At 35.9% G+C, this 67,026-nt stretch overlaps 1 protein-coding gene across 3 annotated transcripts; it reads left to right on the top strand.

Annotated features, from left to right (window-relative positions):
* Window positions 1–6,749: 6,749 nt before the first annotated feature.
* On the top strand, window positions 6,750–43,680 carry LOC120086114 (Tetratricopeptide repeat (TPR)-like superfamily protein). Of its 3 annotated transcripts, XM_039042559.2 has the most exons (23): window positions 6,756–6,927; window positions 7,013–7,132; window positions 7,227–7,433; window positions 7,517–7,639; window positions 7,901–7,984; window positions 8,064–8,114; window positions 8,228–8,320; window positions 8,785–8,925; window positions 9,004–9,084; window positions 12,799–12,870; window positions 13,770–14,011; window positions 14,098–14,269; window positions 23,721–23,836; window positions 23,997–24,054; window positions 24,368–24,433; window positions 24,523–24,735; window positions 24,900–24,951; window positions 25,060–25,433; window positions 25,537–25,631; window positions 40,664–40,906; window positions 41,708–42,351; window positions 42,613–42,816; window positions 43,190–43,680. In XM_039042559.2, exons 1-23 carry the CDS (start codon window positions 6,925–6,927, stop codon window positions 43,372–43,374), a joined length of 3,639 nt encoding a protein of 1,212 aa, XP_038898487.2. In that variant the 5' UTR covers window positions 6,756–6,924; the 3' UTR covers window positions 43,375–43,680. The 3 variants fall into 3 exon arrangements, with proteins under 3 accessions (XP_038898488.2, XP_038898487.2, XP_038898489.2); XM_039042560.2 differs by lacking the exon at window positions 12,799–12,870 and having other exon boundaries at window positions 6,750–6,927; XM_039042561.2 differs by lacking the exons at window positions 12,799–12,870; window positions 13,770–14,011 and having other exon boundaries at window positions 14,102–14,269.
* The last annotated feature ends 23,346 nt before the right edge of the window (window positions 43,681–67,026 follow it).

The raw sequence follows: 67,026 nt of genomic DNA, 5'->3' as shown, positions 1-67,026 counted from the left end.
TCGCATGATTTATTTCATATATTAAAAAAAAAAAAAAAAAAACTTTTTCAACTGGGGTATTTTCAAATGATTTTTATCCTTGCGTATTTTAGATATTATTTTTTTCTATGACCTTGCGCTGATCCAAGTACCTAGCCTTTGCTTTGGCTTGCCCCCATGTGTGTCATGCGGACATCCAACTACGAGCAAGGTGCTCTTTCTGAGTCTAAACTCATGCTCATTTGGCAGCAGAGTTGCGATCATCTATTTATGCATTAATCACGATTCCTACCTTTATTTTGGCTTGCCCCCACGTGTGTCATATAGATATCCAACTACGAGTAGGATCCGATCACAATGTTATGATTTATTTTTCTTTATTTTTCTCTTTTTTTAATGCCTAAAAATAGCAAGGTTGAAAAAGAATACCGCACCCCCAAATTTAAACGCAACAATGTCCTCATTGTTGAAAGATTGAAAGAAATCATGCGATACTCTTAGGAAATTACATAAAAGTCAGTTTGAAAGAAAGCTAGTGGACTACTAACTTCTAGAAATATTTCATGAGTTAACTGTCCTAAAATTAAGTTGACTCTAGCATATACGAAAAAAGTAGAGGCGTGCGTTTTATCATTGAAATCATAATTGGCAAAGAAAAATAATGTGGTGACTTACTAAATTAATCAATGTGTAACGATTGCGCTGACTAAAGAGGATGCGATGATAAAATTATCAAAGTTAAAATGCGATGCGAGAGAGCAAAACTTGAAATAAACAAAGTCAAGGAAAGATACAACCCCCAAATTTGCTCTGTCGCTCACATTATTTGTGAACGCATCCTTCTTTAAGACAAACTGCTCTCTTCGATTGCGGTGGCGGAATAAGCTAGTTGTATCCTTTGTGTAGTTCCTTCGCAATTGTTCACCACGATCGTTGCAAAGAAAACATTGAGAGGGTTAAATAAAAGACAGAGTTAGCAAAACGTTTACCACGATCGTTCAACACGATCGCGACGCCATATTATTTTTTTTTCGTAGAAGCAAAAAGACAAATATACGATAACAGTTAAAAGAACGGTAACGAAAGTTCATGAATCATTGATAGGAAAAAAAGAATATTCCAAAAGAATTGCATCCCTGATGAGTTTGAGTTGCATAGTAATGCAGGGACTGCTTATTTCAATCTGTGCTTTTTATGTCCAAGGCGACGTTCTCTTCTTTTCTCGGTCTTATGGGATCTTGATTGCCTCAATTCGAAACTTTTCCCCATTGACGTTCATTACAATCTCCCACTTGTGCACATCAATTTGAGCATGATCGATCAAGAGGAATGGTCGTCCCAATATGATGGACGCATCTTCGTCCGCTTTATAGTCCAAAATGATGAAGTCTGCCGGTAAGACGAATTTATCAATTGAAACTACGACATCTTTCAACTCTCCCTCGGGATGTATTCGGGATCTGTCTGCAAGCAGGAGGGTCTCCATCGTGGGCGTTAGTTTTCCCATATTCAATCATTTGAAAATGGACAGCGACATTAAGTTTATACTCGCTCCGAGATCGCATAGTGCTTGATCACTGTAGACCCCTCCAATTGAGCAGGGTATCGTGAAGCTTTCTGGGTCGCATATTTTTTGTGGGATCATAGTATTTAACCCTTGCGTTACTGCCATTTCAGCGATATTTTCTTCATCATTATGTTTCTTTTTCAATCTTTGTGGGAATGGTGGTAGTTGTACCTCTTCTATCTCGTGTTCTAGAGGCTTGTAGGTGGGCGCAACTTCTGGGTTCATCTTCTCGAGCTCTCATACATCATATGTTAATGGGTTCTTGATTGTCATCACATTCGAGTTGGCCATGATGGTTTCTTCCCTTACTTCCGTTGTCGTGTTTTCGCTTAGCAAGAAGATTGCTAGGTATTGTTCCTTTCCTGTACCCTCAGAGTTGCGAGAGAGCTCAGTTGAGCTCAGCAACGCTCCTTGCGGTCTATTTTTTAGTTCGTTCGCAATCTGTCCAATCTGAATTTCAAGATTTCAAATGGACGTCGCTTGATTCTGAAGCACTGATTCATTCTTCTTAATATACTGCTTTAACAAGCTTTCTAAAGATGAAGATTGCGGTACCTGCGAACTACTGGCTTGGTTTTGCGTTTGACCGTTTGTTCGCAGAAAAAATCCTGTGGCCCTTCTTTTTGTGCCATATGTTGAAAATTTTGCTGTTGATTCTTCCACGTGAAGTAAAGGTGGTTTCTCCACCCAAGGTTATACGTATCAGAGAAAAGATTATTCTTTATGAAGCATATTGACTGCGGATTCCTTGGGCATTCTTCAATCAGATGTTCTTCTCCACAGATGACACAACTCGTGGTCGTTTGAGCGATTGCGTTGACCTGCCCTTTATGTGTTCCTGTGTTATTGATTGCGATGCCTTGTATCAGATTCGTCATCGTGTTCATTTGGGTTTGCAAAGATGCGATGGCTCCATTATTTGCGTCATTATCTTTAATTCTTAATCTTTGGTCGCTTTCCCTCAAATCTTCATGATTCTTGGAAATATGATCAAGGATATTCTTAGCCTCGTCGTAAGTTTTATCGAACAGACCACCAGCTGCTGCTGCATTGGCAGCCGTCTACATGCAGGGTTCAAACCGTGATAAAAGATTTCCATTTGAAAACAGTCAGGTAAGCCATCGTGCGGACAATCTCGCACCAGTTCTTAAACCTCGCCCAGGCATCACTGAGCGATTTGTCAATTTCCTGTTCAAAATTCATAATTAACTTCCTCATTCTTGCATTCTCTGTTGGAGGGAAGTATTTCTTCATGAACTTTTCCACTACTTGTTCCTACGATATTATCTCCCTTAGTTCGAGAGAGTAAGCCCATTTTCTTGCTCGATTGCATAAGGAAAATGGGAACAACGTTAGTCGAACCTCCTCAGCATAGATTTTTAGGAACATAAAAGTGTTATAGATTTCAATAAAACTCTGGAGATGGGCATGCGGATCCTCGCCACGCCTTCCACAAAACTGTCCGATCGTTTGAATCATCTGCAACATAACCGGTTTCATTTCAAACTTTGATCCGTCCAGAGCTGGCCTCATGATTCTTGGGGAGAAATCATGTAGGTTGGGTGATGCATAGTTCCGAATGAGTCTATTATGGTCATTCGCCAAGAGGATGGGGTTGGCCATTATTTTATTTGCGTTTGCGACCCTCTCTTCTGGTTGTTCCGCCATTCTTGGAGTTCTGTCTTTTTGTTGTTGGCGTTGTTTCTCAATCTTCGTCGGAACGTTATTTCAATCTTTGGATCCTAATTCGCCAGAGATTGAAAGATGCAAAGAAAATAAAAAATTACCATTAGCACAATGTATTGTTGTAGTCCTCGACAACAGCGCCAAAAACTTGATGCGTATTGTTAATGCGATGAAATAATGGTGTAGAATGCAATGGTGGAATATGCGTTGTGCATGCAAGTTTTCTCAGCAGTACCCAAGTATAAATCCTACTGAGTTGCCTGGTAAGCCCATGGTCGAATACAGGGACTAAGGAAACAGTATGCGGTGGTACTTTTCGATTACTTTGCGGTAACAAATAAATCAATGTGTTGGTTGGTTTTTTGTTTTAAGATATAAAGTTTATGCGGCGGAATTGAGAAAATAGCTAATGATGCGAAAGATACAATGAGTATGCGGAGGAACGAGTTGAGAAGGTCTTTAGCTAGCGTTTCCTGAGATTGCGTTCAAGCTATGCGATTATGCTACACACATGCGACAACAATTCATTTTCCAATGCAAATGCGATAGCTTCTAGTTTTAGGACGCATGCGATGTACGCGATGATGTCTATTGAGCTTATTTCTAAGTCTCTACTTCTTGCCTATGCGATGATGAATGATGCACACAGGTACAAGATGACCGCAAACAATCATATCTTATCTCTAGGGTGTATGCGATGCGTTAATAACAAACAAAACTTATTCCTAAGCTTTTATCTCTTGATTATGCGGTTCTAATTTGACTCTCCCGCCTAGATTCTAATCTGATTTTTTCAAGCCTAGATTCTATCCTTAGACTACCCTCTTGAGTATCTCTAGAGGACGAATGACGCATACATAATACAAGATGATCGCATGAAGTGAAGATCCCAGGTTATGCTAGCTAAGTGCTTCTCAACCCATTCGATAGTTTTAGCTACTCATGCGTACTGTAAAGAGAATGAACAGATATAAAGATGCAATTTTCATTGTATAACTAAGTTCATAATACAAAATGACAATGGAATAATAAAGGAGAGAGCCTGGTAGCAATATCTTACTTTCCAAGGCTTTTACACTAAGTTATCTCTATTATGCCCAAAAGATATTCTTGTTTCCTCAAGAGTTGACCCTCTCTCTGTTTTTTACGCTTCCTGGCACTCTTCCAAGTTAACCAGAACGATCTCTCGGCATATTCTCCCTTCACTCGCTTTCGTCTTCTAAGTAAAAGAAAACTATGAACAAGGCTAACTATCTTCTATATGGTGAGCTCTCCGAACTGAGCGAACTCAACGACAGAACTCCTTAAACGAAGGTGACCTTCGGTATTTATAGAGCTTTAGGGTGAAGAACTTTCTCTCTCGAATGATTTCACTGATGGGATGTCATTAATTCTCTGTCTGATGCGCCAAATATTTGTCACCAAAAAGTTGAGTGTACTTGGTACAATATGTCGTTAACGGCTTGTCAACTTAATTCGAAATCGACTGTCGTCAGCTTTTTGTCCCATCGTGATTTATTAAGCTTTCACCTTGATGCGCCGGTTTTATGCGGCCACCTTTTTTAGCAGATTTTTGCGAACACAAATGATCGCATAGCCTTGAGGTCGCAATCTCTTAATGTGCTCGGACGTTAATTTCTTTGGATTGCAATTCCGCCTTGCGCCAACGCATTTTCTGCACAAAATACATAAGTTAGCTGTTTTTAATGCGATGGACGCATGCAATCTCAATGTTATAAAATAAATGCTTTTGGACGCAATTTTATATATTTTTACCATCGCAATCCTTCATTGTTTTATATCTTTGTACCGTAATAACGTGCATTTTTTCCCATTATCACAGGGTGAGGATGATGAACCATTCCCCGTCCCCGCAAATTTCCCCACGAGAAAAAATTGCTCGCATTTATTTTTTTCTAACAATTTTTTAAAAATTTCAATTAAATATTATTTTTACAATCATTTAACATTTTCAATACAATTTTTATTTAAATGTAATATTATCAAATTTGCTAATAAAAAAAATAATACACATACAATTTGAAAAGATATAATTAAAATGTCAGAATCTCATAATTCGTAAAAATTAAAATTCAACAATTAAAACATCCTATTTTAAATATTACAACATCTAAATAGTTCAAGTAATAAAGTCTAAATTTAAATAGTTAAAACATCCATAATTATCATAACAAAGTCTCCAATATTAATATGATTATATATATAATTTATAGTTTATATACAAAAACGAGCGGGGCGGGGACACGGGGTAGGGCTAGGGACGAGGATCCCGTCTTGTAAATGGGAAAAAAATTCCGCACTCCCTTTCCTCAGGATCCCCAGTTCGGGGCGGATCCCTACGAGCCTGACCCTTGAATATTTTGGACATCTCTAGCTTAGTGTGAGAGAAAAGGTATCTGACTAGACTTGTATCAGAGTATTAAAGGTATCTGACTAGACTTGTATCAGAGTATTGTATACTTTTACTTGGGAAATTTGTATGGTTGACCCATTTTTTGGGTCTAAAATGTCAAATGACCAATAATGTCAATTGACCCTCTACTGACATCGTTGTTATACCAGATTACGTAAATGCCCCCACCACTTTGTCTTCTTACCCTTCTACTCGTGCCGATTGTGTCTTAAACTGATCGGTAATAGGGATGGGGTTGGTCGTTATAGGGTTTAGAAATATTGTAAGTCTATGGTTTTTTTGGTTTTCAACGTGTTATGAGGTCGAAAACAAGTACAAAGAGAGAATGTGAGTGAGATAAGTGAGAGTGAAATCGGCAAGAGCGAGACTCGCAAGAGCAATACCAGAGAGAGCGAGACAATGCATAACAAAATCACCATAATGCAAAGCAAATTCTATAAAACTCTGCCCTGACTCATAAATAATCAAGCTTATAGAATACCCTCCAACTAAATTGGAGTACTCTAATAATCAATGTAAACCCCTGCAAGTTTACCCTCGTATTATTATTCCAACACACTAAAAAACACATCCCTTAAAAAACGATTGAAGATCACCGAATTTGTTTCTCTCTCGCGCTCTCTCTCCCTTTCTCTATCTCTCGCTCTCGCTCTCTTTTCCTTTTGAAGAGAAAAATTTTATTTAGATATTGTCTCGCTAATCTTGCTCTCTTTAGTATCGCTCTCGCGAGTCTCGCTCTCTCTGGTGTCGCTCTCGTCGATTTCACTTTCACTTATCTCATCCACATTCTCTCTTTCTACTCGTCTTCAACCCCATAACACATCGAAAATAAAAAAAAACAAACAAAAAAACCATAGGTTTACAATATTTATGAATCTTAGAACGACCCACCCCATCCCCATTATCGTTCCGTTTAAGACACAATTGACAAGAATAGAAGGGTAAGAAGATAGGTGAAGACATTTACGTAATCTGGTATGATGATGATGTTAACAAAAGGTCAATGGACCATTATTTTTAAAAAATGAGTCATTTGATATTTTGAGCCCAAAAAATGATTCATTCCTACAAATTTTCCCAATTAGTTTCATAAGAAGGGTTGAGGCGCGAGTGCCGACGATGTTCTCCGGCTCGTTTAGGACGCGGAGGACACGTTATTTTCCATGAACTGGTTCGCGAACGAGGATAGCGAGCTTTCGGGGGGCGGGTTTAGGGTTTAGTACTCGGATGCACGACAACTTCTGTTATTGGCGCAACAATGGCACGCTTTCTTCTCTCTTTTGGTCTTCACCATTTGATACCTTGTTTTATTCACTTCACTCTCTCCCTTCTCATCTTTGAACCAGGAAGAAGTTGCGGTAAAAAAAGAACATGAAGGAGAATCGGAGACCCCTTGTATTACAGCAAGACAATTGGAAGAAGCAGTTGACGCTTATCCAGATGATCCCTCATCCCATTTCAAACTCGTAATTTTCGCACATAATGGTTTCAACCTCCCCGCCCGTTCATAAATGATGCAATGTCCAACTTGACTGCAAAATTTTGCATACTTGAACGCAGGGGATTTTCATGTGGGAAAATGGAGGAAGCCACGATAAGGCGGCTGCCGCGGATCATTTTCTGAAATCAGCGAAATTAGATCCTAGGAATGCTGCCGCTTTCAAATATCTCGGGCATTATTACGCCACATTTTCTGTCGATATTGAAAGGGCTCTCAAGTGCTACCAAAGAGCTGTCAGTCTCGATGTCGACGATTTCCATTCTGGAGTGCGTCTTTCCTCCTAGTTTACCTGGTCTATTGCTTCGTCTGTATCAGTTTTAATTATGTACTCACCGATGATTATAACCAGGAAGCCTTGTGCGATCTGTTGCATCACGAAGGAAAGGAGAGTTTAGAGATTGCTGTATGCAAAGAGGCTTCCTCTGAGTCACCCAGGGCCTTCTGGGCTTTCCGGAGGTTGGGCTATTTGCAGGTTCTGAACTTTTGCCTGCTGTCTCTCTGTTATCATTCTTCTATTCTATCAGTCATCTCGGTATTGTTGAGCATCATTCATCACCACCCTTTTGATTCCAGAAATGATTTTCAATTTTTTAATGAGAAAGATTTATAATGAATGTAACTAATCATAAATTAATGATCCACCTCATGCCTTCAATCGTAAAAATGTAAAATTTCAAATGAAATTTACAATCAAAATTTTCCTAGCTCTATTGTTCTACTGGTCAATTGGCAGGTTTATCAAAAGAAATGGACTGAAGCTGTCTTAAGTCTTCAGCATGCAATTCGAGGATATCCTCATTGTGCTGATTTATGGGAAGTAAGCTTAATTTTTGTGAACATTAACTTCCATTGTACTTGTCTAGTCCAGCTAATATTGAATAACCTACTTGTTTTAGGCCCTGGGTCTTGCATATCAGCGACTTGGCAGGTTTACTGCTGCAATTAAGGTAGTTTATTTCACCAATGGAACTTTTAATTTTCATGAACAGAGTTAATTTTCTCTTCTTTTAGGAAGTCAGATAGTTATCATTAAAGCCTACATTGTTTGTCCTTCTAACAGTCTTATGCACGGGCGATTGAAATTGAAGGAGATAGAATTCTCGCTTGGGTTGAGAGTGGAAACATCTTCTTGATGCTTGGTTTGTTCAAAAAGGTAAGACTTGTCTAGTTGTCTGCTATACTTTTATTTATAGGTTGCATTCTTCCAATCATTTCTGCGGTACCTTTTGTTCGTCTGTGTGTATGATACTATGGTAGTTTCCTGGAGAATGCGTTGGCTAGCTCTCCCTGATGAACCTGCCTTAGTATTCATTTCTTTTTCTTCTTTTATGAAGATATCTAGAATTGGGGCAGGATTGTTGAAGATATACATTGTTGTTGGTTTGAGCATTTAAGTAAATGAACAAAATATTTTTGTTGCCTCTTGAAACCCAATGTATGACTTTGAATGCTTTGGAAACTATATGGTGAGTTGGCTCTGCATGGATTTAGTATATTTGGATTTCCTTGAAATTGTGTTTCTTTATTCAATCAGAGATTTATATGCTTTTGCAACTTCTCATTTGTTTCCCAAGTTACTCATTTTATTTGGTCATGATGCTTAACAAATTTGAAAAGGGAGTTGAACACTTTCAGCAAGCTCTAGAGAAATCACCTAAAAGTATTACTGCACAATTTGGGCTCTCCTCAGGGCTTCTTGGTTTGGCAAAGGAGTACATTAATAGGGGGGCATTTAAATGGGCATCCTTCCTATTAGAGGTTTGTTATCTTGTATTTATGAGATAATCCCCTTTAACTTGCTTTCTTTTGTTACTAGATTTATTTTATTGATTCTAGGAAGCATCTAAAGTTGCAAAAGGAAGTACTCATTTAGCTGGAAACTCATCGTGTATCTGGAAGTTGCTTGGAGATATTCAGGTATATATAGCTATCTTAAAGTTTCTAGCCAAGTGATATTGTTTTTGTTTGAAGTTATGTAATGGGAAAGTCCTTGTTAATAGGGGTGTTCATTGGTCGGTCGGTGTCGATTTTTGGCTATAACCGGTGTTAACCACTAATTTTTAAATATTGGTGATGCCAACTGCCCATCTACATGGTCGGTTGGTCGATTTTCGTCGGTTTCTTGTCTCCCATCAGAATTGAACAAAAAAAAGAGGGAAGAAGAAAAAAGAAACAAATAATAAAGTAAAAAGAAGAAGGGGATCGAGAGAAAAAAACGAAAAAATTAAGAAAGAGGCAAGAGAAGATACAAAGTGAACGGTGGCATTAGCACGACCACGGTGGTGGTGAGGATGATCGGTGGAAAGAGGAAAAAAGATAGACGGCAAGAAAAGAGGGAAAGAAAAAGAGTTAGAGGGTGAGAGAAGAGAGATACAGAGAGACAAAGAAGGGAAAAGAGGAGAGTTAGAGAGTGGAGAAAAGGGAGAGGTGGAGAAAGAACAGAGAAGAGGGAGAGGAAGAGAGAGAAAGGAATTGGAAAATGGAATCGTGTGAGATTTGAAAAGAGTAAAATTGATCTTAAAAAATTAATATCTTTTGAAAGCATAAGTGTTATTGAGAAAACCAACCTTGATTTTAAGAAAACCAACATTAGTTGGCATGGGCCAGGGATGGGGATTGCAGTACCTCACTTTTCCATAGAGTGGCGAGTGGCCGGAAGAGTAGGAATAGAATTGGGCCCTTGGCAGTGACTCAGGGGAGTACTTAAAGGAGGAAAAAGAGATTGAGGAGGAAGCTATCGGTTTTTTCTCTAAGTTGTATGGTCGGGAGGTTTCGGCTAAACCCCTTTGTTGAAGGGATTGATTGGAGCCCGATTTTTGAAGGGGATAAGGAGAGATTGTCTTGGCCTTTTATTGTCAAGGCGATTAAAATGGCTATTTTTGGGAGTGACAGATCAAAATCTTCGGGCCGGATGGATTTACTATGGCCTTTTATCAAGAGAACTGGTCCCTTGTGAAGGTCAAAGTCTTTCAGGAGTTTTACGAAAGGGGAGTCCTAAATAACTCATTGGTTGAAACTTACATTTGTTTGATTCCAAAGAAGGAGTCTGTGACTAATCTTATCACGAGTGTGTACAAAATTCTTGCAAAAGTTTTGGCAAATTGATTAAAGAGGGTGCTTTCATTGACCATCTTAGAGGTGCAAGGGGCTTTTGTGGTAGGAAGGCAAATTTTGGATCAAACCCTTATAGCTAATGACGCGACAGAGGACTGTAGAGCTGGTAAGAAGGAAGGGGTGCTGTTTCAAATCGATTTTGAAAAAGCTTATGACCATGTTGACTGGAACTTCTTGGATAAGGTTTTAGAGAGGAAAGGTTTTGGTTATAAGTGGCGCATGGGATGTGAGGTTGTGTGAGGAATGTGAGCTATTCCTTTCTCATCAATGGGAGCCCTAAAGGGAGGTCTGAGGCAAGAGGATCCCTTTTCCCCTTCCCCTTTTCTTTTTCTCCTTGTTGTGGATGTCTTAAGCAAGTTGGTGAGTAAATGTGTCGAAGGTGGTACCATTGAGCCCTTTGAAGTGGGCAAGATAGGGTGGTCCTTTCCCATCTTCAGTTTGCAAATGATACTCTCTTCTTTTGCTTTGGAAGTGTTAATTCGTTTTTTATGCTAAATTATGTTCTCGCCTTTTTTGAGGAGATGTCGGGTCTGAAGATTAACAGGGGTAAGTGTTGTGTCTTGGGGGTATCAATTGTGAGGAGGACAAGATTAGAAGGTGGGCGGAGTGTATTGGGTGCGAGGTGGGTAGCCTTCCCTCTTCTTACCCGAGCCTTCCTCTTGGGAATAACTCGAAGAATGTCTCCTTATGGGACCCTGTGATGGATAAAGTTTGCAGTAGGTGTCGAGCTAAGTAGTGCGAGCTTGTAACCCAAACGGGGGCATTAAAGTGGTTGGAGGTTGGTCCGACCCTTTCATTATCTTATGAAGTGGGTTGTTTCTTGTTCAAAAAAAAAAAAAAAAACCCACAGAGTAGGGTCTTTAAAAAAAAAAAATTCGTAGTAAGCTGGCTTCTTGGAGAAAGAGTTTCTTTTCTAAAGTGGGCCATCTTACTTTGATTAAGTCTATCTTGAGTGGCATTCCAGTTTATTTTTTTTCTCTATTTAGAGCCCTGAGCGAGGTTTGCAAGTGTTTGGAAAGATTGATGTGTGACCTCCTTTGGGAAGGGATTGATGAAGGAAAAGGAAAAGGCTCGCACCTTATTAGATGGGAGGTTATCGAAAAACCAGTTTCTTTGGGGGGATTAGAAATTGGGAATCTTAGGGATTGTAGCAAAACCCTTTATAGCTAGGTGGCTGTGGCGTTTTTCCGTTGAGTCCAATTCTCTTTGGTGTAGGATTATTGTTAGTAAATATGGACCTCGCACTTTTGAGTGGTTGGACAAAGGGATTAAAGACACCTACCAGAATCTTTGGAAAGATATCTTGAAAGAGCTCCCTGTCTTTGCTCGTTGGGTCCAAGGGAGAGAGACGTACTTCTGGGAAGATCACTGAGTGGGGGAGAGACTTCTCTATGGGTTATTTCTCGATTGTATCATCTGTCTTCTTTTAAAAACCATTTTGTGACAAATTTTCTTGTTTGGAGTGGGAGCCCTTGTACATTTTCCTTCAAGTTCCGTCAGTCTCTTTCTGGTAGGGAAATGATGGACGTGGTGTCTCTCATTTCTCTTCTTGAGAGTCATCTCTTTTGTCATAGGAGGAGAGATGTGAGATTTTGGAGCCTTAATCCTTTGGAAGGGTTCTCGTCTAAGTCCTTTTAGTGTTTGGTTAACCCTTCTCCTCTTGGTGAGTCAGTCTTTTCATCGTTGTGGAGGATTAAGGTTCCTAGAAAGGTGAGGTTATTTACTTGGCGGGTTCTTCATGGCCGTCTTAATACGTCGGATAGGCTTGTGAGGAAGTTGTCGCTGATGGTTGGACCTTTTTGATGTATTCTTTGTCGGAAGGTGGAGGAAGACTTGGACCATAGTCTTTGGCATTGTGATTTTACGAGCTATGTTCGGGGTTTTTTTTTCCTTGACGTTTGGCATGTTGTGGGCTTGACACAGAGATGTTAAAGATATGATTGAGGAGTTCCTCCTCAAACCGTCATTTGGGGAGAGAGGCCGGTTTCTTTGATGTGCTTGTGTTTGTGCTATTATTTGGGTGTTGTGGGGTGAGATGAATAGTAGGGTGTTTAGGGTTGAGAGGGATTCTAGAGAAATATGGTCTCTTATTCGGTTTCATGTTTCTTATTGGACTTTGATGTTGAAGGCTTTTTGTAACTATCCTTTAGGCATGATTTTGTATAATTGGGGTCCTTTCTTGTAGTGGGAGCCTACCCTTTTCTGTGGGTTTGGTTTTTGGATGCTTGTGTATTCTTTCGTTCTTTCTCAATGAAAGTTGCTGTTTTCATTAAAAAAAAAAAAAAACCAACATTGGGTTTTGAAAAAACCATGGGCGCCCATAGTTTTCACCAAAACCTCTTCAATTATTATTTGATTGTACAGATTTCAATTTTTTTTTTAATGACAGTGTTCTCTTTGACCTCGGTCGCTATAATGAAAATTTCTTTGTAAAAACCGACTTTCGACAGCCACTCACTTTATACTGTCCGACCGCCACTAATTTGGTTGGTTTCTATCTGTTGGATCGGTTTTCAGAGTTCTTATGAACACCCCTACCTTTTAAGGGCTACAGTTCCCGATTCCCACCAATGCGTTCGAAGGCTCAAGGTAAACTTGGGAGTTTTTATTCTTGAAGAGGGGCTTACTTTTGAGGCAGTATGAGGTATAGGCCTCATAAAATCCTAAAAATAAAACATAAAAAATAAAAACCTGAAAATATATTATTAGCAGTCACTGAACATAACAGTTTTATAAAATTTTAAAAGAAGAATAAATATTATTAATTATCACTTGAATAAAGGTATTAAAACATCATTTAAATGTTTATTTTTGGTGTTTAATGGTAAAAGCACTAAGGGACTGGACTACAACTCATTCTGTTTTTGACTTTTAGTATTCTAAATATTTTAAAAATATTTTTATCAATAACAAATCATTATTATTATTCATATAAACATTAACTTGTGCACTTCTAAAGAAACACTCACCAGCCCTTAATTAGGCCCACATGCTTTAGCCATTCAGGGCGCTTTTCTAAAAACAGTTCTTATTTTTATTTATTTATTTTTTGTTGGTAAAGAATTAAAATATATTCTTTGAAATCCTTTTTTTTCCTAATAATTTCTTAGAAAACCTCTTTAACTTTTTTATTTTTTTTTCATGAATTATTTTACATAAAAGAATCACCTATATTTTCTAGTGTGTGGCTCACACAAATTGTTGTTTTTTTGCCTCTCGTGCTTAAGCTCTAGTGGCTACTTCACTTTAGTGGTCTCATGCTTAAGATACTGAGTCTGGCTTCATGTTCATCTATAGGTGTAAATTTCTTATGATCCATAAGTTTTGAAGCTAAAAGTTTGATCCCTCCCTAAGGCAAGCCTCAAAGGTGTAAACCATAGAAACCTTCACAAACATTGTTCCAATGCTAGTATTTGCGTACAATGCTCCATTATATTTGTATACTAACATGACATAGTGTGTGATGTGAATTATGTTGTCCTTTTTAGCATACGTATGCGAAATGTTATCCATGGATGGAAGAGGACTGGGAACAATGCTCAGAATCCTTTAGAACTTCTATCCTTGCCTGGAAGCAGACCCGCTGTTTGGCTTTATTTTCTGCCAAATGTTCCTATCAGCAAGCTCTGCACTTGGCTCCGTGGGAAGCTAACATTTACACAGATATTGCTATTACTTTAGATATTATTTCATCTTTGAATGATGATTCTGGGTCTGGATTCAATTCCTGGTATTGCATCTATTTGCTCTGTATTCTTTTGATGCCACCATATTTTTTGGATGTTCGTTTTCTTGATTGCCATCTTTTCTTGCCAGGCAGATATCTGAAAAGATGACATTAGGGGCCTTGATGCTCGAGGGTGACAATCATGAATTTTGGGTGGCAATGGGATGCATCTCTAACCATGATGCGTTAAAGCAACATGCTTTTATTAGGGCATTGCAGTTAGATGGATCTCTAGCTGGAGCCTGGGCTTATCTAGGGAAGGTATTTTACCAATGCTGCTTTTAGAATATGCCATTTTTATATTAGGATTATTTTTATTTTTTAAAATTTTAAATTGAAATCGAAGATGTTGATTGTGAGACATTAAAAGAGAGTGGAGCTCTTGGAGAAGCGAATTGCAAAACAAAAATGAGCTTGGACCACAAATCCTGATGGAATGGGGAAAAATCTTACTGCGTAAAATAATTCATGAAGTTGTTCTGGTTCTACATGGTCAAAGTTATCTTCACTTCATTGCAAATTTGACCCTCACACATTTTTATATATATATATATATATATATATATTTTTGGTTAATATTTCTCACCACCAAAATTTCTAAGATTACTTATTTTAGTAGTAAAATCATTTTCAATTATAATTTTCAAGTCGTAGTGCCTTTTCATTTATCAATGAATTGTATCTCTCTTTTAGAAGAAATGAGACGTGTTTATTCATCAAAGAGGAGATGAGCATCCCTCAAGAGCCTAGGGGATTAGAAAATGATTTCCAATTGGGCGCAAATCTAAGAAAAACCATAATTTAAAAAATCCTTATAACTCAATCACCAACTTTTTTCTTAGAATTTTTCATAAATAAATGAATGCTAAAAAATCTGAACACTACAAGAAAGTGAAAAAAGAAACAAAACGAAAAAAAAGAAAAAAAACATCATCAGATGTTTCATCCCCTTGAAAAATCCTCGCATTCCTTTCAACTCAAAGCTTCCAAATAATGGTCAGCACTGCATTGTACCGTATAACTTTAGCCTACCATCAAAGAAAATTTTCAGAAATTAGTTGAAGAAAGCCACTAGAGCTGCTTTAAGGAAAGACCCGAGAGAGGTTGAAAGTCCTGAGAAGATTATTACACACCATAGTTCAAAACACGTGGTAGGTTTCCCCGACCTCAAAAGGGTGTCTTCCTGGAAAAAGACATTCAATAAAGGGGGAAGAGTGAATACTCATTCTTATCCCGTCAATGCTGAGTTAGATTTTTAGTTATTTCTTATCTCTCTTCAGAAGTTTTTTCCCCTCTAAATATGTATGTATATGTATAGTTGTTCATATATTATATTTTAGGGAAGATTTCTTTTTGGTCGAGTTCCAATTTGGTTCCTATGTTTCAAAATGTTTCACTTTTAGTCTTTTAAGTTTTGAAGTTTGATTTCAATTTAGTCTATGAGTTTTAAAATATTATAATTTTATCCTTGACATTTGAGTTTTATTTCAATTTGGTCCCTAGGTTTCAAAATTTATACTGTTAACATTTAATTTTTCACTAAGTACACTTTTAGTCTTTGGTGTTAATGTATATTCATTAATTTAAAATAATTTTGATGTGAAATTTTAAATTTAATATTAATAATCTATAGTTACTATATATAATAGGTGCTATGGGGGAGGGGGGAATCTTTATCTTCAGTAAGTTAGTTTAATGACCTAAGCAGCTGGTTGAAATTGGTCTTGAGCGTGATAAGGGAATATGTCAGCTATGTTGAATGTATTGCTGATCTTCATTGTGGGAGGTAGATCAATCTTGTAGGCGTTTTGCGCAAGTCTTTCTAGGATAGGAAATGGTCCAATCTTCTTGTCTGTTAGTTTGGAATGGTAGCCTGTAGGAAGTCTGGAATTCTACAGCTCGTTTGTATTCATCTTCTTTAGATTTGTATGTTGAATTGCTTGTTTTGAGGTGCTGATGAACTTCATGAATTTTCTTTATCTGGTTGGACATTATGCTTGCCTCCACATTGAGATCAACAGAAATAGGTATATTAGCGATGTCTAATGTTAATCTAGGTACATGAGTATAAACAATTTCAAATGGGCACTTCCCTGTTGAACGGTTGACCATATTATTGAATGCAAGCTCGGCTTGAGCTAAGGAAAGGTCCCATTGGCGTGGTTTGTCCCCACTTAAGCATCTTAGAAGGTTACGAAGGGTCCGATTTGTAACCTCTGTTTGTCCATCAATTTGTGGATGGCTCATTGTGCTAAATAGGAGGTTTGTGCCAAATCTTTTCCAAAGAGACCGCCGGAAATGACTCATGAATTTGACATATCTATTGGATACTATGCTTTTGGATATTCCATGAAGTGGAACAATTTCCCTGAAAAAAAGATTAGAAACATTTGATGCATCATTAGTCTTTTTGCAAGCTAAAAAATGTGCCATTTTGCTAAAGCAGCCCACTATTACTAGGTCCGAGTCATACCCTTGTTGGGTTTTAGGTAAACCAAGGACAAAGTCCATGGAAAGGTCTTCCCAAATGTTATTGGGTATAGGTAATGTGGTGTAGAGTCCTTGGTTAGAACTTGATCCCTTCGAGGATTGGCAAATGTAACATCTTTTGACAAAATTAGCAACATCTCTTTTGAGTTGTGGCCGAATTTTTTTGAAGAGAGTAATGCTATGGTTTTATCTCGGCCAAAATGGCCTGCAAGGCCCCCTTCATGTGCTTCTTTTAGTAAGGACTCGCGGAGTGACGTTTGTGGGACGCATAAGGTCTTATTTTTGAATAAGAAACCATAAAAAATATGGAAATCTTTAGCTGGAACATGACTTGAACATGCTTGCTAAATGTTTTGAAAATCTAGATCAGTGGCATAAAGTTCAGGCAGATGGTCAAAAGCTATGATTTCTCCTTGAAGTAGGGTTAGATGTGTACCTTTTCTGCTCAGAGCGTCTGCCACTTTATTTACCTTACCTGGTGCATGTTTTATGACGAAATCAAAATGTTGGAGTAACTGAATCCACCGGGCATGCATTCGGCTTCCTTCTTTTTGAGAATGTAAAAACTTAAAAGAAAAATGATCAGTTAGTAATACAAATTCTCTGCCTAAGAGATAATGTTCCCACCGCTTAAGAGACCTAACAAGGGAATAGAGTTCCTATTCATAAGTAGACCTTTTTTGTCTGGAGGGGCTCAATTTTTCACTAAAATATTGTACGGAGTGTTTGTCTTGGCTTAAAACAGCACCTATTCCAATCCCTTAGGCATCTACAGTGACTTCAAAAGGTTTGTTAAAGTTTGGAAAACCCAAAACTGGTATTGAACTAAGAACTTCTTTTAATTTAGAAAAGCATTTTGTTTGATCATTAGTCCGAGTAAAGGGGGTATTAGCTTTTAAACAAGCAGTTAATGGGGTTGCATTGTACTGAAATTTCTGATAAATTTTTGGTAAAATGATGCTAAGCCTAGAAAACTTTGGATTTCTTTGATTGATTTAGGTTGTGGCCAATCAATGATAGCTTGGATTTTCCTAGGATCTACTTTAATACCTTGTGAACTTATTAAGAAGCCTAAAAAATACAATTTAATTTGAAGACGAGCATTTTTTTAAAGTTTGATGTATAAGACATGTTCCTTTAAAACAGTATAAAAACAGAATGTAGGTGTTCTAAGTGTGCCTTATAATTAGGACTATAAATTAGGATGTCATCCGACAAACTTAATCGAAAAAGGTAACAAAATTTGATTCATAAGTCTCATAAACGTGCTTGGTGCATTAGAGAGACCAAAAGACATAACTAATCATGCGAATAGGACCTAATGGGTCTTAAAAGTTGTTTTCCACTCATCATTTGGCCGTATTCGTGTTTGGTGGTATCTGCTCTTAAGATCTATTTTGGAAAAAAGTGTGGCTCCTCTTAGTTGATCCAATAGGTCGGACAAACAGGGCATAGGGAACCTATATTTGATTGTTATTTTATTAATGGCCTGGCTGTCAACACAAAGTCTCCAAGACCCGTCCTTTTTTGGTGCTAGAAGGGCAGGGACGACCCACAGACTAGGGCTTGGTTGTATGTGGCCTTTATCTAAAAGAGTTTGGATTTGTTCATGTAAGGCTGCATACTCTTTGGGGCTCATTCTGTAGTGGGGTAGATTTGGTAACAAACTTCTAGGAATAAGATCTATGTGGTGATGTATATTTTGAGGGGGAGGGAGGGATTTAGGTTCTTCTATTAGAGTAGGAAAGTCTTTTAAAAGCTGGAAAATTCGAGGATCTAGAGTGGAAGCGATGGGGTATCAAAAGTATCTTGATTAACTATGAAAGCTATTGGATTCATATTATTTTTTTGTATGAAATCTTTACCAGCAGTCAGGAAAAAAAGTGGTTTTTTAGGATTAGAAGATAGTTTTTTGTTGTTTTCATACTTAGCTAGAGGGAGGAGGACCACTTTCTTGCCCATCCACGTAAATTCGTAGGTATTGTCGCGACCATTGTGAAGAGTATTGTTGTCATACTGCCACGGCCTGCCCAAAAGCGATTGACGTCCATTTCTAAGACGTCACAAGTGATTTGATCTTGGTAAATGTTACCTATTGAGATAGAGACTGTGCAAGTTTATTGAATTGTTGCCTCTCCCCCTTTTTTGATCCAGTTGACCTTATAAGGATTTGGATGAGCCTCAGCCTTTAGATTAAGAGCATTGGTCAACTTTTTTGACACGATGTTTTCACTTCTTCCACCGTCAATAATTACTCGACGCAGCTGACCATTGATGGTGCAATGAGTGCGAAATAGAAAATGGCATTGGGGTGGTTTTCAGACTTAGGTGTGAGGAGAACGCGTTGAAGAACACAAGATAATTGATCTCCATCGTTTGGTTCAATGTCTTTGTCATCCGCACAATCATCCCCTATAAAATCATCTTTTTCTTGGATGGCTACAGTCCTTCGTTGAGTACACATTCGAGAATTGTCCTTGTTGTCCACAACGGGAACACTTTCTTGGAGTTAGTCGATTGTAAGGATTCACATTCTTCCTGTTTGAGGTGGTCTCAGCAGGCTTAGGCTTCGATTGCTTGGATAGTGTCAGCTTTCTTGGCTTGTTGACTCAAAGAAGAAGCTTGATCGGTTGTTTTAGATTGCTCTGCTCTACAAAAGGACGGTTGTTGCTGCTCCCAATTCTGTCTTCTTTGGTATGTTTTTAGGTGTTTTGCCTCCTGACTTTCCTCAATGGTGGCGGCTAAGGTAATGGTGTCAGGCAAATAGGCTACTGGATGTAACTTGAGAACTTCTTTAATTAATATCTTCTCATAAGCCAAGGATGAATCTTGAGATAAGTTGTTGCTCGATTTCGGGAAGATTGTTTCTAGCCCCCAATCGGTGAAATTCTTCAGTGTAATCAAGAATAGATTGGTCCCCTTGCCTACAAAATTGGTATTGATTGTACAAGAGTGATTGATAGTTGAGGGGGAGGAATCTTTTCTTCACAAGTCTTAGAAGTTTGGGCCAAGACTTGATTGGTGCCTTGTGATAATACCTCTAGTTGGTTTGAAGTAGATCCCACCAAGCTGAAGCTCCTCTTTGAAACTAAAATGCAATCAATTTTACCTTTTTCTTATCTTTGGGGGTATTGGCGTATTCGAAAAAAATTTCAACCTTCTTGATCCAATCTAAGAAAGCTTCTACATCCATTTTGCCATCAAAGCTAGGAAGATCCACCTTCATCGTGTAATCTTTCTTTTTTTGACGCGTCTTTTAAAATGATGCAAAACCTAGCTTAAGAGGGAGGGCAACGACAAAGAAAAGAAAGATAGAAATGTTATGGAAGCTATATTAGTAATTAATGGATAGAATAGTTGTTAGGGTATTTTGGTTATAAATAGAGGGGGTAAGGATTGAAGAAGTTAAGCATTAATTCAATGATCTCAAAAAAAGGAGGGTCCAAGTACCGCAAATTAATTTGTTTATCTTGTAGTTTGATTATTGTTTATGTTTCAATATAATTGGGTTCTATCAATTTGATATAAGAGCAATTCGATCTTGGCCATGGAGTTTGATGAGATTTTTCGTGAAAAAATATTGGAGAGTTTACGTGAAGAAATAGTGAAGAGTGTAGTGAAAGTTGAGATGAGTTGATGGGCCAATGGGGGAGGAGAGATGGAATAAGAAAACGAAAACATTATCCCAATCTTTTCAAGATACAACAACTGGAAAGATAAAAGAAATTATAGAAATAGAAATGGAAAATGAGACAGTCTATCAAAAGGCAGAATGAAGGGAAATTTGGCGAAGCAGAAAAGGTGAAAAACAAATAGTTTGAAGTTGATCGAGAAGAAAATAAAGAACGAGATATAGAAACAAAGAAGTGTGCACAAAAGCAGAGAAGAAAGACTACAAAGATAGAGAAGGCCACAATTTAGGACAAATCAGTTGATAAACCTTCAATGTGTGAATATCTTTGAAAGGGTTGGGAACAATTTCAAGGCGATGGAGGCTGGAGCTCCAAGAAAAGATCGTTGTCAATTAATGCTTCTATAGTCAAAGATGATGCCTTGGGGAAGATGTGAACGATTCATGGTATGGTCGGAGAAAGAGAATTGGTTGAGATGTAAGTTTGGTGAAGAAGCAGTATAAATGTGGGAAGTGAGACGGTTCTATATTTAATTTTTTTTGTCCACAAAATTGTAAGCATTTTATTTTTATCATTTGAACTTGCAAATTGGTTTTATTTAGTTCTTTTATAATATTTCAAATTGTAAAGGGGTATTTTAGTTCTTCAGATTTAGCATATAAAACTTATTTGTTAATATTTTATTTTTATTATTTATATTAACATATATAAAAACTTTGAATTCTTTATTTAACTATGACTTGTAACATTGGTCTAAAATACACAATTAATTCATTATAAAAATGAACAAAAAATTACACATGTCGAAGTTGTTCATATAATTTTTAAAAAATAAATATATGGATAATAAATATATTTTAATTAAAATTTTAAATGTTGTAATTAACATCATCATGGTCGGTGGTCATCAAGAAATTGTCCAACAATGAAGCCCATGTGTGATTTTAAATAAGATGTTATTGTGGTGGATGTTGAAGTACTAAGTTTTTGTAGGTGAATTCCTATCTTCATTCCCCTATTAAAAAAATGAAATAAGAAAAACCACACAATCACATCTATAAGAAAAATATAGGCGAGACAATGAAGAGAAAGAAGAAGAAAATAAATTAAGAAATTACCTCAAATATTTGAGGAGTTTCGATCTTGCATTTCACTTCTTTACATCTCTACGTAAAGAAACAAAATACACACTAGCATATATATAGAAAAATAGATACAACAAAAATGAAAACTTAGAAGAATAGAAGGATGTGATTTCTTTTTCACCTCCCAACTTTTTGTTGTGTGTCATGACTTTGTGAGCATGAATGTGATAGGTACTTAAATACCTTGGAGAACCATATCCCAAAGCCAACAATTGAGGTAAGAGAGCCAAGCCACTTCAGTACCACATTGGCCATCCCATTCTAACCGATGTGGGATAAAGGTAGGTCTTACTACCTTTGTTCCTGACAATACCCCATCCTTGGAAAGCCGATGTCCCGATGGCTAGACCGACAGTACTTCACTCGTAAACACTTGGTTAGAACCCTATGCCAGTGCTTCTCTCTGGAATGTTGACAATCGGCTCCGATACTATTGTTAGGTACTTAAACACCTTGGAGAATCATAGCCCAAAAGTCAGCTATAGAGGTGAGAGAGTCAAGCCACTTGAGTACCACGTTGGTTATCCCATTCTAATCGATGTGGGATAAAGGTAACCCATACTACCTTGGTTCCTAACGGAATGAAAGAAGAGAATGATATTTTATACCAAAAGATTTGTGGGTGGGAGGATTTTTTGTTTTTTGATATGAAAACAAAACTCTTAATCCATGTAAACTAGAAGACAATTGGATTAGTAGACGCACTCGGATATCTCAACTAGGTCGACACACCCATAGTGCCCTCATCATATCTCAATATTGAAATATTGAAAAAAGTCAGTGCTCAACATAAGAAGATACATAATAAAGTATAGAATGAACTCATGATCTAGATGAGGACGAAAATTGAATCTAATCTATGAAGATGAAAGCTCTCCAATTTAAACAAATATCTTGCACCGAAAAGCTTGAAAATGACTTGGAAAAAGAGAGTGCCAGGCCCATTTAGAAAGCAAAGCAAAGTTTCTGGTTTTCAAGCTACCCAAGCCGAGGCCCCCATCCTTTTGATCTTTAATAACTCTTCTCCCATTTTACCAAGTGATTCAACTTGCCCCCTTTATGCCCTTCCCCAAAAATTTTTCTCATGGATCTTTCTAAAGTTGAAATTACCTTTTCCGGCATTAAAAAGGTGGAATGTAGTAAGTGGGAAGATTGGGTAGCACTGAATTACATGGTGTGATTCTGCCTCCTGGGAAAGGTACCTTTCCATTTGTCTAATTTTCCTTGGACATTATCGATGATAGGCTGCCAAAATGATGTCTTCTTGGAATATCCTTCTAAAGGTAAACCAAGATACATCATTGGTAATTTCTCAACTTTACAATTCAGCATGGAAGCAACCGAGCGAACCTTGTTTTCATCTATATTAATCCCACATACGGCTGATTCTTCCCAATTAACCCTTTGGCCGAAGCACCATTCAAAGAGTTCAATTGTTCTTCGAAAAAAAGGCGATTAATTCACGATAAGGACTTTTCATGGAGAACTCTTTGGTTCCTTTCGAACCAAATTTCACAAGCAAAGTCTTCGCCGTATTTGCCCAAAGTAAATAAGCTTTCCCAAAATTTGGACAACATTCTCCTTGAAGCTACTAACACCTACTGAATATGGAAAGTATCAAGAAGCTTCTGCCAACATGCCAAGGAGAAGCTACAATCAAAATAATTCGAAGGGTTGGTAATGAGGGGAAATGTGAATATGTGGGAGATGGAAGGTTAAGATAGATGAATGTGAATGGATGAGTGAGAGAGAAAGAGAAATAATAGAGAGATAAGTGGAATTTTGGTAGCGTGGGGTGAGTGGTATTTTAAGAGAGAGAGAGATATAGAGAGAGAGGGGTAGTGGAAGGAGAGAGAGTAATAAATGAAAGAGAAAAAAGAATAATATACATGAAAATGAAAAAGAATAATTTAAGTAAAAATCAAATGATCATATGATCAATTTATTTTTAAAAATGGTCAAAATGAGGAGAGAGATTTTCTCCCATATAGGCCTTTTTATATGTAGCATAGATTACAGATTATAGATTCATTTATTTTTAAATTGAGTTCTATTTCCTATCCCAAATAGGAAAGAAAGAAGGAAGGAAAAAAGATCATAAAAAATATTTCAAAATAAAATATTTTTGATAATAGGATCTCCTTTATTTTATGGAAGTCGTTCATAGACGTGCTGGTTGGCACATCTAGTCTGCTAGCGAAGTCAGTTGGGCACACCATTTTTAAAATTATTTTTTTGAATGTATTTTTATATTTGTGGCAAGTGGTAATTCTGGTAACAATCTTTGTTGGGGGCTCGATCTTTGTGAATTGGATGTTTGTCGAGGTTGAGAGAATTGGATGTGGTCAGAAACCGTTTGGTTGGTACATGTACTTCATACTTGATTTAATGATCAAGAATATTTTGATGTTCCTGAACTTGGATGTTTCCTACGTTTCTTTACAGTTATACTGGAATAGGGGCGAGAAGCAATTGGCAAGACAGGCTTTTGATTATGCCAGAAGTATAGACCCTTCTCTAGCGTTACCCTGGGCTGGCATGTCGGCTGATTTGAACATTAGGTGATATATAAATGTTCTTTTTGAGGTGTTTTTCATCATGGAGAAAATATTTGTTGTGTATTTTTTTTGTTTTTGGGGGTGGGGGGATTAAGAGTGTTTTACTGGATGCATTTAGTGAATCGCATATCACCCTTTTACCTAAGAGATTTTTACTTGACAGGGAGTCCACATCGGATGAAGCATTTGAGAGCTGTTTAAGAGCTGCACAAATACTACCCGTAACTTTTCTCTTTAAGATCATCAATATAGTAGCACTGGAACCGATGCAGTTGAAAGGATTTGCTCAAATTGATTCTGTTTTAAGATAAATGAGATCAAGTACTCTGTTTAATTATTAATTAATTAATCTTAAATGCTTGGTTGCTTCCCAGGATTTTTCGTTTAAAAAAAAAAAAAAAAAAAGAAAAAAGTAAGGAAGAATGGACTATTCTTTTTAACATTCATTTTTTAGATTTTTTTTTCCCGACTGTTGTGCAGCTGTTGGCTCTTCATGTTTGCCTACTCTAAAAGGTAAAAACAATATCCTTGTAGGTGGCGGAATTCCAAATTGGTCTTGCCAAGCTTTCTTTGCAGGCAGGCCATCTTTCATCTCCACAGGTCTGATTATTGTCAAGTTATGGACGAAATTTTACTTGACAATCCTTTTTATCTTCAGAGTGGCCTATGGATTTTTCTTTTATGTTCAGGTGTTTGGAGCCATACGTCAGGCCGTTCAACTTGCCCCTTGTTACCCTGAATCCTATAATCTAAATGGACTAGCTTTTGAGGCACAATTAGATTATCAGTCTGCTGTTGCTGCTTATCGTTTAGCATACCTCACAATTAGCCATTTCTCAGATAGAGTTCCAAGGTCTCATGTCAGAGACATATCGATCAACTTAGCCAGATCACTGTGCATGGTGAAGTTTACTAAATTTTTGTTGGACCTCTACGGCTGTGTGTACCATGAAACCTAAAACCCTACTAGTTTTCTCTATGTAATTCTTGGAGATGGAGAAGTGCCTAACATTAATTAATAGATGGAAAAAATTTCTATCTGAAAACTGCTATTTCTTTTGTGCAGGTAGGAAATTTCTTTGAAGCTTTGCAGGAATGTGAAAATTTGAGTAAAGAAGGTTGTGATTTTGCCTTACTTATTGAAGCTAACTTTTTTATGTTTATTGTTATAGAAGTGAGAAATCAACAAATTAGTGTCTGAGGTTTGAAGTTTTGGATGATTCCAGGCATGCTCGACATTGAAGGTTTGCAGGTTTATGCTTTCTCTCTGTGGAAACTAGGAAAGAATGACCAGGCCCTTAGCACTGTGAGAACACTTGCTTCTGGCATTTCTACCATGGAAAGCACACGTGCTGCTGCTTCTGTTGGTTTCATATGCAGACTGTTGTGTTCAATATCTGGATTGGATTCCGCAATTAACAGTATCATGAAGATGCCAACCAATTTTTTCCAGAGTTCAAAAATGAGCTTTGTAGTGGCTGCTGTCCATGCCCTTGATCGTTGTGATCGGCTTGAGTCCATTGTTTTAAGCAGCCGTTCCAGTCTCCAATCTCATGAAGATATTACTAGAATGCACGTTTTGATTGCTCTTTCTAAGCTGGTTGGCATCAGTTCTCGCTGTTGGAACCCGAGTCTCTTTCATTTTCTGCTATTGTGCATGTGTTAACACAGTGACTTAGATACGATCCTTTTTGGCTGAACAGATCAAATATCAAACAAATAACTGCCTGGGATTCCTCAATGGAGTGATGCATCTTAGAAAAGCTCTCCATGCATACCCCAACAGTAGTTTGATCAGGTAGATCTTTTTATAATGAAGATCATTGTTCACAATTATCCTTGTCCTCATTTTTCATTGATGAAACATACTAAAAAAAATACAAACCTCTAAGAGGAAGAACGAGAATGAACCACAAAAAAAAAAAAAAAAATACAAAGAAATGAATGTGAGAGCGCTAGTAAGAAATATATTGGAAATATTAGGACAGTAGCAAGGGTATGGTAATTTAGATAGTAGTGTTTTTGTTATAAATAAGGGGAGTTGGCACCTTAGAGGAGATTTTGGTATTATCCCGTCGAGGACTTTTGAAAGACACGACCCTCTTGAAAGGCAATTTATATTGTAGTTTCTCCTGATATTGCAGTATCAGTATAGTTCTTTCCTTGTGTTTGTGTGCCTTTCTTTTTCATTTATTTATTTATTTTTTATATTGTGTTTCATGTTAGGATATCTTAACAAATTGATATATTTTTTTGAAACAAGAAACAAGCCTCTTCATTAAGGTAATGAAATGAGACTAATGCTTAAAGTGATACCAAGAAATCTACCCTAAGGATCAGCAGGTGCACCCGGGCATCTCAACTAGGTTGACATGCCCTTAGCACCCTCATCATTCCCAAAAAGAACTAAAAAGCAGACAGCAATACAATCAAAGGCCATATCACAGCCCACAAGCCAATGGTTCCCTTCCAACTAAAACAAAAACAAAACAAAATCCGTGTATTCTTTAATTTTTTCTCAATGAAAGTTGTTTCAATAAGAAAGAGTGTTCGCGTTTGGAGTCCCCACCCCTTTGAAGGGATTTTCTTGTAAATACTTCTTTCATTATTTATTGGACCCTTCTCCCACTAGTTAGTCATTTTTTCTTTTCCGCTCTTTGAAGGATTAAAGTCTCTAGGACAACAAAGTTCTTTACCTGACAAGTTTTACATGAAAAAGCCAATGATTTGGGTCGACTTTCGAGGAGGATGCCCTCGTTAGTTGGGTTGTTTTGTTGTTTTCTCTATTTGAAGGTAGAGGAAAGCCTGGATCACATTTTTGGAGATATGAGTTTGCTAGACTTGTTTGGGCTTATTTCTTCTATACTTTTGAGTTCTTGCTAGCTTAACACAAGGACATTAGTGACACGATCGGGGAGTTTCTCCATCTATGCTGCTGTGAGAAAGGTCATTTTTTATGGCTTCTGGGGTGTATGCTCTTATGTGGGATTTTTGGGGAGAGCGAAATAACAGATGTTTGAGTGTTGGAGAGGGATCCTAGTGATGTTTAGTCTCTTGTTATATTTTTTGTTTTCCTTTGGGCTTTGATTTCAAAGATCTTTTGCAACTATACCTTAGTTATTAGTTTGTATAGTTGGGCACCTTTCTTTAGTTGGATCTCCTCTAATAAGCAATGAATGGAAAAAGAACAAAAAAAAAATTGAAAAGCATGGATATAGATACAATACATGGATACGATACGGACATGATGACCATTTTTGAAAAATCTAGGACACATTTATTAAAATATACATTTTTAAAAGTATATATATCATTTTCATACTAGAAAAAATTCAAAGTAAGTGGGTTGATGCATTTATGTGCTTAAAAATTAGTTTGATTTATTTTACACTCAAAATTTATTATTATTGTCATATATGTGTCTTTTTAGTCTACTTAGCAAGTGTTCTATGTATGTTGATGTAGTCTAAGTATTCTCAAAGAATAATCTTCAAGATGAAACAATCAAGGAATAAAATAAACTCGTTCAACAGAGTATGACCAAACCAACTTCCTACATCTTGAACAAAAATATTTTGATTAAAGAAGTAAATTGGAGACAAAGTCCAATATTGCCACCGAAAGACGAACTTTTCCATTGGCCATAAACCCAAAAAAGACGTTTCCATCAAGCTCATTCAAAACCGTAATCATAGGTCTAATTACAAAAAAGAATTAGTTTCCGAAGAGAACCCTTCAAGAATCACATCTTTTTCATCATTTGCTTCAAATTTTTTGATGTTGTGGTAATCGATTCCCAACGCAATTAGTGGGTTGTTCTTGCTCGATTTTGTTATTTCCGCCTCGACATTTAGAGTTTCAATGTTCGATACCTCTTTTCCATCGTCTCTGTTGGATTTCTCCACTCGATACTGCTTTCGAATCAACATTTTCAAATTCTTCTTGTTCTTCTACTTCGTTTGCATCATTTTTGGCCTATCATCTTGTTAACTATACAAGTCACAACAAGATGTTCTCCAATTTTATCTTCAAAAGTTTCTATTTGAAAAGTTAACTCTGATTCATTTGTTTTTTCTTCGGTATATGGAATCAATCCGTTCTTGAACTCTTACAAATGAATTGATAAGTGATCTATACTTTGACATATTTTTCCCAATGAATATTGGAGTTCTTTTGCTATTTTATTTATGTTCTCCTATCGTATAGGATCAAAGTAGTCATTTTGTTGGGTTCTTGAGTATGTTTCCATCTCAAAGACTGATTCTTTGGTTTTCTTGAATAGGAACCAGTCTTTCTTGGTCGTTTCATAACCAAAAGTAATTTCAGGCCTTGAACATTCTTCTTGGGTGGTAAAAATCCACTCTTGATGAGTCTTTAATTTTCCTCTTTGTAACTTGAATTTTGAAGGGTTCCCCTAAAATATATGTGGTTTGTTTGACAAGGAGCACAACACTCAAAGCTCCCTCTCGTGATCGGCATCACCAAGAGTTTCCCAGTCTTCCACCGACAACAGTCAACGTTGGCCCAGACTGTTGCTTTGATACCAAATTGATGTAGCCTAAGAATTCTCGAGGGATAATCTTCCAAGAATCCATCTTCTGTATCTTTTATTAAAGTATTAATGATTGTTTTATTCAAGAGGGGAAGAATCTTATTTATAGAGTTTTATTGTAAGTGGGGGTAAAAAGAAAAGTAATCTAGAACATTACCCAATTATCCAATTAACCCCATTCTTCTTACCTCATATGTCTAGTGCATTTGTTGCACTATAAGTGTTCGATACGTGTACAACAAGTAAAGGAACATCCAAATGGCTGATACGTGTTGGAAATGAACACACTTTCAAGGTTGGAAATTGAGGCTAGTGTGACACTCAAGAAAGAATGAGGTTAGAAAGAAGCAATTGAGGGGGATTGACCTGGCTTCTGGTGCAGTTCGTAAACCATGCACAACTGGGCGAGAATTATGTTCGAGGTGATGGAGTCGAAATTTCAAGGGAGAAGCCGTTTGAAAAAGTTGACGAACCTACAAATTCGAGGTAGGTGCTACCACAAGTGTTGTGAAGAGATGATGGACAGATTGGTGGACACCCATGAAGAAACTTTTTGGATGCCATTACCGACGATGATTGCGTGTGACCGGAGATGAAGCTTTGGATAAGGTACAATGCAACTTTCATACCCAGACAAGTAACGAATCAAGGAATCACGAAAGGAATGAGATAGCTAGAAAGTCGATTGGTTGATGACCTCAACTCTAATCACGTGAAATTAAATGGTTCTAGAAGGGGACATGATCATGAGAGCTTTCTAGGTGGGGCCTTGTTAAGTTGGGCTGATTTTAGACATCTTGGATGAGGCTAGTCTTTTGCATACTTAGAAAATAGAAAACAATGTTGTATGACAAGATGGGTTTTGGATAGAGATGTTATTTGCTTTAAACCTTAGAACTTGATTAGCCATGGCACCACCATACCAAACCCATGGGAAGGAACTAACCCTAGTCGCCTTATGTTTTGCTCCACGGCCATCTCCATTGAGCAAGTTTATGCCCTTTGCCATTGCCACCATAAGCACGCCACTGACCATTAACACCATCTGTTACAAGTCTACCATTGTCAATCATATATATGACCACCACTTTTTTTTGTTGTCCACTAGGTTGATGCCGCGACAAGCTTTCTCATCTCTTGTGCAACATTGCTTCTGACAACATTGGTTACTTCTTGACGTTGTCCAACGTATGCTAATCTGTTACCTTAAGAAGCACGGGCACGGACATGAGACACGCACACAGATATGACAGGACACAGTAATACGTAAATTTCTAAAATACTAGGACACCGACACATTGGGGATACCTATTTTTTGAAATTACCTTTTTTAGAATGTGTAAATTTAGCATAAAATAAATAGAACATTTGAAGTTGGATGGGTAAATGGCAATAGGCAATAGCTAAAAAGAATAATGCATACTTGAATCCTTTATACTTGACGTGCATGACAAGGCTGGGAGTTGAAAAGTTTATATATTATATTTAGACTTTAGGTTTTATGATATTTTTATATTTTTTTTAAAAAGAAAGTTAATGGGCTTTAAATTTGGGCTCAAACTTCAAACAATTATCTCCTTTAGTTCTTTTTCAGCATATCCGTGAAGTGTCTTAATGTGTCCCAACGTGTCCAAAATTTAATAAATAAATAAATAATTATAACACGTGTCCATGGCGTGTCCGGATGAATCCGTGTCCGATAGGTGTCCGACGCCGATACCACCTCTAATATGAAGTGCCCATGCTTCATAACTGCTACTGTATGTGAGAGGCTATGTTCCAAAGTGGCTAGAAGGTAATAGACAAAACAATAATAATTGTTATGAAATTGATTGTTACCCTTTGTTGTGATTATATTTTGTAAAGCACACCTTGAGAACAGAGTCTTTGAAGGGTGGTGTAATGTGAGAGTGCATAGAGATGTTCATGGGACGAGGCAAGGTGGGGCCGGTCATGGCTTCCCTATCCCTGTTCCCACTCTCCTTTTCTTTGTTTAATTTTATGGGATCGGTTTTCCGCGAGGAATTATCTCCCTTTTAGTTTTTCTTATTAAAAAATAAAAAATAAAATAAATTCAATTGAAAAGTTCCAATTATGGTTAGTTCCACATGGAGAAATTGATTTTAAATAGAACTTCCTCAACTTTCCTAGTAGAGAGCGGCATAATTACTTATGGAAGTATCTATATGTATGACCTAAAGGTTCAATTCAAAAGATATTCATTATGTTTGGTCATTAAACAATAAAGCTTGAAATTTAAACATTATATTTATGGCATGAGATTATTTGGAACTTAAGGATTAGGAAGAAAGCCTTGTTGGCTAGATGGCTTTGGCAGTTTCCCCTTGAATGATTCTTTATGAGGATTTTTGCGAGTTTGGCCCTCATCCCTTTGAATGGGTGTTGAGTGGGGTTAAGGATCTTAAATCACCGATTGACCCAAAAGTTTAAGTTGATAGATGAAGACGAATTTAATTATATTACCCAACTAATCAAGAGTGTCTTTGTAGAAGAATGCAAGAACTCTCAAAGAATACGAAAAGAATCAATCTTGACTAAAAGACATTACATCAAAATACATATTTGATATCGATTAAATTTGAAGTATTTATGCTTCATAGAGTACAACTTTCAATTAAATGGTGATCTTCCCCAAGGGTCCCCTACATTCTTCTTACTCTATTTGGGCGATCCCTTCATGGAGTTGCTATCCTTTGGACAAGTTTTCTTCAGGCTTTTCTATGGTCGATTTGGATTAAAAGAAATCATTAGATCTTTGAATCAAAGGAAAACACCTATCCCATCTTTTCTGATATTGTTCTTTCCCTTGCTTTCTCTTGGTGTAAATTGGATTCTCCTTTTTTCCTCTATAACATTTCTCCTCTTTTGTCCTTTTGTCCAATTGGGGATGTCTATTATAACTCTTCGTTTATTTTTCCTTTATAAATGTTATACATCAATGAAATTATTTCTTATATACATTCCAAACGTAAGTTTATAGTATTGATCCACCCTCATAACTAATGATAAATTCCGGTTTCCTATGCTTCTCATCCAACCATTTTGCTAATTTTAAATTAGAATGACATAAGGACAGGCATTTCCCATTTGGTCCAAGTCCACATAAAAAACACCTGTCTTTCATTTGACCCAAAGCTATCCACCATGGATGAGTTAGTAAAAGATGTAACTTCAAAATGATTTTCTAAAGTCTGGTTGATTTCCTTCCAATCATCTTTAGCCTTCAATTTAGAGATCAGCATAATTCAATTCCAGTCTAAATCTACCATTTCAGTTTCTTCTCTCACCCAATATGATCTAGGCATTTCTAAATTATTATCTGTAGATTTACAAGTCATAGATATCTGGATCTATAATCTCTATAATTGTTCCTTCAGACTTTGAGTTACTTTACAGCATCCTCATGTCTCCCTATTAACATCACACATCTGCAGTAGAACTTCCCCCGTCCACTACAAAACAAGTGACTATTCTCATAGGAAGTCTCTTAACATGACTCAAAAAGTTAGCTATCCTTTTTTAAGATCTCCAGCAGAAACTTGGATCATCTTTATTCTCCCTTACTTGGGCCACACAACACATCATATAGACCATTTTGAAGATATCCCCTTTTCTGTAAATGAACGGTTCCATTTTCCATTCTATCTTGTTCTAAAAAACACAAAGTTTAAAGGATATTGCAAAATTTCAACGGCAACAAAGATGAGATAAAAGAAGCGAAAACCAACTTATTTTCCATATCTTCTATCTAAAGCCATTCTTGATGTAGCCTAATTAGCTTCAAGGAGTAGTTCACCAAGAATCAAGATTGTGAATCTTTATTAGAATGAAAATGTGTTTCTTACGAGAGGGGAAAAACTCCTATTTATGTAGTTTATTACAAAGAGGGGAAGGACTTCTATTTATATAGTTTATTACACATGGGTAAAAGGGGAATTAGCCTAGAACATTATCCAATTAATTTCATTCTTTCTACATTATCCAATTAATTAGCCTCAAGGAGTAGTTCTCCAAGAATCAAGATTGTGAATCTTTATTAGAATGAAAATGTGTTTCGAACGACTTGTATTTATGTAGTTTATTACAAAGAGGGGAAACACTCCTATTTATATAGTTTATTACAAATGGGGTAAAAAGGAATTAACCTAGAACATTATCCAATTAATTTCATTCTTCCTACATCATTCTACCTCTCCAAAAAGAATTTAAAAGAAAAATGAAGCAAACAAGCAATAAAATAAACTCATTCAATGACATATGACCAAATCAACCTCCTACATTTTGAAAAAAAATATTTTGATTAAAAGAAGTAAATCCAAGACAAAATCCAACATTTCCACCAAGAGATGAACTTTTCCATCGGCCATAATCCCAAAAAAGATGTTTCTATCAAGCTCATTCAAAACCGTAATCATAAGACCAATAAAAAAAGAATTAGCTTTCAAAGAGAACCCTTCAAGAATCCATCTTCTTCATCATTCGCTTCAAGTTCTTTGACGTTGTGGTAATCAATTTCCAATGCTATCAGTGTGTCAGTCTTGCTCGATTTTTTTTTTTTTTAATTTCCGCCTCGATGTTTAGAGTTTCAATGTTCAATGCCTCTTTTCCATCTTCTTTGTTGGATTTTTCTTCTTCACTCGGGACTACTTCCGAATCTATATCTTCAAATTCTTCTTTTTCTTCTACTTCGTTCGCATGATTTTTGGTCCAATCACATCGTTTAACTATATGAGTCTTAATGGGATTTTCTCCTATTTTATCTTCAAAATTTTCTATTTGAAAAATTTTCAATTGCAGTTCCTTTGTTTTACTTAAGTATATGGAATTAATCCTTTCTTGAACTCTTGCAAATGAATTGATAATTGATCTATAATTTGACACATTTTTCTCAATGAATATTGGAGTTCTTTTGCTATTTTGTTTATATTCTCCAATGTAATAGGATCAAAGTAGTAATTTTGTTGGGTTCTTGAGTATGTTTCCATCTTGTAATAGGTATAGGATTGATTCTTTGATTTTCTTCAATAGGAATCAACCTTTCTTGGTCGTGTTTCATAACCAAAAGTGTAATTTCGAGCCTTGAATGTTCTTTTTGGGTTGTGAAAAATCCATTCTTGATGGTTCTTTAATCTCCTTCCTTTGTTTGAATTTTAAAGGGTTCCCTCTAAATATATGTGGGTTGTTTGGCAACGAGCACAACACTCAAAGCTCCCTCTTGTGATTGGCATCGCCAAGATTTTTTCGGCCTTTCATTTGAACCTTTCATTTTTTCGGTCTTTCATTTGACTACGAGCATAACCTTTCATTTTTTCGGTCCTCTTGTGACTGGTGGTAGTTAGGGATGCAAGGTAAAAAATCGAAACCAAAAAAACCGCTCAAATTGATCGCAACCGATGTCAGTTCAGTTTGTAATTGGTTCGGCTTGGTAGTTACGATTTTTCTATTTGAAAAACCGATGAAATTCGGCCGGTTTCGGGTTTCCCATGAAGCAAATCGGAAAAAACCCGAAATCAGCTGATAATATTTTGATACTCTAAAGGATGAAGATGCCTCATCCCAAGTTGATTTAATCGATTTATCCAATTGGTCTTTCCTATTGTCAAATAAATCTAAGCCTAAGTTCTCACGATGCCTAAGAGCAAAAGCAGAAAAGTTGAATGCAATCCAAAAGCCACAAAATTCATTCTTCAATCTGGGAGTAATAAGGGAAGTTGAAAAGTCACAAACCTCAATCATCAATATGGGAGAAATAAGGGAAGTCGAAAAGCCATCTTGCTTTTTTAATGAGGCTGCCGAAGTAAATCACTTAAATATGGAAGCTGAAAAGTCCCCACAGCCGCAGTCATTTGAAAGCCCATCTGGCATATCAAAGGAAACCGAAAAGTCCCCTGCTTTATTTGCTGTTTCAGATAAGGCTCCTTGTGTTCCACGAATAGATATTAATTCATCTGCTGCCATTAAGATGAAAGAGAAAGAAGTTGAAAAGCCACCAATGCTAATAAAGAGAAAAGAAAGCAAAATTGTGTCCCCTGCAATGTAGTGCTTCACTCAGTCTCCTCCTCGATCGAACATGTCATAGCCAAGCCTGAAACCAAAGCTCCTCATCAGTTTTCCTCTTCCCCTGCTCTCTATCTCAATTCCTCTCCCCTGCCCTCCCCTGTTTTTCCAGACCAATCGACCTCCCTGCCTTTTCTACCCTCAAACAGTCGGTCCCTTCCTTACCCTGCTCTCCCCTGTCCTAACAAGGCATCTTCCTCCTCTATCTCTGCTTTCCCCAAGCCTCCCTTTCCTCTCCTAAACATTAAACCCGCCCTTAAAACTAGCAAAACAAACCAGAAAAGGCTAACCAGAGCCCGTTACCCCTCCTGCCTCTTCAAAACCTTTCCCAAACACTTTATCAGAAGAAAGCACCTGAGGGAACATCCGAAAAGCCTCGGACTCACCATTAGCTCAGCCTCCTCCAAGCCCCAAAAAGCCAAAATCCCCTCTTCTCCAAAGCAGCCTTTTAATTCCAGGTTAGATTTTCCATCTTCTCTTTCCCCTTACAACCCGATTGGACCATCACCAAAAGAAACCTCTTTTTTCACCCCTAAACTTCACTCAATCAGTGAGAGAGATTGCCCTCCTGATTCCCCCTTTAGTATTAGTTCAGAGGAAAACGAGTGGCTTAGCAATTCAGAAGATCAAAATGAGTCAAATCTGGAAGAAACCATGCTTGCTGACCTAAATACCCTGTTTCAAACAGGGGAGGATCCTACTGCCGAGAATAAAATCCCCAACCCTGCCCTTCTAGCCCTTCCTTCAGCCCCTTCTGACCTTCCACCACACCTTCTGAGCTTAGTCACTGAATGCAACTTATTATTGGACTAACCTTTGGTTGGCATTGATAATTGTTCTCGAAAAGATGAAGATTGTATCCTGGAACACCAGAGGTCTCAAAGACATTAATAAAAGATTGGCCCTTAAATGATTCTTAAAGAAAATTAACCCTTCAATTGTGTTAATTCAAGAATCCAAGAAGGAAAATTTTGATGCAAGTTTCATTAAATCTTGAGTTCTAAAGATGTTGATTGGGAATTCGTTGAATCTTTTGGTGCTTCGGGTGGGTTGTTAACAATGTGGGACACAAGCCTAATTTCAGTAATGGAAACCCTCAAAGGCGGTTACTTTCTCTCAATTAAATGCAACACTAATTGTAAAAAGACTTGTTGGGTTACTAATGTATATGGGCCAACCGATTACAAAGAAAGAAAATTTGTGTGGGAAGAACTTTTGTCCTTGGTAGCTTATTGTGAAGACGCATGGTGTATGGGTGGCTATTTTAATATCACAAGATGGGCACACGAAAGATTTCCCTTGGGTAGAAGCACTAGAGGCATGAGAAAGTTTAATAAGTTCATTGAGCAAGCAAAACTCATAGAAATCCTGTTGAGTAATGGGAAGTTTCATGGTCAAGGGAAGACATCACTGTTTCAAGATCCTTACTAGACTGCTTCTTCATATCAAAAGGTTGGGATGAGTTATTTGAAAATTCTAGAACCAATAGACAAGCCCGGATTTTTTCAAACCACTACCCAATTTTATTAGAAGCCGGATCATTTAGTTGGGGTCCTTCGCCGTTCAGGTTTTGCAATAGTTGGCTGCTCAACAAAGATTGCATCCAAATTATAGAGAAAGCATGATTTGACAACAAAGCACATGGTTGGGCTGGTTTTGTATTAAATCAGAAACTGAAAGATGTGAAAACAGAGTGGCATCTCAGCAATAAGGAAGAGTTAAAACAAAAAGAGGAGAGGTTGCTAGCAGAAATAGAAAAATGGGGTACACTTGCTGAGAATTCCCCACTATCTAGCACTGATTATGCAGCTTGGTCTTCTTCAAAATTAGAACTAATGGCCTTATATAGGTTAGAAGAAATTAATCTATTGCAGAAGAGTAAATTAAACTTGCTTAAGCAGGGAGATGAGAACACAAGCTTTTTTCACAGATTCTTAGCAGCAAAAAAGAGGAGAAATTTTATAAATGAGTTTGTTGATGAACAAGGGATCCCAACAAAGTCGAGTGTAGAAATTGAAAACCTAATACTCAACTTTTACAGCAACCTTTACCTAAAATCTCCAGGGCAGAGGCACCTCCCTTTAAATCTAGATTGGCCTTGTGTGAACTCGAATAAGAATCTTCTCCTGCAAAATAATTTTTCAGCCACAGAAATCCTCTCAGTTATAAAAACCCTTGGCAAAAGCAAAGCCCCAGGCCCCGATGGCTTCACCACTGAAATTTTGCTAAAGTTTTGGCCTATTCTCAGGATAAGCTTCCAAGATATCTTTAATGACTTCTACAAGAATGGCAAGATCAATGCGTGTATAAGAGAGAATTTCATTTGCTTAATTCAAAAGAAGAAAGTAGCCATCAAGGTAAGTGATTATAGACCCATTAGTTTAACCTCATTAATCTACAAAGTCATTGTTAAGGTGTTAGCCGAGAGACTAAAAGGGGTTATGTTCGACATCATTGCTCCATCCCAATGTGCTTTCATAGAAGGAAGACAAATTTTGGATCCCATACTTATAGCCAATGAAACAGTGGAAGAGTATAGAGCAAAAAAGAAGAAGGGTTGGATACTTAAACTTGATATGGAGAAAGCTTTTGACTGAGTTGATTGGGATTTTCTAGAAAAAGTGCTTTGGGCCAAGAACTTCAATAAAAAATGGATAGAATGGATCTTGGGATGTGTTAAAAACCCACTTTACTCGGTCTTCATTAACGGGAGACCAAGGGGAAGAGTGGCCGCTTCAAAAGGGCTTAGACAAGGTGATCCTCTCTCCCCTTTTCTTTATCTTCTAGTCCGCGAAGTTTTGAGTGTATTAATCTCCAAACTCAACCAACCGGCATCATTGAAGGGATTTTAGTAGGCAAAGAGTAAGTCCAAGTCTCCATACTCCAATTTGCGGATGATACCATTGTTTTGCAAACATGACAGCACTATGCTGTCAAAACTTAAGCATACAGTGGAACTATTTGAATGGTGTTCAGGACAGAAGGTAAATTGGGATAAATCAGCACTCTACGGCATTAATGTGGATGATAGTGAGCTCTATACTACAACAGCTTCTTTAAATGTTTCGACTGACCATCTCCCCTTCCATTATCTAGGGTTGCCTCTAGGGGGTTACCCAAAAAGAGCCTCCTTTTGGCAGCCGGTCCTAGATAAAGTACAAGGTAAACTCGACAAATGGAGAAGATTCAATCTATCTAGGGGTGGAAGAGCCACTCTTTGTACCTCAGTCCTTTCAAACCTCCCAACCCACCATTTGGCTATCTTCCTTATGCCCGAAGGGGTAGCAATTAAAATGGAAAGGTTACTACGAAGTTTCTTTTGGGACGGTAATAAGGGCAACAAGTAGAATCACTTGGTCAAATGGGAATTGGTTCAAAAACCTTTAGCAGATGGTGATCTAGGTCTTGGGGGGCTCAAAGCTATGAACATTGCACTCCTTGCTAAATGGGGGTGGAGATTTTTGAATGAGGAAAACTCTCTTTGGGGCAAGGTTGTTAGAAGCATTCATGGTATGGATGCTTTTGATTGGCATACGACAAGTAAAGGAGGTAGAAGCCTGAAAAGTCCATGGGTTAGCATCTCAAAGACATGGCTGAAGGTAGAATCCTTGGCTACTTTCAAACTTGGTAATGGCAGTCATATTGCTTTCTGGTTAGACACTTGGGAAGGACATTCCCCCTTCCGCATCCTTTTTCCTAGCTTATTCAGAATCACCATGCTCCCCAATGTCTCAGTTGCCGATCATTGGGATAATAACATAGCTTCGTAGTTCATTACTTTTCGAAGATCGCTTAAAGATGAAGAAGTGTTGGCCTTCCAAGACTTGTTGAGAAAAATTGTAAGTAGAAGCCCTCTCTCTTTTGATAAAAGAGTGTGGTCCATCTCAACCAATGGCCAATACACCGTTAAATCCCTGAAAAGCCACCTAACACCATTCTCCCCTTTGGAAAAGCCCATCTTCTCGGCTATTTGGAAAACAAAAAGTCCAAGAAGAGGCAACATCCTCATTTGGATTATGCTTTTCGTTCAGCTGAATGTAGCTGAAGTCCTTCAGAAAAAGCAACCAGCATCGTCCCTTTCCCCCACAGTTTGCCCACTCTGCCTACATCATAGTGAGGATTCCCTTCACATTTTCTTTACATGCCCTTACTCAAATTGGTACTGGAATAAGTTGCTGTGTTTTTTCAATCTTCCATGGACCTTGTGCAATGATTTCAAAAGTAACGTGTTCCAGCTCTTTGCTGGCCCCATCTCCCACAAATCCATCCGTTTGTTATGGTGTAATACTGTAAAAGCCTTATTGGCAAACCTTTGGTTTGAAAGAAATCAAAGAATTTTCCATAAAAAAGCCACTAGTTGCCAAGATCGCCTTGAAGCCGTCCGTCGTCAAGCCTCCTCCTGATGCCTCCTTTCCGACCCTTTCCGTGCCTATAGCCTTTCAGACTTCAACCTCAATTGGGAGGCCTTTATCTCAACCCCTCCTATCGGACAGCACTAAACTTCTCCAAATTTCCAGAATTCAGCAACACTTATTGAACTTTTTTTTTTTTATATATTTCCATTATTTTCAGGCCACTGTTTTGGCTTTATCCTTAGTTTTTCACTTTTGTTGTCTCTTTAGGCTTTGTCCTCTTTTTGTAATCTTGTTCTCTTATCTCCCAGTTATGGGTTAGAATTGGAGATGATGAGGGTGCTAAGGGAGTGTCAACCTAGTTGAGACGTTCGGGTGCATCTCCTGATCCTTTTACAAGCACTTGTATTCTCGCTTTACTCTTTGTATAACTCTCTTGTACTTGAAGCTTTCGCTCCTCTCTATTTATTAATACAATGGATCGTTTCTTTTTCGAAAAAAATGTTTTTATTAAATGTTTAGACCTAGGTTCAAAGAAGATGTGCCGCGCAGCTGGTTACACTTGTCTTATCTAAACATCAGGTCCCGTTTACGAGGCACGCAATACACATTTTTTTCCAAAGGGCAATTCTTACCTCCAAGTAGGCGGACCTTCATCTGATGGCCCAACGAAGTCCTATGCCCACTTTTGCACAGCCCATCGACTTGGCCAACCTGGATACTCAGTAAAAAGGGAACTGTCAGACTGAAACGCTTGAACCGAAATTAAAGTAGTTTGAGTGGTTCGATCTGTATTCTGGGCGGTTTGGTTGCGGTTCTTAATATTTATGTGATATTCTAATTGGTTCGCTTCGGTTTTGAGGCTCAAACTGAGCTGAACTAAACCGAACCGATTACGCCTCTAGTGGTAGCCAACATTGGCCCAGGCAGTTGCTGATACCAAATTGATGTAAGCTTAAGTAGCCTCAAGGAGTAATCCTCCAAGAATCAAGATTGTGAGTGAATCTTTTATTAAAATGAAAATGTGTTTCATAGAAGAGGGGAAAGACTCCTATTTATAGAGTTTATTACAAATGGGGTAAAAAGTTAATTAACCTAGAATATTACCTAATTAACTTCATTCTTCCTACATCAATTCTCCTTTTAACTCAATGCAGAAGTACTTATTTTCAACACGTACTGTTTAATTTCATACTCTTCTGAAAAATTAACAGAGAAACCAACCTTGAAATTAGAAGCTAAGACAATGCTTGCTTGTTTGAAAATTTTAGTTGTGCAACAGCCTTATCCAAAAAAAAAAAAAAAAAAAAGGCAGTCGTGAAACAGGTTGAGGCTTGAAAATCGAGAATTGGCTAGTGTTAGAAAAGCTAAGGGGAAAGAGGAGAGAGGAGAAACCAAGGAAGAGGTGACAGGAGAGTGTATCCATGAGCCCTAACCTTGTGTTCACTTCTTAAGCTATAAGATTAACTTTCAACTTGATTGTTGACCACCAAACGTTATTTCACTGTAGTTTCTGATTATTATAAAGCATTTCATTAGACACGGAATTAAGCTTGTTAGGTACTGCGGCTGGAAGTCCAGCAAATAAACTTTTCTTGGTTGGATTATTTGCTATTGAAATCCTACTTCGGAAAAGTATGATAATGTGTTTATTTGCATGATGACTTCTTCTGTTATTAGTGCTTTGTGTCTGCTCATCGTTAGCTTTGTTGTAGAGGATTCCTCTCTAGTCATATTTATTTAATGCCCCCACTGTATTTGCTTGTCATTTTCTCACTGTACAGTTGTCTTGATTATCTCTTGTCCATGCCCCTCTGGATTCTTCTGTTAACAGCATGTTTCAAACAGGAACTTGCTTGGTTATCTTTTGCTATCCAACAAAGAAAGGGATGACATTCACACAGCTACTAGGTGCTGCAACATGGTTTATGGTTTTGACCAACAGAACAAAGGTCTGAAATCTGCATATGAAATTCATGGTGCTGGAGCTGTGGCCTGCTATACAATTGGCACGAGTGATCCGAGGTTTTCTTTCCCAACGTGTTCATACCAGTGCCAGAGTGGGATTGGGACCATCCGACAACTTCAGAAGTAAAGTTGCCCTACTTTTAACAGCCTAAAACTAATAGTTTTTTGGGAAATTGTTTTAAATAGAAAAACTGTTGGAAATATTTTCAAATATAGCAAAATGTCACCGTCTATCAATGATAGATGATGATAGATATCGATAGATATTTATCACGGTCTTTGACTGTCTATCACTGATAGAAAATGACATTTTACTATATTTGTAAATAACTTGGCTCATTGTCCTATATTTAAAAATAACCCCCTTTTTAATTGATCACATAATTCATACGCACTAACCATGTTTCAATTAAGATAAATAAGTTGAAAAGCACCAAGGATGGTAAAAAATGATGATCAATTCATGGAATGACATCCAAAGGATGCCATCATTTAATTAAAGTCTGATTCTTGTGGTTCCTCTCAAGATTAGTTGGCTTTTTATTGTCAACTTTGATATAAATGTTGTAAATATCTTTGCTGGTTTTTGTTTTCTGGCTGACTAGACATGTGTGTCAAACAGCCAAGCGGGAGTGTATATTTTTCGGAATAAAAGAGAGTGGAACTTTCATCTTTGATAGGCATGTGGATTGCCAGCCTGATTTAGCTCAAGGTTAAGGCATCTCTGTGCCTCTAAAGGGTTGTAGGTTGAAGATCCATCCCCATTCGTTATGGAATGTTCTTAAAAAATATAAAGGGGCACTGATCATGTGATAATAATTTTAATATTAGCTGATTTTATGGATATTAAATGGCCTCATTTTTGTATTATTAGCGTTTTGCAGACCAGAAGAAATTATTATTTTATTTTTTCCTCATTTACAGATGCTTACGTCAAGAACCATGGAATTATGATGCTCGATATCTTCTTATACTAAACATTCTGCAGAAGGCACGTGAAGAAAAATTTCCCTGTCATCTACGCGTAACTATTGAGCGGCTAATCTTGGTTGCCTTCTCTAATGAACTGTATTTTAAGAAAGATACATCTCATCAATATAAGAAGTTTCAGCTTCTACTTTGTGCGTCTGAGATCAGTTTGCAAGGCGGTGGCCAAATTAAATGCATCAACTATGCCAAAGCTGCTTCCTCTATTTCACTTCCTGAAATATATCTTTTTTATGCACACTTGTTACTTTGCCGAGCCTATGCTGCAGAAAATGATTCTAACAACCTCCGTAAAGAGTTCATGAAATGTGTGGATTTAAAGACAGATAACTATCTTGGATGGGCATGTCTTAAATTTATTGCATATGGATATGAACTTCATGATGAATCCAGTCTCTTAGAACACAGTTTTAAGAAATGCTCGGTAGAGAGCAAGAATCTGCAGCACATGCGAATACCCACATTTACTCTGGTCGATGGTTTGATATCTTTTAGGAGCCAGGATTTTGTGGCTGCTGAGAAGTATTTTGCACAAGCTTGTTCTTTCGGACATGACGATGGCTGTCTCCTCCTCTGTCATGGTATCTTTCTGTCAAGTGGACGCTAAAATGCAAGCTAGTTCTTTCGAAATTCTTTTTATATGTTCTTTGTGGCGATTGTGTTGCTATGTTCTGCATTTCCAGTCTTCTAGATTTTCCTTTCTGAAACTATTTGTTTTCATTCTACATGAGTTGTCATCCAATTGTCATGGATTCATTGAACTTCAGTCTTTTTAATCCCAGCTCTTCAGGTTTCCATTTTTGGCATGGTTATTTATTTATTCAAATCCCTAATGAACTCAGGTGTAACCTGCATGGAACTTGCAAAGCAGCTTTGCAGTTCTCATTTCTTGAGGCTGGCTGTGGACAGTCTCCTTAAAGCCCAAGTAATTTCTGTTGTTCCAATACCAATTGTCTCTATCACACTGGCACAAGCAGAAGGGAGTCTTGGTTTGAAAGAAAATTGGGAGTCGGGCCTTCGTTTTGAATGGTTCTCATGGCCACCAGGTTTATCTATTATACTGGTTCTCCGTCTAATTTTATTATTATTATTTTTTAATCTAAGATGATTGTTGTGGCCTTTCTCGTTGAGGTGTTGACGGTAAATCTTCTATTACATGTTAAGATCGATACTACCTCTATTCACTTAGTTTTTTGTCCCAACAAAGGGTGTTAATTAGTCTTCTATAATAAGCGATTTAAATATATATGTATTTCTGTGTAGAAGAAATTATATTGTATCGTTCAGTACTGATTATAGATCATTGGGTTTCGATGGAATTGATTATTTGAGGAAATACTTTCTAAAGGAGTATCTGTTATAGGGAAATATGCACAACGGATTTTGTCAACTGTATGAATTGCTCCATGTTTCTTGCAGATATGAGGTCTGCGGAGCTCTTGTTTCAAATGCATCTGCTTGCAAAACAGTCAAAAGTTGGTTCTGATCAATCGAGGGTTGAGTTATGTCAGTCTCCCCTGAGATGGGTTCTTCGCGCAATTCATGTAAACCCTTCTTGTATGAGATATTGGAAGGTGCTGCAAAGCTTGTGGAATGAGGGCTGAATTTTCCAGGTCAGACTAGACGAAATGGATAGTGGTCGGAATTCTCTCTGCAATCAGCCTGATTCAGTCTCCAAGTTCCTATGGTTTAATGTCAGCTTGTTTTCTCCTGCATCCTAAGCGACATTTGAATCTTCATTCGTATGTATTCAAGTTTCACCATTTGATCTTTTGTGTTAATTGTTAATTTTAATGTTTGTGAAACCGTTGGGATTTAAGTTATTCTGTAAGAAACTGGCCATCATGTAGAAGTTATAAGATTGGAGCTAAAATTTAGTAAAAGATAATTGTACAAGTTTCAGTGAAAAAGGAATTTTTTCTTGTGATGATTTAATGAACCCAATAACGATATCTTAAAATTTTAAATTATACTCAATGTGGTCTGCCAGGTGGTGCCACGTGTTTTTTCCTCCCCCCCCCCCCAAGAGCTTAAAAGGTTCAATCAAACCCAGGAACCTGCACCGTCGTTTGCTGTGGTGGAGCCACCGCGCCTACCGTTTGATCTGATCGAGCGACGATCGAAGTTTCTCCAAGTTCTCCTCGGACCTTAAGGTTAGCTCCGACGAATTGCAACTCGAACGTCATAGTGGCGGGAAGGCTCTAACAGGAAAAGAAAAAGAGACGTAAAAGATAAAAAGAAAGATAATAGGAACAAACCAGAAAAAAGGCAGAAGCTGAACGTAAATGTATTTTTTTTTTAAAAAGTGACATGGCACAATGCGGTTGGTTGGCAAGAACTCCTATGGTCCAGCTTGCAGGCAAGTTTTTCTCATTTATAAATACCAAAAGAAATTATAAGAATCCTAAAACCATTCTCTTCTCTCTTCGGTAGGGAGTGAATTACAAAGTCAATGAATTTTGGCCCTTTGCTTATGTCAATATCATGAGAAATTACCATTTCAATCACAGTGCATTCGTCTTCTCTTTTTTCTTTTGTATTCTTTTTTTTCCACTTTTTCTCCTTCCAATTCTTGTTGGTTATGCTTCATCGTCTTTTTCTTCTTCTTTTTCTCTTCTTCCTCTTTTCTTCTTCTTCGTTCTCCAATTTTTTTTCCATTCCTTCGTTCTACAGTTTTTTCTCAAAGAAAAAAATTATAGTTGTCTGATGATAAACTGGAGGTCGGAATGAGAAGAGAGAGGTTGGATCGAGAAGCTAGAGGAAGAAGCAAAAGGAAGAATCTAAATAAAGGAAAAAATTCAAAGAAAAAAAATGACAGTTGTGCCTGATATCTGAGCAAAGGAAAAAAATGATGAAAAAAGTTGTTTATACTGTTGACTCGAAGAGGTAGCTGCATGAACACTCCTTGTAGCTTCTGTCTCTATCTTCTTCTCAGATAAGCTTCTCAACCCTCATGGTAGTTTCAACTAATTTGACGAAATCATTCCATTTAGCACTGACAGTGACTAGAGTGCAAATCTCCTCCTTCAAGCCATCTTCAAATCTTTTGCACCTATCCCTCTCGTCTTCAATTATTAAAATAACATATTGGATAGTTCTATATACTTTTTCTCATATTTTGCCACCGTCATCCTTCCCTATACTAACTTCAAAAATTTATTTCGTTTCATATTGGGTAATGATCTTGGATAGAACTTGTCATAAAAGAATCTTCTGAATTCTTCCCAATTGATCACTCTGTCTCCATGCGTAACTGAGTTATACGCCACCAGTCAAAAAGCAATGAAATTTTGGCCTCTTGTTTACATCAACGGTGTTTGAATTTACCACTGTGTCCCCAAAATTCACGCTTGACCTGGTCTAATGACTTGTGATGGTGTTTACATTCAACATGCGAAAGAAATTAGGATCTTAAATACTCTAATTCCATCAATTTTAGCTAAGAAACATGTAAGTTCATAACATTTTAGAAAGATATAGTTTCAGTATTATACTTTTGTAGAATCCTCCTCGCAATTCCAATTGAATTCTTCACTCTAATGCTGAAGAACTACTACTTGATCTTCTCTGAGGATGAATTTGAAGGGAATTGGAGAGAGTTTTCTAATTTTTGTGTCTTTTTCGCTAGAGAGAACCAAATCTCTCTATTTCATTTTAGTTGCATGAACCTTATTCTCTTAGCAAAAGATTTGAATTTTATTTAACTACACCATGCAACTTATTAAAGGTATGAAACCCTAAATCATGCTTACTATATATTATAACAAATTGTAACATACTTTTAATGCATGATACATGCTTCTTATGTTGAGATTTTAAATCTAGTGGCATACTATATGCACATACAGGATTTATTTAATTATAACATACATTCATAATGCATAAATAATTAAACACACTGATTTTGACATCCTAAACAAGCAAATAGTCTAAATTATTACAATAATAATTAGAAACAACCTCCTAAACCCTTTGGACTACATAAACAAACTCGAACCAACCGAACCGGACTTCTAGGGCTCCAAAATGGGTGGAAACAGTCAAATCCTTGTTGAACCAGGCCAAAAGGAGTCAAATCGATCCAATCGAACTGCCTGGACCGCTGGTTGACGCGCACATACGTTCTAGGTAGGCTGAAGCATAGCGTTGCAATGCTTTGGGGTGTTTCTCCTTTTGCTAGGTTGTCTGAAGAACAACATTGCAATGTTCCAAGGGTAGCGTTGAAACGTTGTGAGGCAGTAGCTTCAAAAACACTTTTTTGCTACTGAGCTTGGTTCCTTCTTTCTTCAATTACATCCTAATTGCAACTCTATTGACTCTAACAAATTTATAGACACTTAATCACACAATAAGGCCCATAAACAAAGAGCCAATTACAACAGTTAACATTGAATTGAAGAGAAATCTAATGCCAAAAACTAAAATTATCCATATTAGCACTCATTTTCATACAACCTATAAAAATCACCCACCAAACTAAAATTAACATGAATTAAGTGCTGAAATCATGCTCTGATACCAATTGATGGTGTTGACATTCAACATGTAGAAGTAATTAGAATCTTAAGTACTCTAATTCCATCAATTTTAGCCAAGAAACATGCAAATTCATAATATTTCAAAAAAATAGGGTTTCAATATTATACCTTTGTAGAATCCTCCTCCAGTTGCAATTCCAGTTGAATTCTTCACTCCAATGCTGGAGGACTACTACTTGATCTTCCTTACTATCCTCTTGACAATTAGATTGGGTGGTGGAACCCAAAATGAGGATGAATTTAAAGGGAATTGGAGAGGGCTTTATGATTTTTGTGTCTTTTTTTTTTTTTTCTAGAGAAAACCAATTCTCTCTATTTAATTTCAGTTGCATAAACCTTCTTCTCTCAGTAAAAGAATTGAATTTTATTTAACTACACCATGCAACTTGAGCACATGAGAAAATGACACCACATATCACAAATTGGGTAGAAATTGAAATGTGGGAAAAATCCACTTAGTGGTTTTTCATTTTACAATTGATTTAAAAGCAAAATCAATTTCCTAATTTTTGAAATCCAATTTCAAAAACTAAAATGAAAGACTGATTTTTATAAAATATTAATTTAATAATTAATATTAAATAAAAAACATTAATTTCTAAACAAAATTAATTCCATAATTAATTTTGTGTAAAATCAACTCTTAATTAATTAAATTAATTTAATATCAAATATTAAATTAATTGAACATCAATTCCTTAACCATGAATCTCTCTTCATGTATTTAATGTTTAAATCATATTTAAATATTACCAAACTCTCCAAATTTGTTTAATTTGTTAATTAAACATTTAATTATATCGTATATAATTAACGATTCCCTTAATTCGAATTTGAACGTTTCAAATTATCTCATCATACTATTAAAATTTAGTCCATTTTTGAGTTAGTAGGGGATCTAATGGAACTACAAATCATGGGCTCGAACGATCTGAGATTACCGGTAAAACTCTTTAACTTAATTAACCAACATCTTTAACTACCAGTAACTCCACTAAAGCCCAGTAATTGCACTCCCTTCATTATAGATATATTTTTGTCCACTTGATTTAACCATGATTAGTAAGTCAACCCTTCGCAGGTTATTCGTAATAATGGCTAGGTCAACAACCTGTTTTACCATCGAGATTACATCTTGCTCCTTAAGTCCCACTGATCTTCTAATGAACAATTAGTTTGTGATCCAATCACCAAAACGAGTCCCTCTTGAGCCAATAAGAGGGTGAGGCTCCTTGTTCAAGATTCGGAGTCAGCACTTAAGGGAACAACCTCTCTACTATCCCTAAAAGCGGGTAGGAGTGAATTTCATCTTGTAGGACTATGTCCCTAGCTATCAACCTGGGCTTACCCCTAAAATGGGAAGCTTATTGAGCCAACCCTCACCCATGCAAATCTAAGGATAATTCCGAATAAACAGAAGTTCATAGTTAGCTCAGGATTAAGGTCAAGTTACCTAAGTCATCCCTTTGATATAGTCAGCCTTAAACAGTAAAAAACGTTATAATGTAAGAGTGACTTATTTCTCGGTCTGATATTATACAAACTCTTTGCATAGGATGCCCCCACTCGCATGAACGATTCAGGATCACATCGTTTGTACTAAATATAAAGTGGGCTGCATCTGATAATATTTCCAGAATAAGGTATCCAATCTTATCCGTATACTATAGACTATTTTGGCTATCTACTTGAACTTGATCCACTCTTATGTCTCCACATAAAGTCCAAATACTCATGTAATAGTCATGGATCTTAGTTTATTAGATTTAGTTTTTATAAGTGTAATTTACATATTCAATAATAGTTTAATTGAATAAACCTCAATAACTTCCTTATTTCAAATAGAATATGTTTAATTTTACAAACGATGAATTTTAGGACATACAACCCAACAGCTTGATCGCTCCCGCTTTTCGATTGTGCTTCTCAATCAGGTTTCTCACTCTTTCTCCTAAATCTTGCTTCTCTCTCATAAATTCACGATTCTCTTCATTTCACTTCCTGATCTTGATCCTCTCTCCATCTCGATCTTGTTTCTCTCTCCTATTTCTAGATCTCACTTCTCTCCTCTCAATTCATAATTTCTTTTTACTTTACTTCTTAATCTCGATCTTCTTTCCATCTCGATCCGCTTATCTCTTCCTCTCGCTCTTTGGTCTCACTCTAACCTTATTCAAGAGAAGAGAAGAAGAAGAAAAGAAGATGGTAGAGAAAACACATAAAGAAGAAGAAGAAGAAAAAGAAAAAAAAGAAGAAGGCAGAAGAAGAAAGAAGAAAAAAGAAGAAGACGAAGGTGGAAGAAGAAGTAACGTGTCACACACCCTCCTAGAATTACCTCTTCCATCAAGAAGGAGGTGTGAGATAGCAAATACCCCTTTTGTGTTACTTACTGTCTTTCTTAACCTGTTTTACCCAATAACTTCTATAACCTAGTAAACATCTTAACTTGCACTCTTATTTTATTATAACCAAGCTTATTGTTTATACAATTTAGTTTACATGTTTCCAAATCCAAGTACAAACAACTCGAGCCCCAAAAATACTGAAACTAACTAAACAAGAATTAACCATGTGATGTGGCAGACCTTGACTTCCCATGACACCCAGAACTCTTCCACTACTTGGAGAGACAAAAACGAAAAGAATGGCTCGGAAGTCTAATGAGCGGTGTTTTAATACGAACATAGGATTTTCATTTGAAAATATTTATAAAATTAGTTTAAATGTAAGCCAACATCAAAGTATTGAAGTATCCAAATAGGTTACTAAACACAAACATCAACATAACAAATAGTAGTATGACATGACAACAAATTTTCTTCCAAGTATACCTTAGAATAAAATCCATATCACATACAAGTTCCGAAAATCATACCAACCCCATACTCAATACAACTTGTCTTATGTGCACATGTCAACAATATCCCGTTAGACGTGCTCGAGACACGTTAACATAATCATGGTATATTACACAATGGTTGACATCCATTTCTATCAACCACAATAAACTATAAGTTTTCTGACCCAATCTAGAGATTTCAATTCAAACCATTATCTCTGTAGAAATTATTTAGAAATAGTAAATAAATTTTGATATAAAACATACTTTCATGCAAACCATAAATAAAATATATTTATGTAAATCCAAATTTCAATCCAATAGAAAACCAGTGATTCTTAATTAATTCCAAAGAAGTCACATAAAAAGATCATGCTAGGTTTCTAAACCATACTTATATAATACCATATAATAGTATAATAACCAAAAAATTTGAAAGTAAACCACTCATAGTTCCCCAACAAGGATTCCTTGACCTCTAAGTCTTCCCAGACTCAACTTGGATCCCCAACTCCTTTAGTTTCCAACTTACCTTGGATTATTTCAAAATTAGTTAAGAATTCTAAATTTATTCCATTTAGGACTAGAATATCCTTAAAAATACCTTCTTGTCCTTAAACTCTACTCACCAACTCAAAATAGTGCAAACTAGGTGTTTAGCACTTCATAGGCAACACTCTCTGGCTGGGCAGGCGCGGAGGGCTTGTTGGGTCTGTAGACGCACAGGAATGGGTGGATGAGCTGCTGGTGCGTGCTGACGCATGGGCACGGCAGAGAGTGTTGATGGCGTGTATAGATGCAAGGTGTGTCTCGGGCTGGCTGTGCAACAGGGCAAGGCGTGAGCGCGAGCGTGCATGTGTGGCCTGTGCGCGTGAGTTATGCTGCACACTGGATGCACAGGCGGTATTGCGCGTGAGTTATGTTGCCAAGTAATTAATTAACCCCAAATCATTAGAGCTTATACTTTGCAAGTCCATTAGGTCTCCCTGCTAGCTAACAATAGATTAACAAGGACCATCAGTTTTGAAAAAATTTGAAATGTTCAAATAGAAATAGTGAGTTTATGTTAATTGTATGTGATACAATTAATATAATGTATACAGATGTATTATAATATAAAGTTTATTTTGAATGAGATTCAAAATAAAACTATATAATATAAGAAGTGTATTAAATAATATGAATTAGATTCATATTAAAACTATAGATTATGAGAGAGAAGTGTATTTGAATATGATTCAAATATATATTTAATTAAATATGAGATATTTAATGAGGTAGTGAATGATGACTCCACTCTCTTTCTTAAATACAGAAGGTCTGCATTATCAAAAGGTTGCTGTTGCATTGAAAATGGTTGGTGAATTTAATGAATTCAATAAATGCCTTCTGTCGTGCCTTGTGTTAAACACAATGTTTTCTCTATTTAGACCCAAGTGTAAGTCCAAATAGAGTTCCTGGTGAGTCCAAGGTCGAACACATGGACTATAGACTAAAGATATATTTGAGCTTGATGAATGATCTTAATGCGATAAATTCTTAATTAATGTGGCGAGTTAGTTTTATATAGCTAAAGTAATGAGTTTATTACAAGAGGTGGTGAGTGATGATGCAACAAGTGTGTTATGATACATGGAATGATAAAAGTAAAGATGATGATGACAAATGCAAACACAATTAAGCAGCATGTATGGAAGTGAAGGAAAAATCAATTGATAAGATAGAGAGAAGAGTTATTAACATTTTCTTAAGTTACACATAAGTTATGCATGTATATCATTAACTCATAAACTGAAGAACTCACCTCTCAGTGTTTTTGAGCCACATTGACCCTAGTTCTAGGACGTTTGCTCGAGTTAATTTCAGACAAAAGGTTAACTTTATTTCTAAAGCTACTTCTTTCCTTGCTTAATGACGTCCACAATCACTTACTCTTTCAAGCAGTTGATCATTTTTACTTAAACCGATTTGTCAGATGAATTCAAGTAATATTTTCAGTCACACATTAAACAAGTGAACTTTAACTACGCAAAACTTGTGAAAATGCTAGTTCAACCTCCTCAACTCATTAGAAATTTAGTTACACATGATAGAGGAAAGATAAGATATGAATAGATGAAAGATGATAGGCATCAGACTTATATTAAGAAATATAAGTTCCAATCTCAACTTTTAATACAAATTGAAATAATAAGAAAATGGAATAAAGATCAGATATGAGATGTGTCAAGCTATCAGTTGCGATGTCTTGCTTCCTTTGGCTTGGATGGAGGTTGCTTCAAATATTGTAGTGGTCTCTTCCCTTTCAGAGAAGAAGATTGGGTTCTCACTCAGAATTCTTCAGAGAAACTTGAGAGGTTGAAGACAGTGGTGGAAATGAGGAGATATTTGGGTAGAATTTTGGCCAATCTCTTGAGAGAAAGTCTTACACTTGCATTTAATTCTATTTATAGGCGTCACAAAGAATGTTCTTTGCTTATTTGTAATGATTACCAGATACCTTTGCATTTAATTCTATGCCCTGCTGCACCGAATATCGTCACAAATTTATTGACTTTGACGCGACTATCTCAAATCAGCTACCAACTTGCACTTTGATTTGACATCCACTACCCTTGCATTTGTTGTTTTCTACTATGCATATTCCTACTCAATGCATAGTTCTTTGTGTGCAAGGATGAAGTTTGATATGATCTTTTTTAATGTGTCCACAATTTCAACTTTTCTTTCCTTGGTTGATTTTTGCTTCTTTTCTTACGAATCCTATGTTTAAAGCTGTTAGATTCCTTGGTTTTCAAGATAATGAGTTTTGTAACGCATGAACACAAAGTTTAATTATTTTCATGAATTTCATTTTAAGTTAACACATTTTCCTTTGAATTTTCCTAATTTTTCTCAATAAAAAGCTACAATAACTTGTATTTCTACAAGTTATTAGTTGTCCATTTTGTTGATACATGAAAAAATCTCTCCCTCTCTCTCAAGCAATATCTCACTTTCTCAATTTTACAGAGAATCATCACTCTTCTGTTTTGTAAAAAGAATAAAAATCATCTCCTTTTACTTTGAAAAGAAGGCTTCCACAAGCCGGTTCTTGCCAAGAAAATAGCCGAAAGACTTTTTGGAGGCGTCCTGTATGTATTGTAGAGATCTATGCATGAAGGAGGAACAAGAAAGCTTGTTCTTCAAAGGTAACATTATGTTGCCCTGTAATTTTCATACTTAACTTGAATAATACTGCATTATAAATGTATTGGTTTATCTCTTTTGTGTTGTAAAATTCTAAGGCAAAATCAAAGCAAAAGCGACCACTCACTTCTACTCAAGGATTCGATCCCTTTAAAATTGATATCATTTGATTATCAAATTGCACATATAATTTTATCAGAGTCTATTAATTACATACTTCTATAAAAGAAATAGTCATATACTTATAATGTTGTCATTGATACTTTTATATACTTATCTTTGGCAATTAAAATTTGGTCACATAAAGTCTTAATAGGATTAAGAAAAAGGCTAAAAAGTGGTCATCTAAATAAGTTAGAAAACAACCTTTTAACATTATGTATGTCTTATCTTGGAGATAAGATGACCAAAAGTTTTTTCTTTTATATATAAGAAAAAGTCTTAAGAACCAAAGAACTCTTAGAGCTCGAATGTTCAGATCTTTATGGTCCGACGAATGTCAAGACACAAGGAGAATATGGATATTTCATCGGTTTTAGTGATGATTATTCAAAGTACAAATATATTTACCTAAATCATAAGTTTAAAACACTTGAAAAATTCAAGGTGTATAAAAACTTTTAGGTAAAATAATTAAGATATTTCGATCAGATCAAGCTGAATAGTACAGAAAATCTGAGATTTCTAGGACTATTTGATAGAATATAGAATCAAGTAACAACTCTATACATCTAGTACCTCGGTAGAACAATGTATCAAGAAAAAAACATAATCATGTTAAACATGGTTCAGTTGTAAGATGAGCTTTTGCTCAATTGCCGAAATCGTTTTGGGGATACACAGTAGTGACTTTTATATACTGTTTGAACATCATTTTATTAAAATGTTTCTGAAACTCCATATGAGATATGGAAAGGTCAAGCTATTTATGACAAGTAAAAGATGTTTACATATTTCAGAATTTGGAAAAGACCGGCACATGTGTTAGTATTGAATCCTAAGGTATTGGAACATCGTTCAAATAATATGCCTATCTGTAGGCTACTTAAAAGTAGCATACTTCTTCAACCCAGGAGAAAATCAAGTATTTGTGTCGACAAATGCTACTCTTTCTTGAAAAAGTATACTCAATAGATCATCCATAATTTTATCAATTTTTTATACTAGTTATAGAAAACAACAAGAGTTATTGATTAAGCTAACCCTGAAACAAAAGTTGTTAAGACAAGTCAGGTGCATCTTACTCAAAGAGTTAAGAGTGTCTCGACATAGTGGGAGGCTTGTATGACATCCTAGCCATACCATGAGTTTAGTAGTGATGGAATAAACATGCATAAAGTGGAAGTAAACAGAATCATTAAGTACTCTAACTACACTTAATTTGAGCTACAAAAGCATGCTTAAAATAGTTTCAAGAGAAAGAGGGTTTCATATGATGTATACCTTTGAAGAATCCCTCTTGATCCTTGTTGTGCTCTACAAATTTGACCTAGAAATCACTAGTAGATCACCAAGAGAAGCTTCTCTACTATTCTTAGCCTTGGATTTGAGTGGTGGAACTCTCAATTGAGATGAATTGGATAAGGGATTGGAGAGAGCATGAGAAAGTTTCAAAAACTTTAGAATTTCCAGAAATTTAGCATGCCAAACTCTCTTCCAAATCTGAAATGAAAGTCTTTTAACTAGTTTTAGCATGCAAACACCTAGTCTTTGAGCTAAATGACACCTCAATTAGCATTAAGTGAGTGGGCAAAGTGTCATAATATGGAAAACTCCACTAGAAACTCTCAAAGTTGGATTTTTCCACTTAAATTAAAAAAAATCATTTTTTAATTTATATAATTTTAAATTTAATTAATTTTACTTTAAAATTAAATCAGATAAAATTAAAATTAAATTCTAAAAATTGAATTTTCATAAATTAAAAATGATTAATTAATTAATTAAACATATTTAATTAATTAAATAATAATTTAATATCAAATATTAAATTAATAAAACACCTAATTCAAGCATGAATCCAATTCACGTAATCAATATTTAAATATTTTAAACTCTCCAATTACATTTAGTTTTGATAAATTTAAACATTTAATTATATCGAATATAATTATGCAAATCCTAAAATTGAATTTGAACATTTCAAATTCCAAACCCTAATTTCGAATTTGAACACTTCAAATTCGCTCGATTTTCTAATCCAAGGTTTAATCTTTTACGAGCTAGTAGAGGGATCTTATGGACCTATAGATCATGAGCTCCAACAATCTGAGATTAATTGGTTAAATTCTTTGATCCGAATTAATCAATATTCATTAATAATTGAGACACACCACTATAGCTCGATGGTTGCACTCTTCTCACTATAGATATATTTCTGTCCACTTGATTTAACCATAATTAGTAAGTCGACCTTTCACAGGTTATTCGTAATAACGACTGGGTCAAATGTCGTTTTACCCCTTAAATTACATCTTGCTCCTTAAGTCCCACTGATCCTCTAATGAACAATTAGTTTGTGATTCAATCACCAAACCGAGTCCCCCTCAGGCCAATGAGAGAGCGAGGCCTCTTGTTCAAGACTTGGAATCAACACTTAAGAGAACAACCTTTCTAATATCCCTAAATCGGGTAGGAGTGAATTCCATCTTGCACCCTGTCTTACCCCTGAAATGGGAGGCTTATTGAGTCGGTGCTATTGAGTCAACCCTAACCTATGTAAATCTAAGGATAATCCCAAATAAACAGGAGTTCATAGTTAACTCAAGATTCAGGTCGAGTTACCTAGGTCATCGATTTCAAACACTCAGTCTTATATAGTAAACAACGTTATAAAGTAAGAGTGACTTATTTCTTGGTCCCGATCTTATACAAACTCATTGCACAGGACGTCCCCACTCGCATGTCTCCACATGAACGATTCAGGATCATATTGTTTGTATTATCTACAACGTGGGTTGTGCCCGATAGTGTTACCAGAATAAGGTACCCAACCTTATTCATATACTATAGAACGTTTTGGTTATTTACTCGAACTTGATTCATCTTTATGTCTCCACATAAAGTTCAAGTATTCATGTAATAGCCGTGGATCTTAATTTATTGGATTTAGTCTATGAAAATACAATTTACCTAACAACAGTTTTATTGAATAAATGTCAATCTTTATTGCAAATAGAATATTTTTAGCATTACAAACATCGAGTTTTAAGACATACAACCCAACAAATGGTATGTGCATATTGTATGTCATGTAGATTTAATATCCCACCATAGGAAAGCATGTTTCATGCATTGATATATGTTATAGATTTGTTATAATGTATATAGTATGCGTGATAGGGTTTCATAAGATTAATATAATTGTTATATTAATGTATGGAATATTTAAGCATTTGTTATAGCATGCCTATGGTTTTATAATGGTTATAAAATGAGTTAGACATTTAAAATCTATAACAAAGCAAGATGCATGCTCACTTAGGTTTAATAACAACTTATTTTAATAATTAAAGTAGGTCGTTATCTTATAAAACACGATTACAAACTCAATAGGTCTATAATTCATCTAAGGCTGGGGGTACTTAAGTTGATGGTTTAAGAAACACCTCCTAGATGGGGATTTTAGCCGATATAAGGAGCATTGTTAATCGATTTTATTAGTATGCATGAGCGGTGTGAGGTTTTTGGTTTATCACCTAGACATTGTAAGTTAAATTCAAATATAAACATTATACTTGGATAAACCACATAGACTTAGCAAGTTTATTAGCCGAAATATACCTAAGTACAAAAGGTACCCAAACATTTAGAACACTTCAATAGGAGATTAATAACATATACGATATGTTGTTCTTAGCTCTCACGTCCCTAAAGGTTCACACTGTGAGATTCATGCTCGACATCGTGTCACCCTAGGAGTGACCTCCTTACGAAAAGTGTTTGCATAGGTCAATAGCAAGGTGAATAGAGAAAGTAGTTCATAGTAAGTGAGTGAAGGATATGCATCAACGTGTCCTACGGTCTTTTCCGTTAGTTTGAATCGTGAGATTCCTATGTTGCACCTACTTGTTGACTTTAGGCAACCTTTGCTAGTCACTTAACAAACAACTATCCCTTCAGAGGTTCGTAACATGGGATTCAGAACAACTAAAACTCTTGAAATGGATAAGATATCTTAGATCAATTCCCAACTTTAACTATCCAATTTGAAAGCATCATTAGGGTCGAGCTTTGAAGTTTGAACATGAAGAGTTACACTTATAGAACTACTAAATATTAGTAAGTTCTTGACAGAAAACGGTAACTAAATGACTATAGGAATAAAAGTTATTCTGGAGATAGTATTTAGTGAAAAAAAATGTCTTACTTTAGTGAAGGAGTATTTGACTGCCCCTTGATAGCACTTATTCTGACTTACTATAGTATCGTTGCAAATAAATAATGAATTTTGGGTACATTATTTCTTTTTGCTTAAATTGCATTGGGTTCAGACACAATTTACTAATTAGAATTTGTTTAAATTTCAGCATATTGAATTCCTCAAAATTACTCACTTTCAATATGTTTAACGGTAAAAATTATTCAACATGGAAATCAAATATACTAGCAAACGATGATTTACAATTTATTTTAACAGAGGAATGCCCTCAATTTTCCAGATCTTCAGTAGACCAAAATGGTTGGAATGTATATGACAAATGGATTAAGGCAAATAAAAAGGCCTGAAACATTATTCTAGAAAATATATCTGATATATTAGCTAAGAAAATTAAGAATATGGCTTATGCTAAAGAAATCATGAATGTCATAGATGAAGAAACAAAGAAAGTATGACAAATTAAATACGATGTATTTTTCATAGAGATGTGCTTAGTGGAATATGATAAAAAGACTTGGATAATTGATTCAGGTGCTGTTAATCATATCTGCACTTTTGCTCAGGAAACTAGTTCCTGGAGTCAGCTTACAGAAAGCGAGGTACCTTTTAAGGTAGGGACTGGGGTGAAGGAACTCGATTTCCAAAGATCCATGAGCGGAAACGGATTGTTCAAATCCCATTGTGATTGAAAACAAACATTTATAGCAAACACAGTAGATTATGCATTCTAAGTAAAATTACAACATGTTTTTAAACCAGAAATAGGGATTGAGTGATTATACCTTTGAAGAATACTTCTTTGTGTATAACCCTCGAACTGTCATAGACTCCTCGAACAGTCACAAAGTCTCCAAATAGCAACAAGACTTGAACCAAAAGTGAAGGATAGTACCAGTTGGTATCCTCGGTATTCTCAGGGTGAGAACTCGAGAGTGGTGGGCTCTGGCTATTTTGGTTAGAAGTGAGTTTGTGAGATTGGAGGAGGAAGACGATTGAAGAAGAACACACTATCGTATAGCTTTTTGCTTCAATCGTGTAGATAATGAGTCTATTGTATAAGCTCTCTGTTAAATCATGTAACCTCTAACAAGTTGTGTAGATTGTATATGGAAAAGTAAAATCGTATTTTATTTATTTCATTTTACCATAAAAACCAACTAACCTTCCACTAAGGTGGTTAGAGAGAAAAAATAGATTAATTATCCAAATAATTAATAATATAAATAAATATGATAACCAACTTATCATATTATATTTATAATCTATGGTTTTAATATTGCATCATATATAATATAAACTATAGTTCTTTTTCTCTATTTCATGGGATTTAATATAAATCATATTTATATTAAATTTAACAACTATGAATCTCATTTATAGAAAATATATTTGAATCATATAAAATATTTATTCCTCCAATTAAATAATAATGTATCAAATACATTATGTCAATTATATCATATATAATTAAATTCTCTTTTATTAATTTGAACAATTTAAATTAACCCAAAAATTGATGATCGACTAAATCGTTTTGAGCTACTAAGGGGGCCTTATGGACTTGTAGCTTGAAGTACGTGAATAATTTATTAAACTCTTTAATTACTGTATCCACCATCCATTAACTATCGGGCACTCCACTAAAGATCGACAGTTGCACTCTTTGTACTACAAATATATTTCTGTGTCCATTGGATATAACCAATCAACAGTACGATGACCTTTCACAAATTGCTCGTAAGTACAATTGAGCCAAATTACCATTTTGCCTTTGTAGTTACCGCTAACTCCTTAAGTACCACTGATCCCTCTAATGAACAATAGATCATAGTCTCACTATGACTAAACCCCTCTCGAGCTAGGAGAGGGTGTGGTGCCACATTGTTCAAGATCTAGAATCAATTCTTAAAGGAGAAATTTATCTACTTACCCCTGCTTCGGGGAAGGAGTGAATTCCATATTTTGTAGTTGAGTTCCCAGCTCCCCAATAAGACGAATCTCCAAAATGGTAGGCTTGTTGAGTCGGCGATCTGACCACTCTCACCCATACAAATTAAAGGACTGCCCTCATAGGCAGGAGTTTACAACTCACTCAGGATTAAGGTCATGTTACCTATGGTCATCCTAGTGAAATGAAAGTCTCTATTATGAATGATGTTATATAATGAGACTAAAAATTTCGTGGTATGGTCTTCTACAAACTCATTTATATAGAATATCCCGCTCGAATGTCTAATACATGAATGATCAGGATCTGATCATTTGTAGCACTTTACAATATTTGTAACTTCTACAAAGCGGGCCATACATGTAGTGTCACCAGGATAAGGTACCTAACCTTATCCATATACTACAGATCATTTAGGTTATCACTTAAACATGATCCATTTGTATGTCTCGACATACAAGTTTAAGTTACAACGATAATCTTGGATGTTAGTTTATTGGTTTGTGGTTAATGCAACTAAAATATCATATATTTCATAGACAAAGTGAATAAAATATGATATATTATAAATCACATACAAGTTTGTTCATACAAGGTTTACAAACTATAGGGCCCTACAAGATTTAGGGCATCAATCCCAACACGGGGACATTGTTTTAGCTAAAGTAGTGGAAGATATGAAGTTATTTATTAGAGATAAACACATTTTACTTGAAAATGTTTTATTCCTTCTATCAAAAGGAATTTAATATCTATCTCTTGATGTCTTCATTATTTCAAAAGGTATTAAAATATGTTCTGCAAGTTTAGAAAATAACTTATACATGTTAAAACCAATTGAGGTAAAGGCCATTTTAAATATAGAGATGTTTAAAACAGCTAAAACTTAAAATAAGAAAAGAAAGATTTCTCATAATGCCTATCTTTGGCACTTAAGAATTTGTCACATTAATCTCAATAGGATAGGGAGATTGGTTAGGAATGGACTTCTAAATCAGTTAGAAGATAACTCTTTACCTCCATGTGAATCTTGTCTTGAGGGTAAATTGAGCAAAATATCTTTTACAGGAAAAGGTCAGAGCTGGTACATTCAGACCTTTGCAGTCCGATGAATGTTAATGCTAGAAGAGGATATGAATATTTCATCAACTTTATAGATGATTATTCGAGATATGACTATTTTTACCTAATACATTATAAGCCCGAAACACTTGAAAAGTTCAAGGAATATAAGGCAGAGGTTGAGAACCAATTAGGTAAAAGACGTAAAGGGTAGTTTATGTCGTTATAGGATTTGGGGATGCCCAACACATGTGTTGGTGTATAACCCAAAGAAATTGGAACGTTGTATGTCTATTTATAGGCAATCCTAAAGAGACAGAAGGTGGTTATTTTTATAATCCTCAGAAAGATAAAGTATTTGTATTGACAAATGCAACATTCGTAGAGGAAGATCACATTAGAAATCATTAACCTCGCAGTAAGCTAGTATTGAGTGAGATGTTCAGAGAAACTACAGATAAGTAAAAAAAAGTTGTTGATCAGGTTAATCTTTCAACAAGAGTTATTGATGAAACTGGTACTTCACATCATTCTCAAGAGTTGAAACGTAGTGGGAGGGTTGTTTATCAACCTGAGCGTTACATGGGTTTAATAGAAACTCAAGTCATCATACCTAATGATGGCTTAAAGGATCTATTGACCTTTAAACAGGCAATGGAAGATGTAGATAGAGACCAATGGATAAAAGCCATGGACCTAGAAATGGAGTCAATGTACTTCAATTATGTCTGGGAACTTGTAGATCAACTTGATGGTGTAACACATATTGGTTGTAAGTGGATCTACAAGAGAAACGAGATCAAACTGGTACAGTGAAAACCTAAAAAAGCCAGACTCGTGGCAAAAAGGTTTACCCAAAGAGAGGGGGTAGACTATGAAAAAACCTTCTCTTCAATTGCTATGATTAAGTCTATTAGAATACTCTTGTCCATTGCTGCCTTTTATGATTATGAAATCTGGCAAATGGATGTCAAGATAGTTTTTTTTAATGGCTATCTTGATGAGAGTATCTATTTATCTTAACCAAAGGGGTTTATTGAGCAGAGTCAAAAGCAAAAGGTTTGCAAGATTAATAGATCCATTTATGGGTTAAAAACAAGCTTCTTAATCCTGGAATATGAAATTTAACACTGCGATCAAATCTTATGGCTTTGAATAGAATGTTGACGAACCTTGTATTTATAAGAAGATTGTCAAAAAACTGTAGCTTTTCTGGTCTTATATGTTGATGATATTCTGCTCATAGGAAATGAAGTAAAATTTCTGGCTGACGTTAAGAGTTAGCTGGCTATGCAATTTAAAATGAAGGATTTAGGAGAAGCACAATATGTTCTTGGGATTCGAATAGTTCGGAATCGTAAGAATAGAACGTTGGCATTGTCCCAGGCATCTTACATTGACAAGATGATGTCTCGATATAAAATGAAAAATTCCAAGAAAGATATGTTACCTTTTAAGCATGGAATTCATTTGTTTAAGGAACAATGTCCTAAGACACCTTAAGAAGTTAAGAAATTGAAAGGAATTCCTTATGCATCAGCAGTCAGAAGCTTGATGTACGTTATGTCATGTACACGTCTCGACATATGCTATGCAGTTGGAATTATCAGTAGATATCAGTCCAATCCTAGATATGACCATTGGACTACAGTTAAAAACATCTCAAGTATCTTCGGAGAACGAGAGACTATATGCTTGTTTATGGTGTAAAGGATCTGATCCTTTTTGGATACACTGATTCTGACTTCCAGACCAATATTGATTCAAGGAAATATACTTCGGGGTCAGTATTGGCTCTGAATTGAGGAGCTATAGTGTGGAAAAGTATAAAGCAAAGTTGTATTGTTGACTCCACCATGGAAGCTGAATATGTAGCTGCATGTGAAACAACAAAAGAAGCAGTATAATTCAGAAAGTTTCTGATTAATTTGGAAGTTGTTCCAAATATGCACCTGCTAGTCACCTTGTATTTTGATAACGGTTGACCGCCAACATAAAGGAACCTAGGATCCACAAACGAGGAAAGCATATGGAGCAAAAATACCATCTCATCAGGGAGATAGTACATATAGAAGATGTGATAGTCATGAAAATAGCCTATGAAGATAATCATGCTGATCCATTTACAAAGGCCCTCATGACTAAAGTTTCAAGGGTCACCTAGTAGGACTGAGACTACGAGCTTTGTAAATATAGGGCAAATGGGAGAAATGTCAAGGGTATAAAGATGCCCTAATTTATTGTATTCTCTCATTACTCAACATTGTATATATCCGTATATATATAAATCCATTGGAGTTTTAGTCCAAGTGGGATTTTGTTGGGTTATATGTCCTAAAACTCGCTATTTGTAATGTTAAATATATTCTATTTGCAATAAAGATGTTATTGACATTTATTTAATAAAACTTCTATTGAATAGGTAAATTGTATTTGCATAAACTAAATCCAATAAACTAAGATTCATGGCTATTATACAAATACTTGAACTTTATGTGGAGACATAAAGATGGATCAAGTTCGAGTAAATAGCCAAAACGGTCTATAGTATATGAATAAGGTTGGGTACCTTATTCTGGTAACACTATTGGACGCGACCCACTTTGTAGATAGTATAAACGATGTGATCCTGAATCGTTCATGTGGAGACATGCGAGTGGAGGCGTCCTGTGCAATGAGTTTGTATAAGACCGAGACCAAGAAATAAGTCACCATTACTTTATAACACTATTTACTATTTAAGACTGACTGTTTTAAATCGATGACCTAGGTAACTCGATCTGAATCCTGAGTTAACTATGAACTCCTGTTTATTTTGGATTATCCTTAGATCTGCATAGGTGAGAGTTAACTCAACAGTGTCGGCTTAACAAGCCTCCCATTTTAGGGTAAGATCGGGTAGATAGCTCGGAACATAGGGTGCAAGATGGAACTCACTCCTACCCGATTTAGGGATAGTAGAAAGATTGCTCTCTTAAGTGCTGATTCCATGTCTTGAACAAGGGACCCCACCCTCTCATTGGTCAAGATGGACTCGGTTTAGTGATTGGATCACAAACCAATTGTTCATTAGAGACCAGTGGGACTTAAGGAGCAGGATTTAATTTCAGGGGTAAAACAATATTTGACCCAGCTGTTATTATGAACAACCTGTGAAGGGTTGACTTACTAATTATGGGCACCTTGATCATGAAAATGCCAGCTATTATTATAGTTAAATCAAGTGGACAGAAATATATCTACAGTGAGAAGAGTGCAACCGTTGAGCTATAGTGGTATGTCTCGATGGTTGACGAATATTGATTAATTCAGATTGAAGAGTTTAACTGATTAATCTCAGATCGTTGGAGCTCATGATCTTTATGTCCATAAGTCCCTCTACTAGCTCGTAAAAGTTTAAACCTTGGATTAGAAAATATAACGAAGTTGAAGTGTTCATATTCGAAATTAGGGTTTGGAATTTGAAGTGTTCAAATTCAATTTTAGGGTTTGGATTCGATATAATTAAACGTTCAAATTTATCGAAATTAAACGTAATTGGAGAGCTTAAAATATTTAAATGTTGATTTAAATATTGATTACATGAATATGATTCATGTTTGATTTAGGTGTTTTATTAATTTAATATTTAATATTTAATTATTAATTAATTAATTAAATATGTTTAATTAATTAATTAATAATTTTTAATTTATGAAAATTCATTTTTTTAAATTGAATGTTAATTTGATCTAAATTAATTTTAGTAAAATTAATTAGATTAAAATTATACAAATTAAAAAATTGATATTTTTTTTAAAATTTAAGTGGAAAAATCTAACTTTGAAAGTTGGTATTGGAGTTTTCCACGTTATGACACCTTGCCCATTCACTTAGTGATAGTTAAGATGTCATTTAGCTCAAAGACTAAGTGCTTGCATGCCAAAACTAGTTAAAAGACTTCAATTTCAGATTTTGAAGAGGGTTTTACATGTTGAATTTCTGGAAATTCTAAAGTTTTTGAAACTTTCTCAAGCACTCTCCAATCCCTTATCCAATTCATCTCAATTGAGAGTTTCACCATTCAAATCCAAAGCTGAGAATGTAGAGAAGCAATGCTTGATGGTCTACTTGTGATTTGAAGGTCAAATTCGTGGAGTATAACAAGGATCAAGAGGGATTCTTCAAAGGTATACATCATATGAAACCTTTTGTCTCTTGAAACTGTTTTAAGCATGCTTTTGTAGCCAAATTAAGTGTAATTAGAGTGCTTAATGATTCTATTTGCTTCCGCTTTATGCATGTTTATTCTATAAAATAGAAAATCAAGCCACCAATATTTAGTGATGGCGTTGAGAATCAAGAAGTTGAGGATATAAAATGTGTTTCCTCTTTATTTATTAGAAGTCTACTGTATATTAATATGTTTATAGGGGTCCTCTCGACTAAAGTGTTTGAGGGTCACCTAGTGAGTCTAGGATTACGAGTTGAATAATCTAGGACAAGTGGGAGAAAAACCCATGGGCATATGATACCTAAGTTATATGATACCTAGTAAAAGCAAACCATGAGTATGTGATGCCCTAATTTATTATATTTCACTCTAAAAACTCAAAACTCAACATTATGTATACATATATGTGTTACCACTGGAGTTTTAGTCTAAGTGGGAGTTTGTTGGGTTTTATTTCCTAAAACTCGTGGTTTGTAAACAATAAACTTATTTTGTTGATCAATAAAGATGTTATTGAAGTATTGGTTCAATAAATTTATTATTGATTGTATGAATTGCTCATTTCATTTTAGAAATAATCAAAATCCAATAAACTAAAGATCCATGGCTATTGCATGAATGCTTCTTTATGTGGAGACATAAGAGTGGATCAAGTTCGAATAAATAGCCAAAACAGTCTACAGTATACGAATAAGATTGAGTACCTTATTCTGGTAACACTATTGGATGCGGTCCACTTTGTAGATGTTACAATTGTTTTAAAGTGTTACAAATGAAGTGATCCTAATTTGTTCATGTAGAGACATGCAAGTGGAGACGTCCTATTGATAGGTCTTGTAAAGAGTTATGTTTTGTATACTAATTCCCTCAATTTTACTTCAATTCTTTGCTTAAATCGTCTTTTTATAGGTAAATTCCATTCCCGACACAATCAAAGTTATGTCGAAGAATTTGGAGCTAATTCGAGCAAACAACATCAAAGAATCACTTAAGAAGAAGAGTCAAGAAAAATTACCATTTTACCCCTCGGGAGGAACAAATCAACACACTTTCGCAAATAGGGCAGCGTCTTAATGCTCCCCACAACACTAGCTCGACACTGAAGGAAAAAATGCACTCATTTGCTGCAAAATTGGCAGCGTCACAACGCTTCACCCAAAGTCGCAATGCTCTAGAGATTGACGGAATCGTCCATGCACGCGTGCCTTGTGTAACCCAGTGTCGACTCAACATCAAGACCCTCGCCCAATGCTTCTTGGCTTTTTTTACGATTTAGCGTTGCAATGCTAGCCTCAGCGTCACGACGATACACCTGTAGATATACACATTATTCTTTCATTTTCAACAGAGATAAGAATGAGGAAAAAATTCATTTTTTTTATAGAGAGTGCTTTGATCGAAACTAGAGAGAATTTGACCAATTCCCTAGTGAATTGCTTCATGGATTGGATCATATCTTAAAGGATTCCTTTCAAAATCTCTCAACTCAATGGCTAGGTAATTGTATTTCTTAGGAAATCTTAATTATAGGTTTAAATTCTTGAGTTCTTTTGTATATTTTCTTGAACTTTCTACATTCTTGAATGTTCTTGGGCTGAATTTTAATAGAAATTAATGGAGGATAATTGACGCTTTGATCCCATTAAATTCTTGAATATAATTCTTGCTTGGCACTATTGCATAATGGTGAGATAGGTTACAAAATTAAGTTTTCTTGTGTTAATTAGGACTTTTTCCGAATTTAACTCTTGAATTTATTAATTTAAAACATTCATTCAACCATTCTTGAAATTTACTCTAATGTGTTTCTTGAATATCATAGTCATGATAACCCATGACTTTAAAGCAATTTAAGAAAAGAACATGATAAATGCTATATGGAAGTGTTTTTGACATAAATTAGGGCTAATTGATGTGATTCATGTTAATTGGCTATACGGGTCTTTAAGGTATTTCCTTATTGGATTATGGGATGTTGAATTTTCAAGTAATTGTTCAAGAACAATGATAAGATTAAACCTAGTAACAAGATTTTTCAAGAATTTTTTTCTATCAATTCTCATTTAAAAAAAAAATAGTTAGTTTGATTAAACTTTCCTTTTGTGCATGACCCGCTCCTCTCGGAGTGTGCTTTGTGATTTTGTTGTAGATATCAACCGCGAGGAGATGAGACTACAAAAGGAAAGAACAAGACGAGAAAAAGGAGAATTTGAAGAATCGAGTCAAGAAGAGGAACCAATACAAACAAACACTATAGGTGAAACAAGGGAGCAAACATTAAGAGAGCTTGCCGAGCTAGATTATACTCAACAACCATTATATATAGTATATCCGGAGACTATGGTACCTTTTGAATTGAAACCTAGTTTAGTTCATCTTTTACCCACTTTTCGAGGTAATCTAGGGGAGGACCCACATAAACACATGAAATAATTCCATTTGGTATGTAATGATATGCGCCCACACGGGGTACCACAATAACAACTTAATGTTAGGGCCTTTCCCTTCTCCTTGAAGGATGTGGTCAAAAATTAGTTGTACTACTTACCGGTGCCACATGGAATGGTCTTAAGAAAAAGTTTTTTGAAAATTTTTTCCTTGCATCTAAGGCTAATAATATTAGAAAAGAAATATATGGAATAAAACAATTGGTAGGAGAGTCCCTATATGAGTATTGGGAAAAGTATAAGAAACTTTGTCCATATATGAGTGAGAAGAGTGTAATTAATGGGCTTTAGTGGAGTGACCCGGTAGTTAACGAATGTTGATTAGTTCGATTTAAAAAGTTTAGCCGATTAATCTCGAATCTTTGGAGCCCATGATCTGTAGGTCCATTAGGTCCCCCTACTAACTCCCAAACGAATTGAACCTTAGAATAGAATGATGAGTTAATTTGAAATGTTCAAATTCGAATTTAGGGAATTAGTAATTATATGTGATATAATTACACGTTTCATTATTGAATTAAACGAAATTGGAGAATTGGTTAATATTTAAATGTGATTTAAATATTAAATTACATGAATATGGATTCATGGTTGTAGAATTGATGTTTAATTAATTTAATCTTTGATACTAAATTAATA

The sequence above is a fragment of the Benincasa hispida genome, chromosome 9 (genome assembly GCF_027475165.1).
Source record: "Benincasa hispida cultivar pf3 chromosome 9, pf3_genome.v1.1, whole genome shotgun sequence".
Lineage (NCBI taxonomy): Eukaryota > Viridiplantae > Streptophyta > Magnoliopsida > Cucurbitales > Cucurbitaceae > Benincasa > Benincasa hispida.
The sequence above is the reverse complement of the archived record's forward strand: the minus strand, read 5'-3'. Positions and strand labels throughout refer to the sequence as shown.

Coding starts and splice junctions, on each gene's coding strand:
- LOC120086114 (XM_039042559.2), top strand. Junction 23,837..23,996: donor TCGGCTGATTTGAACATTAG/GTGATATATAAA, acceptor TTTACTTGACAG/GGAGTCCACATCGGATGAAG. Junction 25,434..25,536: donor TGATTGCTCTTTCTAAGCTG/GTTGGCATCAGT, acceptor TTGGCTGAACAG/ATCAAATATCAAACAAATAA.